General features: G+C 48.9%; 1 protein-coding gene across 1 annotated transcript; it reads right to left on the bottom strand.

Moving 5' to 3' along the window:
* Positions 1-12,256: 12,256 nt before the first annotated feature.
* BEAN1 (brain expressed associated with NEDD4 1) lies at positions 12,257-58,387 on the bottom strand. The gene is made up of 5 exons (XM_053554111.1): positions 58,125-58,387; positions 57,760-57,938; positions 21,414-21,674; positions 15,134-15,284; positions 12,257-14,636 (listed from the first exon to the last, which is right to left on the bottom strand). The coding sequence occupies exons 1-5, from the start codon at positions 58,385-58,387 to the stop codon at positions 14,297-14,299; spliced, it is 1,194 nt and encodes a 397-aa protein (XP_053410086.1). The 3' UTR covers positions 12,257-14,296.
* Positions 58,388-59,546: the final 1,159 nt, after the last annotated feature.

Genomic DNA, 59,546 nt, shown 5'->3' with positions numbered 1-59,546 from the left:
TCCGAGTTGTCGTTGTTTACCTGGCCAGGCCAGGTTCGAACCTGCCAGTCTCAGTGTATGTGGCTGGCACCGTAATCCCTGTTCTGTGGCACTGAGCCTCAAACTCCATCTTCTTGGCATGCTCTGTGCCAAAGTCCCGCACCAGCAAAAACTCATCCTCCAGGGTGGCCATGTTGTCCAGCCTGCCCAGAACAGTGTCCAGCATGTGTTTGGAAAGCAGAGCTCTCATCCCATAGGAGAAGCTCCCAGTGCATGTCTGGAACAAATGAAGGTGTTCATTAAAGGGGGGATAGTATTTAGAAGTGGCTGAGAGGGGCCAGTCCAGGCAGGGCCGGGGGCACTGGGGGCTCCTAAGAAGCAGGTTGGTGAGGACATTTGGCCAAAGGAAAGACCATGGCCAGTGGTCATGTTATCCTCTGTCCACTTTTGCAGAGGGGTACACTGAGACTCAAAGACAAAATAAGACCTGTCCCAAGACATGCAGCTAGAAAGGGAGTAAGGTGGGACAAGGCCCCAGGTGTCCTTGTTCCCAGTCCAGCAGCCAGTGCCTGCAGCTGGAAGAGGTGAAGGCTCTCCAGTAGCTTCCAAAGCCACATTTCTCTCTTTATGATGAGCTCCGTAGCTCCATCTCTCTTCAGAGGGGCAGTGTAGTCTAGTGGTTAGAGCAGTGTGTCACTTACTAGCAGTAGACCATAGATAGGTTGCGGTGGCCTTTTTAGCTCACAGTTTCTCCAGCTGTAAAATGAGACCAAAGTCACTGGGTGTGGTGGGCATGCCATGTCCCCCACCTGACACTCCCTTGTGCTGGGGCTGGCAGTGCCTACATCCAGAGACCTGATTTCCTTCCTCTGGGGAAACAGAAACAGGTTGACAGATATCAGCTCAAGGAACGCCAGTGCCTGCAGCAGCTCAGGGCAGACTTGTGGGGCAGAGCTGGCAGCACCTATCCAGAGCAAGGGCCTCTTCAATTAGCAGACAGAGCTGAGGATGGGGTTCCTGCTCAACAGTCACCTGGCCGGGTAACTAAGGGCTGCTCACCTGCGGACCCAGGGTAGTCATCTCCTGCTCTTGTCAGGTAGTAGGTGATGAGGTCACCTAAGAGGGTCTTGCCTGGGTCTAGGGGTCAGGGCCCGTTCATGGCAGCTCCAAGGGACTGGATGAGGAGGAGAGTCCAGTGGGTCTCCCAGGCCAGGCTCAGGCTGTGCACTTGGAGGAATGGAGAGGGCCACCCCTGCCCTGCCACCAACACCCAGTCAGGAGGCCGAGGAGGAAGTTATGTTGGTAAAGGAGAAAGTTGTACCTAGCGAGGCCCTACCTCTGCTTGTCCTCTGAAGTGTTCAGATATGAGGGCGACAGGGCCCATGCTTAGCACCTCATCCCCACCCCAGCCCTATCCCCATCCACACCCAGTGGAACAGGGCCTAAATCAGGCTCTTTCCTTGTCCCCAAAACAAATGTGACAAGCACCTGCATCCTTCCATAACCCCATCTGCCAGGGCTATATCCCTCAGCATGTCCTTCAGTCCTCTCCAGATGTCACCTGGTAAGGCTCCTGGTGCCTCACGCTCCAGAGTGTCCTCAGCTGCAGCGGCATGTTCTGCTGGTGTGTGGGGGCAGGCTGCAAGCTCCGGAAGCTGACACTCTCGGGTGACCAAGGACCAGTGGGGGGTCAGAGTTGGTGGGCAAAAACCCTATCTTCCTGCCCCTTGGTGGGACAGTTATGCGGTTGCTCTACAGTCTTTCAGAGGGGCCCCAGGCGGAGCAGCTCCCAGTTACCCACAGAAGTAGCTTTCTCGTAAGTGCACCCTTTGTTGGCCCTTCTCTCTTCCTCATCTTACTTCCCTGTTCCTGCACCCTGCATCCTGGGATCACCTCCCAAATAAACTACTGGTACCCACATCATTTGTGACAGTGACTACTTTTGGGGGACCACAGACTGAAGCAATCACTTATATCTCTACTCTTCCATCTACTCTACTCTTCCTTTCTCTTTCTCTCTCTCTTCCTCCCCCCTCCTCCCCCCTCCTCCCTCCCTTCCTTCTTTCCTTTTTTTTTTTTTTTTTGTAGAGACAGAGTCTCACTTTATGGCCCTCGGTAGAGTGCCATGGCAACACACAGCTCACAGCAACCTCCAACTCCTGGGCTTAAGCGATTCTCTTGCCTCAGCCTCCCGAGTAGCTGGGACTACAGGCGCCCGCCACAACGCCCGGCTATTTTTTGGTTGTAGTTAAGCCGGGGCCGGGTTTGAACCCGCCACCCTCGGTATATGGGGCCGACGCCTTACCGACTGAGCCACAGGCGCCGCCCCCTTCCTTCTTTCCTTCTGCACATCTAATACTTCATTGATTCGTGCACTGATTTGCACTCATGTCAGCCTTTCTCAAAGTATCCTTCACAGAGGGGCACTTACTTAGGGTTCATAATCAGTTGTAAAATGAAAATAAAAATCTCTGGGTGGTCTCCCCACAACTCCTTATGCAAATGAGAAGGTAAAAGCCTCAGCACCTGTGAAGAACAGGCCCCATGGATCAGATCATTCATTAAGGACATTTCTTGCTAACCTTCCATAGGCAAGGACATGAAATTATACCTATGTCTAGCACCCCAAACTAAAGCCTGTTCAATCCCACACTAACAATGAATTATAAATTTATCTTACAGGTAACAGAACTGGAGACAAGACAGAATCAGACATTTTTCCAACTACCCAGGGTCATCAACATAACTGATGCTTCCTTTACACCCTTATTTTACATAAAATATGGATTTCTTGGGCCTCACAAGAATATACCACTGCCTCATCACCAGCTCACCCCCTACACCCTTCCATCTTTTCCTTTCTCCTTGTATTCCTTTTAAATACCAAAGGTTCGTCTTCCCTGTCAGAAAAACAGCCACAGCTTGTCTGTGATTCATGTTTTTCCCAAGTGAGTCTTCAAAATCTTGGCTTAATAAACCTCCATTGATTAAGACTTTTGTCTTAGTCATTTATTTGGGTCAACACAGTCTTTTGTGAGTAAAAATTTTATATGGCCAGATAAATTTGGGTAACACTGGGCTAAGAAAGGCATGTCCAGCTCAAATAGCAGGCTAATTAAGATTTTTAATTTCTAGGAGGGGCAACATGTACTGTATTTCCCAAATTTTTGGACATTGCATTTCCCCCCACCCCCCCGTTATTTTGAGATAGGAGTCTCATTCTGTTCTCCAGGCTTGAGTGTGGTTGTGTGATTAGTGAAACCACCCTTTATAAAGTTAATAAAGGGCCACAGGGAATTGTGGTAGAAGAAATATATATCTCTGTATATATAAAACCAGCCACTGTTCCCCAGTTTGCTGTCCTATAATTGTTCACTATTCAGGAGTCAAATAGCTGATGGTCATAAAGACTCTTAGTTTTCTTCCTTGCTCCATTAGATAACATCACCCTTGTGGAGCCTAAGGCTAGTTTTTGAAATATCTTTTAAGCCCTGAATTCCAGTGGAACAGCTGACCCACACAGATTAGTGGTCCATTCCGAAGAACTGACTCCCCTGATCTTGTGACCACCCCCCCTCCCACTCAGGAACTGACTCAGTAGAAGACAATTTCTATACACTTATGATTCTACTCTGAACCCAGCCAGTCAGCAGACCCATTGCCTAGCCCTTTGCCCACCAGATCTTTGAAAACCCTTTGTCCTAAATTCTCAGGGAGACAGATTTGAGAACTTCCTCCAACTCCTCATATGGCACCCTCAGTATTAAACTCTTTCTCTGCTATAACCCCTGCTATCTTGAGAGAAGATACCTAGAAAAAGTAAGGTCTGAGAGAACAAAAGTTTTCTCACAGTAGTCCCAAGGACACACCTACAAAGTCCTCCCCATGGTGACTCAGCTCTTAGGAATTTGTAGAAACCTAATTTCCTGGGACTTTGAAACTAACACCTGCTTCTGCTTCTGTAAAGCCCGTGCCCACCTCCTCCAGCTTGATTCAAACTGACTCATGAGAAGGGTGCCCATAGATGAGGAACTCTTGAGTAGAGATAAAAAGAAGAAGACAGAGCCAGTCAGGAAGCATGGCCATTTTTGGACTCTAGTTTGCCATGGCTCTGCTGGCTGAAATAAATCCTTCCTCTTTTAGACACGGGTGTTCAGGTGTTCTTTCTCTCCATCAGACCTCCTCTTCTGCAACAATCTCAGTGTATTGGCTTCCTTTTGAGCAGTGGGCAATGCACCTGGTAAGGCTGTAACACTAGCTCGCTTTAGCCTCAAACTTCTGGGTTCAAGTGATGGTCCTGCCCCAGCCTCTCAAACAGCTGGGACTATAGACACAAGATACCACACCAAGCTAATTTTTAATTTTTTTGTACAGATGGGTTCTGTACAAAACCCAACTGTATTGCGCAGGCTGGTCTTGAACTCCTGGCTATTAGGGGGCTTATACTGTGGGCTGAGAAAGAATTCTCAACTCAAAGATTAAGATAGGTTTGGAATCAAGATGTTTATTTTACTTTCTAAGGGAGGAAAGGATATGGTGTGAAAAGAAGAAAGAATGATAACACTGAGCATGAGTGGCTTGGGCTACTATTTGGGTTCTAGGGAGCAGAGCCTAGCTATTGTGAAATGATAACAGAGGGCAGTTGTTTTCCAGAGCAGTTCTTTTCTGTTGGGCTGGTTTTATCTGACTTCTTGGAATGTGGTCTGGCAGATGCAGAGAGGCTATAATGCCCTTTTCTGTTTGTTCAGTAGTCTTCAAGTTCTGCAAAAAAATCTCTTAAAAGAAACAAGTTAAGCCACAAGTGGTCAAGCAAGAAGCAAGAAATGGGGGCCAGCACACTGTTGTGTACAGTGATTTTTTTTTTAATGTTAGATGATTAGCAATGCCATCCTTTCACTGACCTCAAGCCATCCTCCTGCGTTGGCCTCCCACAGTTTTTAGATTACAGGTGTGAGCCACTGTGCCATGCTCTTGGGTTCCTTTTTAATACTAGTACCTGGTGTTTGGGGGAAGTACTGTCCTAGAGTAGTCAGCCAGTAGCCCAGCCCATGCTGGCCTGGGGGCTTTGAGAACAAATAATAAAGGTGCCTGACTTCAGGTGACTCACAACCTGGAGAGCCAAGCTCAGGGCAGGAGCTGGCTGTGACCTTGTAGTCACTACAGGCCATGAGGACCTGGTCCTTACACCATTTGCTTTCTCTGAGACTGTTGGGTGTCTGCCCCTCCAGTCACTGAGAAGGACATTTGTCTGGGTGCCTAGCCTTGGAACTGTCTCAGACTTGGATCACCACATCTGCAGTCTTGTTGTTCCCTACCTCCTACTCTCTCCTGCCCCCTGAATTGTTTCTGAACTCAGTGGCCAGGACTGTTCACACCCTTTTGGTTGAGAAGCCATTTCTTAGTTGGAGCTGTACTTGAAAACGGATCCCCCCTTGAGTAGCACCATGAAACTCCCTGTGTAAACCTTTAACTCTCCCTCCATAGGCTGTTCTAGATTAGTCATTTGATGTCCACTAGAGTGGATGCTACTGTTTCCTGCACATTAGCTCATCTGATTTTGAACCTTAGAAAGGTTAGTTTCAAGGTTATACCTGACCACCCTTTGGTTTTCCCCTTTACTTCCCTTTGAATTGAAGACACAGGTGAAGTCCAGCGAAGGTCAATGTGAGAGAATGCCAAGAGAGGCATTAACACAGCCTGGGGCCAAAGAGAGCAGGAGAGGTCCTCCCATCACTAGTCCTAATCCTCCTTCCTTCTATTTTATAAATAAATTGAGACAGAGCAAGAGTGGGGATTAGATCTGAGGGGCATGCATTTCCAATCGATGTTGTAACAAATTTCTAAAAATGTTGTAGCTTAAAAGAACACAAATTTATTACCTCATAATTCTAGAGGTCAGAAGTCCAAAATCAGTCTCCCTGGGCTGGTTCCTTTTGGAGGCTGTCAGGGAGAATCCATTTCCTCCCTCTATCTGCTTCCTAAAGCCACCTGGGTTCCTTGGCTCTGAGCTCCTTCATTCTGCTCCCTACTCTTCGGTGGCCACCTTTCACTTCCCTCTTCTAAGTCCCCCTGAGATTACTGAAGGAGCTCAGGAAATTTCACCCCATGTATGACTCCTGGGTATAAAGAGTATTTTTGAATTAAAGGCCCTTAGAGATCAACAGAACTTGGAAGGGGTTTACCCTACCGAAAAGAACAATTGACTTCCCTTCCCTTCCCTGTCATCTCAATGTTTTTTTTTTTATTTTTTTATTGTTGGGTATTCATTGAGGGTACAATAAGCCAGGTTACACTGATTGCAATTGTTAGGTAAAGTCCCTCTTGCAATCATGTCTTGCCCCCATAAAGTGTGACACACACCAAGGCCCCACTCTCCTCCCTCCGTCTCTCCCCTGTCATCTCAATGTTACAAGTAAGAAAAGTAATAATGCAACTAGACCTGGCCCAAACCATTTTAAGACAAAACCTGTCTCTCAGGTTAATTTAATTTCCAGTGAGAATTATTTACAAGTTAATCTGTTTCCCCCATTATTTATTCCTCCATGTATCTGTTCATCCTCCCTAGTAACCATTATTCCCCTGTGTTCCTCATCTCCTCTCCCCTGTAAAATGAGAATATATCAACTTCTGGAGCCCACTTGGAAATTGGGTAATCACTGTGTATTTCTTCCTGTGTACATGATCAATAAATCTCTTTCTTTTATTAATCTGCCTTATTGTGAGTTGATCTTTCAGCAAACCTTCCAGGGAAGGAGAAGTTTCCTCTCATTCCTGTTGAGTAAGCAATCTTGTTCTTGGTTTTTGGTGCACTCTTGGCCAAAGAATGACCAGACATCAAAGTAAGGCAAGCACCAGGTGAAGTTTATTGCATAAAGTAAGATACATGTGCCACAGATGTAACGGAAGGCCCCGATTATGGTCTGGGGTCCTATCTTATTTTGTCTTGGCTAGACCCTCCTTCTGGTTCAAATGTCACTGAAGTACTTTGATGGACAGTGGGGAGTTACAGCACCTGAGTGTCACTGGGCATGTGCATCTCCCATGACCCTCTCTGAAAGGCCATGGGGGTGGGGAGTAAAACACAATGCAGAGATTAAAGCTAATGACATGACAATTAGCTTTAGGTTGCTCTAGGTCACCTTCCAGACCCTATGGTGCCTGTGCTACTTGACCTGCACACCCTACCAATCTGATTAGCAGATCAGACTGGGGCTCCTGCCTTTGTCCCCAGGAGGGCTGGATGTCTCTCATTGTCTGCCTAACAATCCCCTCATTACATTATGCCCACCTGGATAATGCAGGCTAAGCCTTGACCCTAAGGTCCTTAACTTAATCACATGTGCAAAATCCCTTTGCTGGGTAAAGAAACACCTTCTGGGAGATTAGGACATGGTCATCTTTGGTGGCCATTATTCAGGCTACCAAACCAAATCTACCACCCAAAGCCATGCTTTCCCCCTAGTACCAAAGATTTGTACAAAGGAGTCACAGACTTGGGGTGGGGGGAGGATCTTCAGGGTTTATGGCCTCTGAGTTGTCTTCAAGGGTATAGTCCCCAGGCCAAGGAAAGCAGGGTCAGTGTAAAATGAAAGGGTCTCAATTCATTCTCTCTCTTTCTGTCCCTCTCTTTCTCATCTCTTGGCCCCTGGCAGACTTGTTCCCTGGAGAGAGAGAGAGCTGGAGTGGCCTTTGTCTTTTTTCTGTTAATAGGAATTTCACAAATGGGTACACTCAGATTCATCTTTTTCTCCCCCTGTGTGATTCTTCTATTGATGTTGGTTACTTATTAACTACTTTGTTCATTCTGGACATCTTAGTTCTCAGGTCCCTTCCTGGGTAACTGGTCTTATCTGTGAACTGCCTGCCACCCCCATCTCTCCCAGAATGGCAGAGCATGTGACAGTGATAGTGACAGTGAGAACATTGGGCTGAGAACACTGGGGCCGGTGCCTAGAATCCCCCCCTTCCTGCTCTCTCCTGCTGGAACCAGCCCTTCTCTGTCTCACCATTGGCCCCTGGCAGCCTCCTACAACTATTTAATTTGGTGTTAATTGCATTATTCACATTTCCTGGGCTCTCCAGGGAGTGATGGGCTTAGTGAGAACCTTTCTCTGCATCAGTGTAACTATCCTTTAGGACAACTTAGGTGGAGCACTGGAGATTTGCAGGGGTTGATTTGGCTTGGGAAGGTTAGTGGAGCATTGGGGTCCTGAGGCCCAGAGAATGAAAGTGTCTAGCTCAAGGTCACTGGTGAGCTGATGACAGAAGCAGAGAAGCTGGACCTCCAGGTCTCAGTGACAACTCTTCACCCACAGCAGTACCCAGATGCTCTCTACAGAGCCCAGAGGTTCAGAGGCCACAGGGAGAACAGGGGTGGGCATGCTACCTGGAAGGGGGCCTCAGGTCTGGAACTCAGGACTCACTGTCATCAAGTCCATGTATGACATACAGGGAGGAACCTGTTTTCCGTAGAGCTGAGCTGGACATTCTTACAGGTTGTCCACTTCATCGCCCCCTGGGGTCTGTGATGGGACCCATCTCCCCCTAGAGGAAACAGCTTGGGTCTGATCTTGAGTCCCCAGTCTGGAAGGATGACTTGGAGCCCTGGGGACAGCTCAGGAAGGGAAGGGCTGTGAGGAGGAGGAGGAGGAGGAAAAGAGGGGAGTCCATGGTGAGGCGGCCCTCCAGAGCTGGACTGGAGTCTCAGGGCCCATTACACGGGTTCATATCTTGGCCTTTTGTCCATATTTGTGTGCTACTGCAGGGACAAAACTGCGTAATAACCACACTGTGGGTGGATGTCCTCAGGCGAGTCTTTCACACCCCCACTGTCCTCAGTGTGGAGTTGGGCTGGCTCACTGCAGCTGGCCAGAGGCTCCCCCCACCCCACCCCAGGGCAACCTTTGCAAAGAGCCAACCTTTGTGGTAGCCAGCAAATCTGGAGCACACGGGTCCAGCTGCAGGCTATTTCTGACCCCTCCACTCTCTGCCGTAGGCCCTGGTCTGCAACCAGCACCACCCCCGCCTGTCCCTTCCCCAGTACCTGCCCTCAAGCCCCACTCTTCCCGTATGTGAATAGAGATCTGGTGGGTAGGGCCCAACCTGTCAAGGAGACATGGCAACATCTGCTGTTTTGTGTGTGCCCAGTCTTCTTGGACTCCTTTCTTCTTTTCTCTGGAAAACCATTCCAGGAGAGACTGTTTGGCTCCCCTCCCCCATGCTCCCAGCAGGTGCAGGACCCAGGCCCAGACAATCAGATTTCAGTTTCAGACATAGCCATTCAGGGGTCACATTCTCCCTGAGATTTGATCTTTTCTGTCTGAGAGAGAGGGGATCTCCCCTCCTCCCCCTTCTTCTTCTTTTTCTTCTTTGAGACAGATTGTCTGTCAGCCTGAGTAGAGTGCCTTAGTGTCATAGCTCATAGCAACCTCAAACTTCTGGGCTTGAGCAATCAATCCTCTTGCCTTAGCCTCCCGAGTAGCTGCAACTACAGGTGTGTATCACCATGTCTGGCTAGTTTTTCTATTTTTAGTACAGACAGGGTCTCACTCTTGTTCAGGGTGGTCTCAAACTCCCAAGCTCAGGCAATCCAACAGCCTTGGCCTCTCAGAGTGCTAGGATTACAAGGAGTGAGCCGCCATGCCCAACCTTCCCGTCCTTTTGGATTGTGCACCAACCAAGGTAGACCTGGGGCTTCCATAGCCATTGTGCTGATGGGTGACTGAAGGCAATGGGGCAGGCAGCAGAGCCTGGTGAGACAGTACACCTGTCCATATTCTCAGGGTTCTTGGATCCAGCATGCCTGCACTGAGAATTATCACTTGCACAAGTCAGTTACATGAACCAGTGAGTATGATCTCTTGCTTAAGAAGGTTCAAATTGGGTTTCTGTCTCTTGCCATTGAGTAATGGGGCTGGGTGATAAAGCTCAGAGCCTGCCATGGGGTGCAGGGTCACTTTCAAGAGATGTCCCCCTATTCATCTTATGTTCTAGGTGCTGCTAGCTTTGTGCTGGGTTGTGGGCCTTGAAACTACCAGTCGTGGAGCAGAGACAGGCAGTCCCAGGCCCCGAGGACCTGCAGCCTTGGGTTCCTTAGAGATACGATGGACAGGCGCAGCTGGGCTGCCACCCTGAGGACAAAGATATGCCCAGGCTCCAAGCCCAGAGATACCAGACTTGACCTAAGCTATTGGTCCTGGGCTCCAAAGACTTCACCTGAGCTTGGGGAGGTGCACTGCGCTGTTGAGCAGAGCAGAGCCCGGGACGAACGATGAAGCTCCCTCCACTGCTTATACCCAGGGCCTGGTCTGCAACAACTGAGCATGAGCACTGGCGGCACCGGATCATGAAACACCAAGCTGCAAGTGCATGAGCTCTAAGTGAGAGGGGCACTAGTGTGCATGCACCAGCACTGTCTGAGCAAACCTGCACAAAACCACAGGCGATGGGAGCTGATGATGCTACAGATGGGTGTGTGTCTGGGAGTGTCTTTAGGAACTTGGTGTGAGGGACCCCTGTGTGTGTATGTACATATGGGTTTGGCCCGTGTGACAGCAGGTGTTCCATCCTTTGTATTAATCCTTTTTCCTCCCTCTTTGGGTGGACACCTGCTGTCATGTGTGGCAGATGCCGTTTGTGCCCTTGGACCTTGCCAGGCCCATGCATGCTGACCCAGTGCCAGGAGCTGCAGCTGCCCTGTCTGAGACTTTCTCTACCTAGAGGAGGCTGCATAGCCTGCACAAGGGGCAGGAGAGAACAATCTCCAAAGGGCAGCCTCCCAGCAATGACTGCTGAGAGTTGGTGTGGAAACGGTCCATTTCCCTCACCCCTCAAGTGGGCTGACTTCCAGGCATGTTCTACCCTGCCTCTCAGAGTGGCCAGAGAGACCTGCTTGAAGACACCCTCACTCGATCTTTGCCTTTCCTAGTTTCTCTGCCTTACTCCCTTTGGAGCTGCTGGGTCATCTCCCTAACCAACCCCTCATCCCCAGGTCTGACCCTGACCCCTCTGGTTCCCTGTGATGCAGCTCCACTCCTGAGCCCAGTGATGCTACAGAGGAGAGTCTTCCAAAGATGCTCTCCTCGGTCCTCACTCCTCAAGTCCTAGCACAGAGAGGAGGCCAGTCTCTTTGTGGGAATGTGCAAAGGACCTTGAATGTGTTACCATGTGTAGTCACACCACAGTACAGGGCACATCGTGGATGGAGGAGACGGGAAGACCCAAGAGCCTGGGCCTATAGCAGCAAGTGTCAATGGGGGGCCATTCATGTTGGGGTCCTCATGGGGCTGGACACCATCACCACGAAGGTTTCTATATTTCTTTCAGGAAGAGGGGCCCCAGGGCACCCAGGTGGCACCGGAGTCATGCCTGATGGTGTTTCTAAGAACAGGCAAGAGAATCTCTTGAGCCCAGGAGTGTAAGGTTGCTGTGAGCTATGACACCATAGCACTCCACCAGGAGCGACAAAGTGAGGCTCTGTCTCAAAAACAAAACAAAACAAAACAAAACAAAACAGGAGTGTTTATTTTGCATACAGAGATGTGGGTGGGCTAGGGGTGGGGGCACAGCTATCAGGATGTGTCCAGAGGGAGATGCTGTGGGACAGAGATTCGTCCTAAAAATGGGATGTATGAATGGGTTTAACCTCATGGAAACATCCCAAGGGTGGAAGATGAGCCCAGGATCAAAATGACAAGTTTTGACTACAACTATGAGTGCCGCTGGGCAATGGGTTTCAAAGCTGGAGAAGTGAGGCTCTTCATTGAAACTGACGCCTTGGCTTTGAACAGTGGCGCCAGGAAGCCGGCAGGTGGCAGTATGGGGTCGGAGTGGGGGTGGGGGACCCGCTGAGACCTGGAAGGAGGAGCTAGTGCTTCTCCTCCTCACAGTCACCTTCCCCTCTGCCACACCTCACTTCTGGGCGCTTGGGGGTCTAGAACTACGCCAGTGGACATTACTCGGGTTCTGGTGGGAGGGAAGTGAGACAGAGACAGGGAATTAGGCTCCGCCAAGAGATAGCCAGCCAAAGCTACGGTCTAGGACACAAAGGAAGAAAGGGAATTTCTGCCCAGCGGAAGAAAACAACTGAAGTCGGTCTCATTACAATTTTCTTCTCTTTCCTGGTAGTACAAACCGCCAGGGTGCTGCAAGCCAAGTGCCTTTAAAGTAAAACGTCTAGTTCCTTATGTTCCTAGAGTCAGGTCTCGAAGATGATGGCTCATCCCAGTGACATTTACACCAGCCAAGTCTCAGAAATGATGCCACATTTCAGTGAGGTTAAGAAAAAAATAAATAAATAAAAAGAACTCCTGTAAGTCACTGACTACCCAAACATCCATCTCAACAGGAACATGACAAGGCTTCAATCATACCTAATCATGAGCCCCCCCAGTCGGGGTTGCTAGCTGGAGGCACATTTTCAGTTTGCTGTGGGTATTTCCTTTCCTTACAAGTTTCAGAAGGTATGAAACCCCATGCACTTTTTGAAAGTGTTACTTCTCGCTATATTTTTACTGATACGACATATTTATTTTGAACACAGAAAAGATACATTGTTGCTTATTCAGCGCCTGGTCAGGAAAGAAAAAGCTGTTTCGCTCCAATCCTCAAACACTGATGAGTAGGTGGGGATTTTTATCTGCCCCCCACCCCAGCACTCTCTAGAAATTGCAGAAGCAGGATGCATTTTTTAAGAGTCTCTGGAGTGCATTTAAAAGGCTATACGGTACAACAGACAGATATTTTTTGCCTAGAAAAAGGTACACCGCAAAGGTGGACAGACTGTGTAAACAGGGTCCCTCCCCCAGGCGGAGTCTGGAGCTTCAGGATGTGCCCGCAGGATGCTACAGAACCCCTGGGTGGAGTCCTTCCAGCTCCGTACCAGAAGAAAAGCTGTTTCTCCAGAAAATAAAATTCATCCTTGCCACCCCTCTGTTTAAGAAAGGGATTACTGAATCGTCTTAGCCCTTCATTGGAGGAGCTGAAATGTGGGGAAGAGGACGATGAGGTGCTGTTGTTTAAGGGCAGGGTGATGGCTGCTGGCGATGCTGGCGGGACACTCCTCACAGATTCACGGCTGCCACCGTGGCAGGCTGGGTCTTCAGAAATCACTTCTGTTACCCGTGTGGTCTTTGATGGAAATTGTTGGGGCTCCAGGGCCAAGATCTGAGCCTTTCCGTTCCAGGCTGACCCCACAAAGGCCCTTCTGAGGCAGGACACTGGCAGCGTGGTGGGGACATGTTGTGGTGGCCTGGTGGTATTTATGGGGCTCATATCCCCTTTATTTTGTCTCTGCAGACACCCTGGAGGGGTAAGGCCAGAGCACGTCCATTCACCATTCCCAACTATGAGCTGCCACCCAGGAGGACAAGGCCAGCCTTGGAGTCTGGCTCCAGGCCATTCCTGCTCAGGCCACAGTGGTCGGCTGGGCAGAGGCTGAGCGAGAGGCCACTTCTGTGCCTTAGTGCAGTGTCCAGGCAGCATTGTGGTGAGGCCACCTGAAAAAAGGCAATGGCCTCATCTTTTTTGAAGACTCTCAGTTCTGGGCAGTGGGTTGGACTGAATAGGGAACAGCTGTAACCCATGGCCACAGCCACCATGTGGTACCTGCTGCCCCAGAGCCCTGGTCCTCCCCTGCAGCGTCTGAGATAACTCCACTAGCACCACCAGACTGAGGGTGCTGGGTTAGGGAGGGTGCCTGGTGGGCTGTAAGGGGCTCCAGCTTGTACGCAAACTCCCAGACCTGTGTCCCCAATCCTGTAAGTGGTAGGGTGGTGATGTTGTAGCTCTTCTGCCCTGGAATTGAGAGATAGGCACAGCACACAGTGGACGCTCACTGGGGCCTGTCTCACCTCCCAGGAGGACAAGCCAGCCCTGGGGCAGGGGTCAGGGCAGGCAGCTGACCTGCGAAGGTCAAGCAGTTTCTGGAGGCAGAATCAGAGTTTGGGCCCAGACTGCCAGGTGAGGGTAGGAGCAGAAAGGCCTGGGAAGAAGGCAGAAAAAACCCCATTTCTTACTTCACCTGTCTTCCCCCAGAGCTGTCTACACAGGCACAACCAACAGGCCGGGGAGCAGGAGGCAGGAAGTTGCAGGTGGGTTTTGTGTGGGCATGGTGGGTCTGTGTGTGCACATGTCTACACATGTGTGGGGCATGTCTAGGTCTGTGTGTGCACATGGGTATGTGAGTGTATATGTCTGTGTGTGTACAAGTCTCATCTGTGTGTGCATATGTCTTTTTGTGTGTGTATTTGCGCCTATGTGTGCCTGAAGGATGTGGTTCAGCCCAGAGGGACCTGCAGGCCCTGGCCGGCTGGGTCACTCACACAATCCTCTCTGGGCCAGAGGCAGGGGGCTGGGTTGGGGCAGGTGAACCCTGTGAGCCCCTCAGCCCTGGTCCTGGTCCAGGCAGTGGCAGCAGGCCCGATGGCGGGCCGGCCCCACACACAGCCTCATAAGGGGGCAGGGTGTCCATGGAGATGGTGCGGATGCCACGCTGGCCAGGTGTCCTTTGCTCCTGCTGGTGTTCGTGGAGGCTGTGGCCACTGCCCGAGTCTGGGGTGCCACCCAGTGTGGGGCAGGAGTCTGTCAGCGAGTAAGGTGGCGGTGCATCCGTGGGGACATATAGCTGAGTGGCCCCCGGCCCCATGCACTCCTCGTAGCTATGAGAGAAGAGGCTCCCTCAGTAACCTGCAGACCGTGGGCCTAAGGGCTGGGCAGGGGGTAGGGGAGGGTGCTTATAGAAGCACAGTGAATTTTTTACCTAGGGGGAGGTTGATCCTATGGCCACTGAAATAACCTAAGATTCCCCTGGCCCAACCTCCCAGGGAGACACCAGGAGGAACACACACTGGGGCTCAGGACAGCTGCCCTAGAAGCACTGCTGAAACTGTAAAGGCATCCCCAGCAGGCCTGCTCATGCTCTGCAGGAGCTGAGCCTGTCTCTTCCTTTCCTAGCACTCTATGGTGACATATGCTGAGTCATGGATGGCCTCAGAGGACCTGCTTGGTCAGGAGGAGTGAGGAGATGGCCGCAGCCACCACACACGTTTTCTGCACCTATCCCACGTGGAGAGGTACCACAATTTTCCATGCTGGGGGTGTCCTCGTGTCCAGAGCCCCACCCTCTTATGCCCTGTTCCCTGTGTGTCCTTCTTACCCTGGTGGAGAATCTGGGTACAGTTCTCGGAGCACCGTGGCATCCATGTCCCCGTCAGAGCTGATGTCCAAGGGTGGGGGCCAGTCCTCTGTAGTGCTACAGGCATAGCGCATCCTATGGCTTGAGTGGCTGGACGTGTGTCCGTCAGACACTGCAGGGAAGAGACCAACAGCCTGGGCCTCAAGCCAGTGCCTGGGAATGGTCCTTATGGGTCTACCTAAGATCAGTGAGGCTCATATCTGCCCTCACAGCTGCCTTCACCCCTCCGAGGCAGCCCCAGAATGTGCCTGCCATTGCAAGGTTGGACCTGAGGTGACAGAGAGGAAGCAGACTGATCTTTTTCCTGGTGGGGCTCCCAGGGCAGTGGCAGGCTCCCTGGGGACTGCCCGGTACCATGCAGTGTGTCGTGAAATTTGATAGAGGTAGTTCTGGGACTGTGAGAGAAGAGTCAGGCCTTACCAGCCTGGAGGTGAGGAGGGGCTTCCTGGAGGGGGGGCTGCCAGAGCTGGGTCTTGTCTAGGAATTAGCCGGGAGAAGAGAAGACCAGAAGGAGGGAACTGAACAGCCTGAGCCAAGGGGGGAGATGAGAAAGAAGAATGCGGTGTGAACAGGGAGCTTTGAGCTGTGGAGTTGGGCTGGGGCATGGAAAATGGGGAGAAGAGTAGAGGGATAGAGGGCTGCAGAGAACTCTGGGATCAGCCTCCCAGGCCAACCACACACTATTCCCTTTAGGTATCCCAGGGGAAAAAAAAAAAGGAATCTATGATGAATCTGGCAAGTCCACATGCATTCTCCTCTGGGGTTTTTAACCTCACATTAATATGCTTTGAAAAGTCCTGCATCTAAGAAACACATTCAGCTGTGCTTGTCCAGCATTTAACCACAGAATCTTACATTCTTAGACCTAGTAGCACTGCTTAGGAAATGCAGCTGGGGAGCACCAGTCTCTTATTCTACAGCTGAGGTTCAGGGAGGCCTGGTGACTTGCTAGAGGACACACAGTGAGTAGCAGAGCCAGAGGGCAGTGGCTGTTTTGTCTCTGGTGGTCTAAGCTCCCCATCTCCCAGTTTGTGAGAGGTCTAGTCATGGCTGGGAATGTGTGGCTATGAGGTCTCTCTAGCTTCAGGGCTCTCGGTGACTCCTCCCCTCTGGGGGTGGGGCTTGGCATCAGGGGCGGGGCTCTGACCTCTCCTTGCAGCGTGTGGTACAGTTGCCAAACCATTCTACAGACTTGGAAGGTAAGGCTCGGGGTCCCAAGCCTGGTAAAGCAGGAAGTTGAAATTCATGTAGTTTGTATAAACCCTGCAAACTGCTCTTCCCACTTCCCTAAACTCTTTTGCCCACTCTTGATACAAAATAAGTGGAAAAATTTAGATATGAAACCGTCTACAGTTATGATTCTAGGGTTTTAAGTAGACACTGAATAAGCTTCAGAAGAAAATATTCCAAACATGTTAACGGTGGCTCTGTCCAGAGGACAGGATCGTGACCTTTATTTTCTTTTTATATTGTCTGTGTTTATAAGGTTTTCTAGAATGTATGCATATTACTTTTCTGCCAGGAAAAATGCACCCAATAACATATGCTATAAAAAAAGGAGCAGAAGTGATATTTGTTTCCCTTCAGGACTTCAGCTGAAAGATAGAATCTGGAAGGCCTTTGGGAAGAAACTAAAGAGAAATGAAGGCACAAAACAACACGGTGAGGCCAGAAGTTGAACCAGGGCCACTGGACTGTGATAATGCTGGGTCCTGTCCCAGCCAGCATTGCCAGGGAGCAGGCCTCTGCTACCCACCTTGTCTTTGGGCTCAGGGAAGAGTTCTTCTACCTGTAGGGCAGGAGGTTGTGGAGGTCACATAGGGTAAGCAGGGTGTTTTCTGCACCTGAGGGGGGTGGTTGCACTGGGCATCCCTGGGTGCTGATAGGCCTGAACCAAACTGTGTTTACCCTCTCTTCTTGGGCCTTTCAGAGGCTGAGCATTTCAGGGAAACTGAGGCTACCCTGAGGTGCTCCCCTACCTTGGATCCCAAGTCTGAGATGACCAAGGTCAGCCCCAGCTATCCAGCTGGACAGAACTCCTGAGGGACAGCTGGAAGGAAACTAGCCCCCTCAGTCCCGTTGGAACTCCCCTAATTCCTTCTTTTCCCCTCTCTCCTGATTTCCTTATCAGCACAGACCCAAAAGAGTCTGGAAGCCCTGCTTTCTACCTTATAGGTAGAAGGAGGACCTGCATATCCTCCTTCTCATCAAAATTAAGAAATGTCTTGGTTGATTATTTAACCCCAATCCATGGTAGTCCTTTGGGAGGCTCTGAGAGAGGAAAAAAGAGGAACTTGCACCCATCTGCACCTGTGATGCCCTACCCCCGTGGTCGCCCCTTCCACCAGATGAAGAAACGGAGAGGTGAAGTCGCTTGCTCTAAACCTGCAGCAAGTGAGAGGACAGCTACCAGACTGCTCTGAAAGCTCAAGATGGAACAAAATTTCCTTCTTTCCCTTCCTCCCTCCTTCTTTCCTTCCTTCTCTTTCTTCTCCCTCCCTCTCTCCATCTTCCCTGCTTCTCACTCTCCAACATTGGTTGGCTCTTCCCTCTCTGTTTGGCTAGACTGCAGACTGCCCTTTGGGCAGGCAGAGGGACGATTCTGTCCTGAAGGTGATAGGGAGCCATTGAGGGATGCTGAGCTGAGGATGGAAGTGGTCCCAGTCTAGTCACTTTGGCTACCTTATGGAGAATGACCTAGAGCTGCCAGGCTGACAAGTGCCAGTTGGGACAGCTGGCATCAGTGAAGTGGCCCGGAGCAGGTCTTCTTTGGGGAAGAGATGATGAAAATAGCTTGTGTTTATTGAGCATTTACTCATTAGCCAGGAGCTATGCTATTTAGTCTCACAATAACTTTCTGAGGTAGATCCTTGTGTACCCATTTTATAGATGACTCACTCAAGGAATAGAGAGTTTAGGCAACTTTACTGAGGTTGTCAGTAGAAATTGGGCACCTTGAGTCTGAGATGCTTCTGGGACCTTGAGGATGATGTCTAGGGGGGCTCTGGGCATGCAGTTCTGGTGGTCTGGCGGGAGGGCTGGAGCCACCTGCAGGGAAGATGACGGATGGTGGATGACTGGACGGAGCAGTGTTGGTATGGAGAGAGAACCAGGACCCAGGAGTGGGCTCTGAGGGACCCTGACGTACATGGAGCAGAGAAGAGGGGTAGGAGAGGGGCTGGGAGCTTCAGTCCCCAGAGCTGGGAGGGCGCGGTTGACAGGTGGAAGGGTCCCCATCTCTGTGCCATAGGTGGGTGCCCACAGTGCTCTGATGCTTTTGTGGCTCCCACGCTATCTCACAGTGAGTTTTCCCACCTCCCTGGTAGCCTCTCAAGGTTCCCAGCAGCCTCTGCTCACCCTTCAGAAGGTTGGAGGAAGGTGTGGGGTGGCAGAGCCTCTGGACCCCCTGCTGAGGCCCCAGGGAGATGCCAAAGCAGAAGTGGGGCAGGGAGATGGGACCCCCTGAGGTGCTGCTATGACAGGGCAGGGGAGGGTACAGAGGTGCCACTGGGATGGGGCTGGGGAGTGAGTATCAGAGGGCTGACCCTGGGCTTGGCACAGTTGTAACCCCAATCACCCTGTCCACTTCAGGGATCAGAGCCAGGGCCTTGCTCATTGGCCCTGGTCCACAGGCCCCCATAGATGATGAAGGGACTGGCCTTCCCCTAGGCCCGCCTCTCTCCTCAAGGCCAAGGCCAGCTTCTCAGCCCTTGTAGCCTGGAACTACTGTGGGTTGCTAGTGTGTGCTCAAGTCTCAGTCCAGGCTTGGAGACATATAGGCCATTCAGCAAATTGCTTCTTTGTGCCTAAGTTTCCTAGTCTTGAAAAGGGGCTATTATCCTCTTGCTGTGAGGAAGAAAGGAGGTGCCTCCTCCCCTTGTGCATGGAGCATCTCCTCTGGGCTAGGCCTGGGGCTGGACCCTGGGCCCAGGTGGGGGTGAGTCACATGAAGGTCCTGTTCTCACTGCTCAACATGGTTGCCCCAGGGCTGGGGTGCTGGGGGAGGTGTGGGAACAAGGTCAAGGATGTGCAGGGAAGGGAAACACCAACTCAACTTTGCTAGGAAGGCAAAGAGAGGCCAGAGAAGTTCCTGGAAGGTGGCAGCGTTTGAGCTGGGTCTGTAAGGATTTTAACAGTTGGAGAAGCACAGGGAATGGCGGACCGGGCAGAGGGAAGAGCATATGTGAAGGGGCAGCGGTTAGCGGAGCACACACTGCTGTTTGGAGAGGGCCAGTGGCAGCTGAGCAAAGGGTCAGGCAGTGTGAGAGGACAGGCAGGAAGACTGTCCCTGCAGGTGCTGCCCAGCACCCTCCTGGGGTAGGGGGAGGCTGAGGGTGGTGTCTGGGCTCCTTTTAGGGGCAGGCGTGCTCTGGGCAGGAGCCCTGGACTCCCCAGGGGCGGGCTGGGGGTGCCAGGGTGGGCAGGCCAAGCCTGGCCCTGGCAGTGCTCCTGGCTTGTCTTCCTGGGGAGACATGGGGACTAGGCCAGCTGAATTTCCACATCTGTTTTATTACTGCTGACCCTTCTTCTTCAGTCCCCAGTGTAGAGCAAACCACTAACTTGCTGTGTCTTTCTTCCACAGTGGCTGTGTGCCCCCTGACTCATCCCTGTGATGTGCTCTGTGTTTTGTCCAGTCTCTGGCTCTTCTGGTCCTAACCACCCTCCCCGAGGAGCAGTGTCCCGGTCTGAGCACATCCACCCTGGCTGTGGGTGTGTCTGCCAGACACTGCCCTGAAATGTGGGGTGCCTCCCACAGTGTCTCCCTCATCTTCTGACCTCTCTCCTGGGTGGGACTGTCTAAGGGGCAGCCTGTGGGCACCCAGCTCAGGCTGCCTGGGCTCAGGTCTGGCATCCAGCACTTGCTGGCTGGGTGGCCCCAGGCCTGTTACTTAACTATTCCAACTTCAACTTCCTGATCTGTAAATGGGAAGGGTGACAAAAAGTAGCCACTCCCTCGGACCATGGTGAAGACTTCACCCAAAGAGATGACGAATGAAATGTACACATGGGTCATCACTACCAGGCTTCTGCTCACTAGCTTCAGGTACCCCCTTCGTTCCTTCCTTAACCAGTTAACTCTGTGAAGGGGAGAGGAAACGACCCAAACCTGCTGGTTAATCAGGATGTGTTGCGGGAGGGTAGGAGGGCTGATCGGATTCAGTTGAATTTTTAAAAATTTTCCTTTATTATGATTTTTTTTCACTCTTCCTGCCTGGAGGGGTCAGCCCCTCAGGTCCTGCCTTGGCTCTGGATCCCAGGAGGCTCAAGTCATTTCATCCACAGAGTCAAGGGGCCTCCCTGCCTGGTGACAGGGGCAGTGGACTGAGGGAGGCAGTAAGAGAAGTAAGAGGGGCCTGGCTTTTTCCTGTCATTGAAAATTGTCTGAAAATTGAATGAATTGAGTTCCTTCCTGCTGCTTTTAGACAACTGGCCCCTTCCAGGAATGAGACAGAGCCAGGTGGTTGCTTTCTGCAAAAAGTTCAGGCATTCTGGCCAGATGGACACTTCTGGGACTGGTCACCTAAGAATTAGCCACCAACTCGGCTTAAGGATGATTCTAATAATTGGGAGACCCTCAAATCAGTTCTATTTGCACTCTGCAGACTCTCTGGGGACAGAGAGTTCACTCATCATTCCTTTCATCCATTTATCTGTCCATGTATTCATATGCCCACCCACACTGACCCATCCCCCTGCTCTATCTCTGCTTTCCACCAGTCCATCCACCCATACCTCTCTCCACCCACTCATGCATCCCACTCAACCCATCTACCCATTCTCCATCCCCCTATTCCTCTACCTCTCCATTCATCCATTCTTCCATCTACCCACTTATCCATTCATCCCCTCCACCCATCTATCTCTCCATCCTCCCACTGATTTTTCCACTCAATGTCTCATCTTTTCATCCCCCCATCCCAATCATACCTCCTTCCCTCTATTCCTCCATCCACCCATCCCTCAGTCCCTCCATCTCTCCAACCCTCTGCCCAGCTACTTTCTGGACCAGCAAGACAGGGGCTGGGGAGTAGTGACACACTTTCTCTCTGACCTCAGCCTTGCTCTGAGTTCCACTCATGCCACCATGAACATTACGCTGGGCACCAGTGATCACTCTTCCAGGATGCCTTCCGCGACTACCTTGCCCCACCCATGGCAGAGCTGCCAGCTCCTTGATACTATCAATCACCATCTGATGGAAGTCCCAAGGTCCCCGGGCTTGGGGTGGGTGGCAGCTCACCGTAGCCGTGCTCGTATTCTCGGTGTCGGTGCCGCCGCCGGTGGTGGTGGTGGTGGCGGTGCCGGTGGCGGTGGCGGTGCTGCTGGAGCCGGGCCTGTCTGTCCCTGCGGATGCTGCCCACAATGATGGTGATGCAGGAGAGGATGATGACCACACCTATGACGGCACTTGCCACCAACACAGGAGACACGAGCAGATGACTGTGCTCTGAGCTCTCTGAGAATGTCGGGTAGAAGTAGCTGGTACGGTTGTATCGTGCTACTGTGGATAGAGGGAGAGGACACTGAGTTGGTCCCAGGCCTACTACACACCTTCCTCCTTCACCCCTGCTACCTTGAGTCCTCCACCCCTGAATAAATCAAGAACAGTTGGGAGTCAAGCCCATGGGTTGTATCCTGGCCACTCCTGGCAGGGATGAAGGGAGTAACACCTTGCCCCACTGTCTGCCGGAACCTCTGGGAGTGGGGGCCGACTACCCCTTCACTTCAATGAAACCCTAGGAGCTCAAATAACTCACAGACAGGAAAGGGGAAACTCAGAGAGGGCAATGGTTGACCAAGATCACACAGCATTCTAGTGGCAGATCTGAGGCTTGAACCCAAGACTCTTGAGTGCTAACCAAGGAGTCTGTTCCCCCAAGACATGAGGCTGAAATATCAAAATGGCTTTACAAATGTCTTAGGAAGGGGTGGGAGACTTAGGACCTTAGCTGGGGCTAGAAACATGCCCTGGGAGCTTTTTCTGGCCCAGCTGGTGGTCTGAGTCCTTCGTAAGGCTGCCAGCCTGATCTCTCAGCAGTAGGGAGCCAGATTCAGACACTCAGTGCACCACAGAGTCAGGAGCAAGTATGGGGAGATGTCAGAGCATTCCCAGGCCCTGTTCTGAGAGGGGTCTCCTTGCCTGTTCTCCCAGAGCCCAGGTCCAACCCCCTTGCTGTGCATTTGTTGCCTATGATCACATGTGGTTTCCAGGACTTCTGTTTGATTGCTTTCTGTGTCCTCAAATTCAGCAATTGGGCTTGGCACACCAAAGGTGCCCAGTGCATGTATTGAATGAATGGCTCCATACATGAGACCAGATGAGGAAATGGCAGGACTTGAGCTGTCTTAGGGGAAGTAGTCCTCTGTTTTGGGAGGTAATCAAGCAGAATTTGGTTAGTGTAGGAGGGCTACCAGTTGTAGGAGGGCTTATATTTCCCAAACAAGGGCCTGGACATCTACCAGTCAGAGGCTGGACACTCAGCTGAGTTGCTGCTCCCTTCTCATTCCTTCCTAGCACTGGCTCCTAAAGCCTCAATTACACTCAGCCTGTGGGAGGAACAGATGTTGAAGCACAAACTCAGGACCTTAGCTGAAGCTAGAAACATGTCCTGGGAACTTTTTCTGGCCCAGCTGGTGTTTCTTGAAGCTTACTGACCTTCATCAGGAGGGACTGGTTTATTAGGATGGGCCAGTATGTGATCCCAGCCTGAGATTTAAGCCTTTGCTGAAGTTCACTATAAGATGCTCTGCTACAGAGGCATGCACTAGGGAGAAGGAGCTCCCAGTGGCTTTGAATAGACATGCATGCTTCCTGACTTTGATGTAAGCATGCTGGAGTAAGTGGATTCCTGTGACTGCTTGAGGCCCGAATACAGGTTACTGTTTTCAGAGCCCCTATTACATATGGGATCAGTGTTAAGAGCTCATATTATCCTTGGAGCTATACACAGACATATATAAGACAAAAAGTAAAATAGCAGATGTAAATCCAACTGTATCAATAATATCTTTAAATGTGAATTCATTGAATGATTCAATTATAAAAAGGCTATCTATGAGGAAATTATAACAATTATAAACATATATGCACCTAACAACAGAGTTCCATAGTCCTAAAATATTGAGGGGAAATACATATAGCACAGAAAAAATAGTTGGAGATTTCAGTACATGTATATACACATTATATGTATCAATTTTCAACAAGGTATACAAAAACTAGGCAGAAGATCAATAAGAAAATGTGACATATACAATAACTAAGAAAATGCCATGAAGGCTACGTTGAACAGTTTGATGAGAATATTTCAGAGTGTTATGAAACCAGCGCATTGTACCCCTTTATTGCACTAATGTACACAGCTATGATTTAACAATAAAAATAAAAAAGAAAATGTGACATAAACACACTACACACAAATAGACCTAACAGACATCTATAGAACATTACACTCAACAACAGCAGAGTAAACATTCTTCTCAAGCACATGTGGAACTTTTTCCAGGATAAGCCATATATTAAGACATAAAACTAGGATCAGTAGATTTTTAAATTATTGAAATTGTACAAAATATGTTCTCTGATCATAACGAAGTGGAATTAGAAATTAATAGAAAAAGATTTGTGAAATTCACAAATATGTGGAAGTTAACACACCAGTAAACAACCAATGAGTGAAAGAGGAAATTGTAAAAAAAAATTAGAAAATCCTTTGAGATGAGTTAAAATGAATTGCAATAAAACTTGTGGGACGCAGCTAAAGCAGTGTTTGGAGGGAAATATATATGTGTAAATGTCACATTAAAAAAGAAAAAAAAGAGATCTCCAATAAACAACCTAACCTTCTACCTCAAGATGTTGGTAAAAGAAGGACTAAATCTTAAGCAAGTAGAAGGAAGGATATAGTAAAGATTAGAGTGAAAATTAGTGAAATAGAGATTAGAAAAACAATAGAGAAAAATCAATGAAAACAGAAGTTCTTTAAAAAGATTAACAACATAGACAAGCCTTTAAATAGAATAACCAAGCAAAAAAGAGAATACTCAAACTAATAGAATCAGAAACTAAAGAGAGGACATTGCCAAAGACCTTACAGACAAAGAATTCTTGGGGAATACTATGAACAATTAATATACCAACAAATTGGGTAACTTGTGTGAAATGTACAAATTCCTAGAAGTATACAAAACTAAGGAAATAGACTCAAGAAGAAACAGAAACTCTGAACAGACCTGTAACAGGTAAATAAATTGAATCGGTAAAATACACACACACACATGTATGTATATATATGTATGTGTGTGTGTGTGAATATATATATACTTTCCACAAAGAACAGCCCAGGACCATGTAGCTTCACTGGTGAATTTTACCAAATATTTAAAGAATAAATGATAACTTTTATAGGTACAGGTTTTTAGTTTGGGAAGATGAAAAAAGTTCTGGAGATGGAAGGTGGTGATGGTTACACAACAATGTGAATGTACTTAACATCACTGAACTATACACTTAAAAATGGTTAAAATAGTACATTTTACATTTTATACATATATGTGTATATATGTTTATATATATAATACCACAATAAATAACCTAGAAGAAATAAATTTCACTTTTTTTCTAAAAATAGAAGAGGAGAGAACACTTATTAACTCATTTTATAAGGCAGCATTACCCTGATACTAAAAACAGACGACATCATAAGAAAAAAAAATTACAGAACAATATCTTTTATAAATATAGATGCAAAAATCTCCAGTGAAATACTAGCAAATTGAATCCAATGATAACGAATGGGATTATATACTATGACTAAGTGAGATTCATCCTAAGAACGCAAGATGGGTTTAACTATTTAAAAATCAATTAAAGTAATACACCACATAATAGACTATAGTAAAAAATATCACATTGTCAAAATAGATGAAGAAAAAGCATTTGACAAAATTCAAAGACGCTTCATGATAAAAACACTCGATGAATTAAAAATAGAAGGGAAATTCCTTAACCCGATAAAGAACATCTATGAAAGACTTAAAGATAACATCATACTTAAATGGTAAAAGAGAAAAACTTTTCCTCCTAAGATCAGGATCAAGAGAAGAATGTCCATTCTTGCCACCTCTAGTCAGGATTGTACTGGAGATTCTAGCCAGCACAATTAGGCAAGAAAATGAAACAAAAGAATATATCCATATTGTAGAGGAAGAAGTAAAACTACATTTGCGCCTGCCACAATGCTTGGTTATTTTTAGGTTTTGCTCTGGCTCAGTCTGGTCTCAAACCTGTGAGCTCAGGCAGTCCACCCAGTTGGCCTCCCAAGTGCTGGGATTACACCGCGCCTAGCCCCAATTGGACATTACTAGTCCCGATGGACATTACTAGTTGACCATCGGTCTCTTTCCTGTTTGCCCAGAAGGCATCTTCAGCATCCTTTTCAACACAGCACTCCATGCCAGGACTATTACGAGCCATAGCTGGTCAGAAAATGGAGCTTTTGGCTGCCACTCATCTGGTGTGATCATAGCTCACTCTGCTACCATTCTTGAACCAAAGGCCACCTTCCTCCTCTCTGTCATGCAGCCTCTCACCTTCAGAGCCAAGAGCAGGACCAAGGTGTGAGGGATGCCAGCTCTCTGTGGGGAGGGTAGGAGTGTGTGGGGCTCATGCTGCTGTGGAATAGTGAGCTGGCTCCAAGAATCTTGCCCCCAGTGGGGATCTGGAATGTCCTATTCTGACTCCAGCTGCTGCAGTGGTTTGGGACACACTGGTCACCCCATGATCCAAGGCACACATGCTGCTAGAGAGCTGGGCATGGCAGGGCTGCAGGTGCACAGACTGCAAACCTAGGTTTGGGGGTGTGTGTGTGTGTGTTGGCCTGCCCTGCACAGCACTCAGAACTTGCCACTGAGGGGCCACCCCACGGGTCACCTTGGAGACGCTCTCCCTTCATCTCCCTCGGAAGCAGATGAGAGCCTTGCCCCCATCTGCAGCATGAGGCTCACCACCAGCTGGGCAGGAGGTGGCATCACCCGTGCCTGTGCATGGAGCCAGTTGACGCAGGCATCTGCCTGCATGGCCGGCTGGGAAATTAATGTCTCTGTCACTGCGACCTGCAGAGGTAGGCACTGCTTTAAATTATGAAGGAAACTCTTCCAATTTCTCAACCCAGGCCCCATTTTATCAATAAGATAAATATGACTGCAGAGAAATAACATGATGACAGCACCCTTCCCTCTCTCCAACCCTCAGCCTCCCTGTACCCCACCTGCAGCAAGTACAGAAGATGAAACAGGCTTTGTCTCCATCCTGAAATTTCTTCCCAAGTAGCTTCCATAAAGGTGCAATGATCAAGTAGAAACTATACCTTAAAATATAGGCTCTTCTCTGAGAGGCCACTTCCCCCCAACACCAACTCCTGAACACCTCCTGTGCCCCCCACTATGCTTAGTCCTTTTCCTGCACTCTTTTATCTCATTTAATCCTCATGATGGCCTCTGATGGCATCCCTAGTTAATAGGCAAGGAAATAGCCTCAGAGAGGTTAAGTAACTTCCCCCAGATCACACAGCACCTGGGTCAGTGGAAAGCTGAAGGTAGAATACACACTTAACCTCTGTGCTCTTGGTCAAGATGCTATTCTGTGGCTACCAGGCACAGTGTACTGGGAGTTTTTTGAGTCTTGTGAAAGTAAAAAATCCCTTTCCCTAAAATGACATTTTGCTTCCTCTGGGCCATGTGGTATGTATGTAGTCAGAACTGGCTAAGTAACCTGGGGCTTATTCAAGATGAAGGCACATCCACAGATGAACATTGCTGATAGACAACAAGATTTCAGACAGGAGGCTGTGTGTTTCAGGAAGAGATGGACCACAGAAGGCAGGTAGATAGGGAAGAGGACACAACCCAGGGCGGGGGTTGGGGGCCCTGTTCCGTGTGTATTCTACCTCCAGCTCGGTTCTAGATCGCAGGGAGTGACCCGTGACGATAACAAGGGAACTTAAATGACCAAGCATGTCCCATGCATCAGTCAAGCTCTGATCCTTTTACACACAGGAGTCTCTCTTTTAATCTTTGCAGCAATTCTGAGAGGTGGGGATTGTCTTTCCTCCACTCTGCAGATGGGGAGACTGAGCACAGAGCTAGTGACATCAGTGGAGCCAGACTTAGATCTAGACGGCTGTTTGCCTTTTCTGAACTGGCTGTCAACCACCCTGCTTCATGTGGCCTGAAGCCCACAGGGGGGTGGGTCTGTGTCGTCCTTGTCTTGTTCTCTCTCTGCCCAGCATCCTGGGCAGTTCTGGCAGAGAAAGGACTCTTAGGTGCTATTCTAGCTACATAAAGGGGAGTTGGTGACTGGCTGCTCCAGCTGCTTGCGTGCATGGAGTCGGGGGAGCTGCTCCCAGTCACTCTCACCCGCTGGCCCATCCTCTCACCCAATCCCCTAGTCCAACCATGGGATTTAAGCTGCTCACAGAATAGATAATTCCATCAGGAGAGTAAGTCAGGTCTTAAAAGTAAGGAGTCCAGGTCCGGGGTGGGCTACAGATCTTTGATAAATAAGTCTGGCAAATTCCAGTAGAGAAGGAATTCGGGGCCTCCAAGGAGGATTCGGCACATTTGAGAAATTATGAGAGGTGGAGTGATCTGGTGGGGGCTGGAGTTGGAGGAGCTGGGAGGGGCTAGCCTGGGAGGGCTCTTGAAGGTCAAATCAAGAGGTATCCTTTATCTCAAAATAGGGGCACGGTCAGAGTGTTTTAGGAGATCCCTTTGGCTGCAGATGGCAGGACAGATGGGCAGGGGCAGGGTGAGGAGGCCACATGGGACCCACATGAGCTGAAGCTGGGGGGAGAGCAGGCTTAGCCCACAGCCCTCCATGAGGTGTAGCCGAGCAGAGTAGCCAGGGTGAGCACACTCAGCACCACAGGACAACTCAGAGAGTTTCTAGAGCCCCGAGCAGGCTTCAGAGACAGCTCTGGTGTCATTCCCAATCTGCAGATGGGGTTCCAAAGCCCCCAGGTCCATGGGCCACTGCTGTGCCGGGAAGAAGCCAGCTCTGGCACCTCCAGACTTCTGGTCCAGGGCTGGGACTGAGAACTGTGAACTGAAAGAACCTAAATAACCCAGCATGGATGTGGGGCTAGGTCTTGGGCTTGCTTCCTCTCTGTTTAGATGCCATTGTCACCCCCATTTACAGACGAGGACACTGAGTCTTGGTGATCTAAAATTACGTGCTCAAGATTGCCCTGCTAGTTTTGTGGCAGATCTGAAATCTGAACCCAGGCCTGTCTGATAATTCGTCAAACAGTGGCACAAAACAGAAGAAAAGAGCAGGATGGAGGGTGTGATGGAGTAGGGGCTAGAGAACTGGTTTGTGTTCCTGGTTCTACCCCTCACTCATGTGTGACCTGGGCATGCCTCCCGCCCTCTCTGGTCCTGCTGGCTACCTGTCCAAAGAGACACTTATCCTGAACTGTTCTCTCTCCAGGGTAGGTAAATAGAGGTTTGAGGGTGGGGGGATGAGGAGGGACCAGGAACTATGAGGGGAGGCAGTAACATTCATGCCCATGTCAAGAGGAAGAAGCCAGGGCTGGTTCAACTATGGGAAAGCTGGGAAATATGCAGGGCAGGGAAACTGAGGCAGAACATGGTTCCTAAGCCCTTGCTGACAGTAGCATGCAGGCAGCTCCACAGCTCCTCTGTCTGGGTACAGGGAAGTGCTCTTTGCAGCCTGAAGCTACCTGAACCACAGTGACAAAGGGAAGGCACAAAGACATGGGCCTGCTGAGTCAACCTCTTTAGACCGCTAATCCTGCCCACTCTCTCAGAGATGTTGTTTTCAGGGAGAAGGGAGGGGCCAAGGACTCAGATCTGACTGATGGCTCCTGTCACAAAGATTCTGAAGACATTTGTCATGGGTCCACTTCCCTGGCAAGTCTGGCTTCAGCAGTGCACTCTTCCTCCGCTGCTGGAACTGCCGGGGGAGGCTGTGGAGTCACTGGGGGGAGTGTTGTGAACATGATCAGGCCCTGTCTTCCCTCTGCTCACTATCACCTACTCCCAGCAGGGACCTGGAGAGGGGTTTGGCAGGGGACATGGTTGGGCTCATGGCTTTGGCATTTCTGAGTCCCCTTCCTTTTCTGGGTGACTTCTCAGCTCTTCTGCTGGTATCCATCCTCTGGTCACCAGTAGACTGGTAGAGGGATGTTAGAGAGCTGAGGGCAGGACAACGACATCTCAGAGAGGACACAGAAGGGTTTGGTGTTGAAGGACAAAACAGCAGAACAAGATAAGGGTAAGGCTGTGGGATGTCACCTTGATGGCAGCTGAATGTTGGGATCACGGGGTGGGTAAAAGGGTATTTGGTATTCAGGATTCTTCTTACACTGGGGATGCATTTCTACAAGAAGTCAACTAATGTTGTGTCATGGTCCTGACACCTTTAGATGGCCATGTGTGCCATGGGGAGTGGGGTAGAGTATGGTGGAAAGGAGGAATGGAATGTGAAGTCATCAACCTGTTTATCAATTATCCATCAATTCACTCAACAAACAAACCATCTATCCTTACAGGCATTTTCCTAGGCATCTACTCACCATACACTCAATCATTCACCTTGCAGTCCATGCATCCACCCTTCCATCTACCTATGAATCCACCCACTCATCCATCTACCCAGGCATCCACCCATGCACCTGCCCATGCACCTGCTCATTCATCCACCCATGAATCCACCTATCCGTCTGTCTATGCATCTTGGCATGGATCCAACCATACATCCACTCATCCATCCATCCATGAATCTTCCCATGCATCCACTCGTACATCTACTCATCCATCCACCTATGCATCCACTCATTCATCCCCATCCATCCACCCCTGAATTCACCCATGCATCTGCTCATCCATCCCCTATCCATCCACCCAACCATCTACCCATGCATCCACCCATCCAGCTACCCAGGCATATACCCCTGAATTCACCCATCCATCTGCCCATCCATCCACTATGCATCTTCCCATCCATTCCACCCATCCAGCTACCCATGCATCCACTCATGAATCCACCCATCCATCTGCTTTCGAACTGCCCATCCATGCACCAGTCCATTCACCCATGAATTCACCCATCCATCCACCCACCTAACCACCCATCCATTCACTCATGAATCCACCCATCCATCTACCCAGGGATCTACTCATGAAATTGCCCAACCATCTGCTCATCTATCCTCCTATGCATCTGCCCATCCATCCATCCATCCATCCACTCACCAATACTCACCAAGTGCTGACTCTATGCTAGACAACATGAATATAAATTAGACTACGATGAACCTCTGAAGCTGTGGAAAGCAAATGGACCTGCATAGGTGCCCTGACACTGGGGGTGGGGCATCCAGGTGCATCATGGAGCTCCCTGCTCTCACTTTGACAGAGCAGTTCTGCTTCCACTTGTTTCACATGTCAGAGGTAATGGTAGAGTGAAAACCAAGCAGAAGGTTTTCAACCACTGTGTTAAAATATAACTGGAAAAATATAAGTGACCACCCACAAGCCCTTAATGATTCTATAAATACAAGATGAAAGTGATTTCTTCCGCTATTAAGATACATTCTGCATCTTAAATAAACTCACTAAAATTAACTCACATGTTCCTCTGCATATCCAAATTCTGCAAGTTTACCACCTTGTCATCATTCACCAAGGTTTTATCGCTGGCTTGAAGAACAATTTATTTATTGGCTGGAAAACTCACTGAGACAGTTTCATAACCACAGAAGTGGTTTTTCGTCTTTCTGCAATGGAAATGATGAACTGATTGACATCCCAGAATCAAGCTATGGTAGAATTACACATTCCATTCGAACTCACACCAAACTCACTTTCTTGCTAGGATCACCATCAGCCTCAACTTCATTTTCTCTTATCTTCTATCACTCTCCAAAGTTGGCTCTTGGACCATCCCCCACAAACAACATAGGTTTCTGTAACACCATTAGAGCCACTGGGAATGGCTGATAAGTAAGAGACAATACAACTGGGTTGAGAAGCCGACATTGGAGCAGGGGGTGGCATGGCCCATCCACCAGCCAGGGGATTAGCTCCCACACTCCAGCCTGCATTATAAGACTCAAAACCATGACTCAGAAAAATGATCATTGACTATAATATGGACTTTCCAGGAAGCTCGTGAATAATGGACAAATAAAATGTTAAATTCATGAATGCTGCACATTTTCATCAGCTATCCCACCCAAGGGAGAGACAATAAATTATGGAGGATTGCAAGAAAGCCATGTCATCCACATGCTGCTCTGCACAAGAAAAGTTTTAGTCCTTGGAGCTAGCTGAACCAGCCAGTAGCTGAGCCTCCTTCCCCAAAACTATCTTCCTGGAATTTTGCGTAGCCTTATGCCTCAGAGCCCACATTGAGGGGACCAGCTTAAGAAGCAGCTTTATCACAAGTGTGTTGCGGAAGGTGGCATCCACTATACCTCTAGGTATCCCCTATGTGAGGCTCCACGTAAGAAATTTCTCCAAGATGTGAAGGTCATGAAAGGCCTTGCTTTCTCCAAAGAGCTACTTTCTTCTTATAGACCATAAGAATCATGCAACTTATCCTTTTTGCCTTTTTACTTTGGGCCCCAGGAAGCCCAGAGACACTCTGTAGCTCACCTTCAGCAGGAAAGGAAACCAATCTTTCCCGGCTCTCTGGTGCTCGTCAGCATCATCCTACACAGCTGATTCACCATTTCCCTCTGTGAGTCAGATTTGGGGGAATAAACTTGACTTAAGGTCTGTGTAGGTCACCATCACATTATTTGCTGTTGTAGCAATGAATAATCACCTTGCTTTGGATGTGTTTTCTGCATTGCTTTAAAAAGCTTTAGGGAACGGAGTCTCTTGGAGTTGGTAAATGTGGTATTTAAGAGCCTGCTTCAGTGACATTGCCCAGGTTACTTGAAACTACCGCTTGCAGGCTCTGGAAATTGACCAAAGGCATACAATAATGACCCAAGAAGCATTTATTATGAAAACAATTAAACTTCAGGCACACACCGTGCAAGTCTGTGGTGTTCTTGCCTGGGAATGCTCCCGAAGTCCCCTCGCCTCACCCTGACCAACACTGCCAGTCAGGGAAGGACAGCCTGTAAAAAACAGCTGCTTTCCTGCTACCACTGGAGAGAGCCCAGTTGATTTAAGGTGTTGTTAGTTAAAGTGGAGATCTCAGTGGTAAATAAATGAAGAGGGCCTGCTGCTGTGCTAGCTTGAAGTGGTCCTGTCTGTGGCAAGAAATGGACTAGTGGACTAACTGGAGATTGAACAGGGAGTTCCAGGATGTGAGTCAGCTATAGGGATCCTGATAACTTCACAGTCCTGGGCTGACTGCAGGTTGTGAGCATGTAGAACAGAAACCAAAAGTGGGCCCACATCACCAATACATCCTTGCTAGAAAAGATATGAGAGAGCTTAGTAGAAAGTAAAATCTGGGGCAGGCTTGAAAATAGCCTGAAGTTTCAATGCACTCCCTGGTCTACATACACAACACAGATCCAGCATCAGCAGAGAGTGAAGCCTCACTGGCTTAAGATGATTTAGTCCAACTTCTGACCATTCTTTGGCTGAACACTGAGCTATGAAGATTTGCGTCAACCAGAAGGAAGGCAAGCTTTGAAATAAAAACAAGGGGGACAAAAGTGAGCAGAGACCTCAGCAGCTGCATGGTGTTAGGGAAACAGCATTTACAGATTCAGTTTAGACCCGTTACTAAACAAACCACCAACAAACTGACAATAACAACAAGCGTAAAATGTCAGAATCCAAAGTTACTATAGTAACATTATCCAAAATGTCCAGCATTCAACAAAAAATTACAAGACCAAAGAAATAAGAACGTGTAATCCATATTTGGGGAAAAACAACCAAATAGAAACAAAAATAACAACCAAAAGGAAAAAAACAATCCACAGACACTATGAGTTAGATAATAAAAGCATAAAAGTGTGTGTGCGGGGGAAGGAGATATATTGGAGGAAAGTTTTTTTTTTTTTGTAGAGACAGAGTCTCACCTTATCGCCCTTGGTAGAGTGCGGTGGCGTCACACAGCTCACAGCAACCTCCAAATCCTTGGGCTTAAGCGATTCTCTTGCCTCAGCCTCCCGAGTAGCTGGGACTACAGGCACCCGCCACAATGCCCGGCTATTTTTTTGTTGCAGTTTGGCCGGGGCTGGGTTTGAACCCGCCCCCCTTGGCATATGGGGCCGGCGCCCTACCCGCTGAGCCACAGGCGCCGCCCTTGGAGGAAAGTTTTTATCGGATTTGAGGTAGAATTATTCTGAAGTGGGTTGTGATGAGGTAAACTGTATATGTAATCCCTACAGCAACCGCTAAATACACTTGATCTTAGCCAAAAGGCCGAGAAGCGATAGCAACCGCTAAATAAAATAATTTTTTAAAAATAGTAAAATACCCCTAGGAGAATCAGAATAATATATTCAACTGTTTATTTAAACAGAAAAGATGAAAGTAAAGGAGGAATAGACAGAAGAGACATAAAACAAAAAGAACACAAATAGCAAAGTGGCTGATGTACATCTAACCAGATAAATAATTTATATTTTGCTAAGTTAATCTCTGTTTTTAAAAAGATATAAATGGATTAATAACCCACTTAAAGGGCAGACATTGTCAGAGTGAATAAAAAGGCGAGTTCTAACTATATGCTGGCTATGAGAGGCACTCCTTAGATTCAAAGGTACAAATGGGTTGAAAGTAAAAGGATGGGAGAAAATATACCATACAAGCAGCTGAAGTGATTATGCTAATATCAGACAAAATAGACTTTAAAGCAATGATTTTTCAACCGGTGTGCTGCGGCACATTGGTGTGCCGTGAGAGGATCTTAGGTGTGCTGCAAAAAATTTTAAAGATCATTGGGTGGTGCCCGTAGGTCAAGGAGTAGGGCGCTGGCCCTGTATACCGGGGGTGGTGGGTTCAAGCCTGGCCCTGGCTAAAAGTGAAAAAAAAAAAAAAAATTAAAGATCATTAATTAAATTATTTTCAAAAAGTTCAAAGCACAATAAGTATATTCTTCTTTTCACTCTATTTTTTGATCAACGTAATTTAAGTGTGCTGTAGAAGTTGTAACTATAGGTTAAAGTGTGCTGTGAAATCAAAAAGATTGAAAAACACTGCTTTAAAAAGTAAGAAATACTAGAGACAAAGGTATTTCATAATGACAAAAACAAATCACAATAAAAATATACAGGAAAACAAAACCACCACACATCAAATTTATGGAATACAGTGAAAGCAATGCTTCAAGGGAAATTTATAGCTTTCAGCACTCGTATCAGAAAAGAAGAAAGGTGGCAACTCAAAAAATATAAGCCTTCATCTGAAGAAATGGAAAAAGAAGAACCAAACCCAAAATAAGTAGAGGAAGGAAATAATAAAGATGAGAGAGGAAATTGATGAACCTGAGTGCCACTTGCCCTCTCTACATGCCACCCTGCCAGGGCATGCTTTTGGCAACCCCTTCATGCCTTTACGGCAGGAGGAACAATTATGACTCCCATCATTTCACCATGCTGCCTAGGCCTGAGGCCAGGGGCCTGCAGAAGGTAAGGCCCTGTGGGTTCCAATTCTGAAACATGTTAAAGATGATGGGATTTTGTCCTCGGATCCTCAGAGGTTCCCTCAGCTCCCAGAATTTACAGGAGCTTAAGAAACCAGCATCAGGGTGGTTGAAATATGTATATGAAAATAATATATCATGAGTAGTAGGACTTATTCCAGGAATGCAACGTGTAGTTTAAGACCAGAGAGTCTATTAACCCAACGTAGGTAAGACCAGACAAACTAGTAGACTAAGAAAAGACAGAAACTTCTTCACCACGATAAATCCTGTTGATCTCAAATGACTGCAACGGTCATGCTGAACTGTGGGGTTTTCTAGTACTTTCCCAGGATGTGATTCATGGAATGTGGGTTCAAAAATCATTACAGGGTGTGTGGGAACAAGTTCTTTATTCCTTCTTTCCCCACCCCATCAGATTGCTTTGCAGCTCTGAGTTGTCTTCAGAGTCAAACCAGTCCTGGTCCCAACCTGGGTCCCAGGCCTTTTGTTCACCAACATTCAGTATCCTGAGATGGTGAGTGGCCTGAGAGTGCTCAGGGCAGAAGAAACCACCTTCCTCTGGGAAGTCAAAGTCCAGAGCTCTTCTGCCAGACCTGACTCCTAGAACAGCACTCTGGCTAAGTAAGATACAGTCCTGGCTTCAAATTCTGGCCCCACATCTTGTTGGAAGTACCCACAGAACAAGTCAGGCCTCTGAGCCTTTATTGCCTCATCCATATAATGGGAACCGCAATCTCTGCTATGAATTTATCAAAACATACCACCTAGCAGGATGCCTGCTCATAATAGGTGCTCAGTATATGACAAGCAATTCTTAAAATATCCCTTAGACATAGACCTAAATGTGAAAGGCAAAGCAATAAATCTTGAAGAGGAAAATATCAGAGAATATCTTTGTGACCCTGGATTTCTTACACAGGACACAAAAGGTACTAACCATTTAGAAAGGTGGATTATGTTAAAATAAAGAATTTTGGTGGGAGTTTTTGAGTTGCAAAGTGGCTTTAGCCCCCAGTCTCTACATATCTCAGAGACTATGGCTATGACTATGGCTTGAACAAATGGTTAATTTTTGCAAGAAGATTCTTTAGATGTATTCATCATTTGCAACCTACCCCAGGTTACTGGAGAATGCTTTCATGGAGGAATCTGTCTATACAGGTGCCTGGAACTGGTTAATAGATCCCAAGACACAAAAATGTCCTTCTTCATGTCTTTATGGAATCATCCATTTTTTTTTCACAATTAGCTTTTCACTCTAATAAGTTTGTTCTTTGCTGTATACACAAGAGAGCAGTCACACCATCAATTACAGCATTTCAATGTCAAACAGTATTAGTAGAGTGTAATATATCTTGTAATCATGCCAGAAAACTAATTTTGAAACCCAGGCCTTCTGTTTAATGGAGGGGGCATCTAAAACAGCCTTTCTTCAAGTAAGTGATATATGAAAAGCCCCATAGGATTCCTTTTCAGTTCAAAATATGTGACCCTTAGAAGCAGATGACAGGAAATGTGCAGTATTTACCCAGACTGTCTTTTGATGATGACTCATATCATCAGTGCCATTGGTACCTCTGTTTACCTATGTTTCAGTATAGGTTACTGACCTTCATTCAAATTTTTTGTTGGTTTTTGTTTTTGTTTTTGAGATAGTCTCGTTCTGTTACACCAGCTAGAGTGCAGGGGCACCATCACAGCTCACTGCCACCTTAAACTCCTGGGCTCAAGAGATCCTTCTGCCTCAGACTCTCAAGTAGCTGAGACTACAGGCACCTGCCACAATGTCCAGCTAACTATTTTATTTTTTTGTCTCACTCTTGTTCAGGCTGGTCTCAAACTCCTGGCTTCAAGTGTCCTTAGCCTCTCAAAGTGCTAGGATTACAGACATGAGCCCCCAGCCTGGCCCTTTGTTCAGTTTTTATATGGTTTTTGCATTCTACTCTAAATCAAAACCAATCACAGCCAGTGTCAAAGCAAATGGAAAATGCTCTGTGAGCCGCTATTTTCTTGCCTGTGTTTCCCTGGCTTGCCATCCCTGTGCCACTTGCAATAAGACAGTCACACACAGCTGGCCTTTCTTGTATGCTGAAAAACAAATCCCACTGCAGGACAAACACTGAATGTGCTGAGACTGATATCAAAATGATAGGTAAACATTTGTGAAGCTAAATCTTGAACTTCTGCCACTCTTGTGGTTAACACTAGTTCAGTGCTTTTAATTTCATGCCTAGGTTGATTTCTAGTTAAAAAGAATTTAAAGAATACCTCACAGGTTTCTAAATATATAAATTCAGTTATAAATTATATACTGTATAGGAATTTGATAATTGTGTTGTTTTAGATAATTGGATTTTATGCTTGGTAGACACGCCAGTGCACTAGTATTGCAGGTATAATTGATCCTCATACTTCCTTATAAGAATAATATGGGAGTGATGCCAAACACTACCACTCGCACTGTTTAGAGGTTATTGGTGACATTCTGTGTGTGCAAAATAGTCACTGTTGGTATATTAAAGCACTGAAGGTACGTTTTTATCTTAGGAAAAAAAATTTTTTTTAAAGAAGTTTAAATTATTTCATGAGCAATGTTTTCAATTTTATTTTAGCCTAAAACCTGAAAATTTAATAAAGATAGACAAAAACTCTTTCTCAAGGCTTTTATCCAACTTAATATGATAATGTGCCCAAGACGGCTTTCAAGTTTAAATATTTTTTTCTTTTTTTTTTTGAGACAAGAGTCTTACTTTATCACCCTCGGTAGAGTGCTATGGCATCACAGCTCACAACAACCTCCAACTCCTGGGATTAGGCGATTCTCTTGCCTCAGCCACCCGAGTAGCTGAGACTACAGGCGCCTGCCACAACGCCCAGCTATTTTTTTTGTTGCAATTTGGCCAGAGCTGGGTTTGAACCCGCCACCCTCAGTATATGGGGCTGGCGCCCTCCCCACTGAGCCACAGGCGCCACCCTAAAAAATTTTGTTTTTTCCACTGCAGCAATAAAACACCCTGTTCTTTTTTCTTTTCTTATTTATTTTTTTGAGACAGGGTCTTACTATGTCACCCTCGGTAGAGTGCTGCAGTGTCACAGCTCACATCAACCTCAAACTTTTGGGCTTAAGTGATTCTCTTGTCTCAGTCTCCCAAGTAACTGGGACTACAGGTGCCTGCCACAATGCCCAGCTTTTTTTGGTTGTTGTTGTCATTGTTGTTTAGCAGGCTTGGGCGGAGTTTGAACCCACCCACCCCAGTGCATGTGGCCGGCGCCCTAACCAATGAGCTATGGGCACTGAGCCAAAACACCCCATTCTTAACATGTACAATGGGTATTTAATAATATTATGTTCTGTATATTTTGAAGCTAAATATGCACAAAGTGAATAATCATATACAAAATTAATAAATATTATATATATAAATTAGCAATACTCATTAATCCAAAGACACTGTTATGGGAACAAAAGAGATGGGGATGTCCACAGAGAGAGGGATGATTTTTGCAATGATATATCCAACATGGGATTCATAGTCAAAATACATAAAGAATCCCTAGAAATCAATAATGAGAAGATCCAATAGAAAAGTAGGCAAAAGATTTGAATAATCACTTCACAAATGAGACTATTCAAGGTGCTAAATTATTTTTGGTCACCAGAGAAATTCAAATTAAAACCATGGTGTGATATTTCTACTATGTACGAGAATGGCTAAAATGACAAAAATCCAGACAATACCAAGTGTTGATGAGGATGTAAAGCAACTAGAACTCTCATACATTGCTGGTGGGAATATGAATTAGTACAGCCACTTTGGAAAATTATTTAGCTCTGTCTATTAAAACCAAACTTACAGATACCCTAAAAGTCAGAAATTCCACTCCTAGGTGGAAAGTATTCTCCAACAGAAAAGCACCCATCTGTTCACCAAATAATAGAACTCTACGGTCCAATATGATAGCCACAGCCACAAGTAGCTATCTAAATTCAAATTAAATTAAAATAAAATTTCAGTACCTCAGTTACACCAGCCACATTTCAAATGCTCAATAGCTACATATGGCTAGTAGCTATTATACTGGACCGTGAAGATATAGAATATTTTCATTATTGTAGAAAGTTCTGTTGGGCAGCGCTGTACTACAATGCTCACAGCACCACAATTCATTCACATTCATCACCCAGAACTGAAAAGTACTCAAATGCCCACTACAATACACTAAAATAGAATGGTTAAGGTATTTGTGGTATATATATTCACACAATGAATTGCTATATATAGTGATGACAATACATGATCTATAATATAGGTGAAAATCACAACATAATGTTGAACAAAAGGAGCTAGACACAGAAGAAAGCAGACTGTATGACTCCGTATATATAAAGTTCAAAAGCAGGTAAAATTAATATGCGGTGACAGAGGTCAAGGTAATGGCTGGCCTGGAGTGGTGACTTGGAGAGCACATGGGGAGAGTTCTAGGGAGCATGTGTTCATTTTGTGAAAATTCACATAGCTGTACAAGGATGTGTGCACCGTTCTGTATGTATATTTAGTGGTGTGCTGGTGAACCAGCTTTCAAAGGAAAGAAAGAAAAAGAAAAAAAGAGAAAGAGGAAGGAAGAAAGGAAGGAAAGAAGGAAGGAAGGAAGGAAGGAAGGAAGGAAGGCCCCTTGTGGGAAGTAGGTAGGTTGACTTCTTAACGGGGTGCCCCATCTCAGTCCTAGAGTATCCAGGGGTACGGTGGGCACAGACAGACAATCCCTGGGGGTTCTTCAAAACCACAAAAAATGAAAAGACACAGGAGGGGCCCAGACAGGCTGTGGGTTCAAGAGTCAACAGATGGAAGGGATTAAACTGTTTGAATAAGTAGTTAGATTAGGAAACCTGGTTTACTTCCCCTGTGTGAATAGAACTAGCTTCTCCCTCCCCCTTTACTTGAACACGGCTTTCAAGCCAGAGTAGGGTTAAAGTGCAGAGACCCCTGACAGTCCCTGATTTGTACTGTTTGCCAATTTCCACAGTGTGGAAACATTACCATCATGGTGGATTTCTGGCACTGGTGGTTTAACAACTGGATCATGAAATTCCTAATTATTTAACTATTGGTTCTCATGAGCAGCTATCGGGTATTTCTACCAAAACGAAACACCTCTAGAGAATCTGTCCAGAAAAAAAAAATTCCCGTTCTTACTCCAGATGCTTGGAGATTTGCACAGTGTCTTGGCTCCCAGAGGTGGGGAACTACAACAGGCAGGAGAGGAAGGTGTGCTGGTCGGTCTGTCCTTTCCCTTGAAAGTGGCAGGCAGGGATCTGGTTGGGACAACCTGTGTCCTTTGAAATACATAGCTTAGGTCACAGTTTTACTTTCAAGAGAGGGCTGCCCTTTCCCTGCATCTTTACTGAAAATAGAGGAGCAGGCTCCATCCAGGGCATTTCCCCACTTTTATGTGGAAAGAGTGCTTTATGTGGGCGGCGCCTGTGGCTCAGCCGGTAAGGCGCCGGCCCCATATACTGAGGGTGGCGGGTTCAAACCCGGCCCCGGCTGAACTGCAACCAAAAAATAGTTGGGCGTTGTGGCGGGCGCCTGTAGTCCCAGCTACTCGGGAGGCTGAGGCAAGAGAATCGCTTAAGCCCAGGAGTTGGAGGTTGCTGTGAGCTGTATGAGGCCACGGCACTCTACCGAGGGCCATAAAGTAAAACTCTGTCTCTACAAAAAAAAAAAAAAAAAAAAAAGAGTGCTTTATGTGAGGCCAGGATGGGAGATGGATGTTTCAGCCACTAACATGCCATGTGACTTGGTCTGGTCCCTTCTCTGGACTCAGTTTCCACCTCTGTGCTGTGAGGCAGGTGGGGTGGAGCCCCATGGTAAGAACCATAGGCTCAGCAGATGACTTTTTACATCCAACCTGCAAGGTAGGGGGAACCCGTTTGCTTGAGTTATCCCATCAGGTGCTTGTGCTGGGATCTGGCCTCTGGCCCGCCTCTGGTGTGAGGCTGGCAAATGAAGGTGGACCAGCATGCCAAGATCCTCTCAACACCAACCCAGGGTTGCCTGGGAGGGGAGAAAGAAGATGTGTTTTCCCCCAGAACTGCCTGGGGAGGATCCTGCAGGTAAGACTGAATTTGGCTCTGCAGAAGTTACTATGGGATTAAAACACCAAAGAAGAAAGAAAAGAATTAACCCCCATTGAGCACCTATGTGTTCACCAAACTGTCACAGTCCCAAAAGGAACTGGATATAATTAGCTCATTCTGCAGATGAATAAATAGAGGCTCAGATGATTGAAACACACTTGCTCCAATGGTTTTACGACCTGGGTCTTTTAGCTTTCGCTGCTGTCATTGCACTAGGAGGCCCCATCAACCCCCTAATCCTCATCTTTAGCCCCAGCCCTGGGGAAAACAAGTGCCACCCAAAGGCTGAAGGATCTAGAGTATTGACAAAGGGAAGTTCTAGAATGACTCTCTCTCGCAAGGCCTGGGCTGCAGAGGGACGTGGAGTCCAGGTGGGTCCAGGTAGGCAGAGGGAGCAGCTCCTAGAAGCTGATGGTTTATTTGGGGACAGAGAGGGGCATGCTGCTTTGAATGCAAACAGAGGCAAATAGAGAGAACTCAGGAAGTAAAAATGTAGTCCAGCTTCCAGAGGGTCCAGTGTGGGGTGTGCCCAGGGCTTGGATGTAGAAGCCCTCCTGAATCCTGTCTGCTCCTGCAGGTGGGTCCCTGGGCATGCGACTTCTCTCTCCAGGTCTCTGAAGCATGCCGGCTGCACACTTCTTCAGTAACATCAGAGAACCCAACCAGCCTTTCCCAATCACCTGGGCATGGTTCCAGATGTAGGCAGGGATGGGCGTTAGGGTAGCTAATCTAGGGTAGCCCTTGGCAGGGAAATGGAAGTGTCCTTACTCGTTCCTGTTTGCAGGAAAATCCCTCCCTCAGTGTACTTGGCTTTGGGATGCCGTGGGTCACAAGCCTGGGATCATACTTCCCTTGGCAATACTTCTAGGATGCAGAAATCATTTTGCTTCCACCAGCCTGAGTCTCCGTCTCTTCCCTTTCCCGCATTCCCGTACTTGCTCCCTGGTGATCTCATTCAGCTTCCCAGCACAGAGCAACGTCCACACACTGACAGCCCCCGAAATTACATCTCTGGCTCTAGAATGTTCCATGAACTCTGGATTCATATATACAGCCTCCTGCCCTACATCTCTACTCCAGTGTCTACAAAGCTTCTCCAATGTAACATGTCAAAACCTTAAATACTGACTCACAGGCCCCCACCAAACCGGCCCACAATCTTTCCCATCTCAGCACACAGCAGCTCTATCCTCATGTCCCAGGACCCAAACATTGTCCTTTTTGACTCCTTTTTTTCTCATCCACCCCAAATCCAATTAATTTGCAACTCTTAATAGTGTCACCTTCATATCTACCCCATTTTGTCACCTCCATAGCTAGTCTCTGCATCCAAAGCCCTGTCATCACCACCTGGACCACTGTCCTAATCTCCTAATTGGCCTTCTCGCTCCCATCTGCGTCCCCCTCTAGTCTGTCACAGCCAGGGTGATCAGATCCCTTCTTAGTTAAAAACCCCTCCAATGAGGAGTTTCCATCTAGGTAAGCAGAAGCCATAGGCCTCCCATGACCTCCAAGACCCTCCTGTGCTTCTCCTCTGTTCCTCTTGAGGCCTCCAGCCTTACTCCTGGGACAAGACAAGGCTATCCCCCCTTTTGAATCCCTCTGCCTGGAACCCTCATCCTCTGGACACCTGCACAGCTCCCTCTCTTCCTTCTAGTAAATTCTAGTGTTATGTTCCTGGTGAGCCTCTGCCCTGACTCATCATCTCCCCAGGCCTTATTTGTCTTCATGGCCCTTCTCCCCATGTGTCATGTTACAAATGCATCTGTTTGTTTTGGTCTGTGTCTTCTGACTGTGTCAGCTCCATGAGAGTTAGGACTTAGCTTTGTCCATGGCTATAACCCTGGTGCCATGAAGGATGTCAGCATGTTGCAAATGCTCCATAAATATTTGTTGAATGAGTGAATAAATCAGTGGAGGAAGGAGCCTGACAGCAGGGAGGACTGACCACTGTTTACAGCAGGAACATGGTGGAGCCGCACTGCATATAACCAAGCCCCAGGCTCCTTTCCAGCTCATGGGACCCACAGTCACTTTTAACTGGGGGAGATGTAGTGCCATTACCATGGTGCCAGGCATGTGGCCCCATATTAGCTCAAACCCTCACCTCCTGCTGCATGACAGGTAACCGGATATCACTGGTTTAGACCTGGGAGAAGCTGAGGCTCCGGCAGGTTAGGTAGTATATAAATGACGCAGGCAGGATTCAAGACAGGTCTGAGTTCCCCAAAGCCCACACTGTTATCCTCTTCCTGGCTATTTGTGAGAAATACACAAATCAAGTCCATGTTCTCAGAGAGACCTGCCAATGACTACAAATTTCACAGACTGCTTGGGTCTTTGTCACTCTCTCTCCCTGTCCTCTTCCCCTGCAGCCTCCCTGTGCACTGTTGACCAGGGGTCCAGCCATAAGGTTACCTGTGACAGCTGTCATACCTGCATCCTCAGAGCCCCTCTATCAGCCTTGAAGGGTGACGTTCACTTAATCTGTAGCCCTGCTTCACTCTTTGTCCAGGGGGAGGCCAGAAACAAGGGCCTGCAGGGGTGTGAGACCTTTGTAAGAGGAAAGGGAAGGACAAAATTGGGGAAAGTCTAAGTCCAGAGAACAAAAGCAGCTCTGGGGGAAGCCCTTAGGGGTTTTGTGGACCCAGGGGAAAAGCCACCCTGTAGGGGGGTCTGCAGTAAGCTTGCCACCAGGGGTCAGTGACATGCAAGCACTTGGCCAGCTGGGCGGGCTTTGCAAAAGCTGGAGCCATTATTATTACTACATTAAGTGCCCAAGCCCAGGTTGAATGTCCTCTTGCCAGGGACTCTAATATGACATGATGGTGCATTTAAAATTAAGATTTAGCTATTAGGTGGTGAACACTCCTATAGTCGGACCAGAGAAAGTCTGAGATGAGACAGCCAGGGATGTTCACAAGCCACAGAGTCCTGGAGCAAAGTGGAGTCTCCCTCCAGAGTGAGATGAGACAGCCAGGGATGTTCACAAGCCACAGAGTCCTGGAGCAAAGTGGAGTCTCCCTCCAGAGTGTAGGGGTGAAAGAGTAGACTGGACTCGAATCTTGTCCTTTCGTTCAGCCGTGGCATGGCTAAAATTGAGTCCTGGGCTGCCTCACTTGGGGTGTAGCTCTGGCCCCACTGTTTTCTAGCTGCATCATCTAATTTCTTTATTTATTTGGGCCTCAGTTTCCTTCTGTGTGGAAAGGTCACACTGGCTCCTTCCTTGGAAGGCTTCTTCAAGGAAGCAAGGAAGCCACATAAAGAAATGATCATAAGCTTCCATAAAGTCCTTCACCTGTGAGATCTCATTTGCTACAGCAACCTTCTGGGAGGGGTACTATTATCAGCTCCCATTTTATAGTTTAGGAAAATGAGGCTTAGAGAGAAATGACTAGCTGAAGTGACTCCCTTTATTCCCTTGCCTACTCCAAAGTCACACCTCAGCAAAAGATGGGCAAAAGTTTCATTTCACAAGCTAAAGATCATTGGGTAGTGCCTGTGTGTGTTTAGAGAGAGTCTGAGGTTGCATTCAGACTCAGTGGCAAAGAGTGCTGCAGTTGATTAGTGATGTCTGTTCTGGGCACAGCCATAGTGAATTGTGTAGTGTGTCCCAACCATTTGCTCTGCTTACCCTTGAGTCGTTTTTGTTGATAGCTAGGTCTCTGCAGCAGTAACTGTTACAATGAGCGGAACAGAACAGTAGCATCTCGTCTGAACTCCAAATTCATCTCCAGAGTCCCAGTTGTTTTCCCTCACTAAAGACCTGGGTAATACTACACTTTGTAGGGAAAACATGGCCAAAAGAAGAAGACTTTCAGGTTTCTCAAGCATCTTCTCAGTGCCTAGCACCAGGCTAGACTCTCCCTGCAGCACATCAAATCTGAGCATCAAACCAAAAGGGTGGTATTACCTTTTCTAATTCATAGAAGATCAAATTGAGATTTCTAGAAGTGAGGTAGGCCAGATCACACAGCTGGTAAGTGGCTATGCGATTGTACTATTAACAGAACTTTAGTACCGTCTATCATCACAATGACTCTGAGTGGGACCTAAGTCCACCAGAGGCCCTGCCAGGCTGCAATTCCTGCCGGCCTGTGTGCAGCCACCCTGAGCTTGGCAGAGACCAGCCACACTTGACTTCTCCTTGGATTATTGGGTGTCTCTACCCACCCTCTTTCTTCTTGCCTTGCTACAGACTCAGTCTCCACTGGAGCCTCAAATCCCCTCCTTCTCCAGATCTGTTCCCACTGCCCAGGGAACTCCACAGAGCTGCTATCAGCTGGTGGTGGGAGGAGGATGTGAAGCATCTGATCTTGGAGCTTGGGGTCCTGGGGGAACCCTGGGTCACCCTGCCCAAGTGGGACCAGATGGAGAAGGCTCCCTTACCTCTGGCCTTCCCGAGGATCCAGGCTGGTTTTCCTACTCACTCAATGCTTGAGGTAAGTCCTTTGAAGGCTGGAAAATTGTTCCTAGGCCCGGCACTTGCAGGCAGAGAAGCCAACTGCCCTCTCCCAGACACTTGGCCAAACCTTTCTCTGGGTTAGGGTCCCCTGCCTCCCCGCTTTTTGTTCTTGCCTCTTTCCTTGCCAAATGGAGGGGGATGCTGGGGGCTATAGGAGCCTTCTCTGTGAGGGTGGGGATGGGCTGAAGTGCCTGAAGGGGAGATGGGGCTTGGGTGGGGTGGCGGGGTGTGGGCAGTGCCTGGGAGGAGCCAGCCCAGCCTGGTCTGACTGCTGCCTACCCAACTCCGAGAGGTCAGCGGATGACCTGGGATCTTGCTCCCCCAGGGCGCAGGACCAGGGGGGCTGGGAAGAGCTGGGCTGTATGTGTGGCTCTCACCTTGCCACCCTCCTTTTGCCCTGTGCTCTCTCTAGACTTTGTGAGCAGTGACTCCTCGGGGTGGGGTCTTGCTTGGGACACTTCAGGGCTTATTTTTTCATCTGAAGACATTTCTGGGACCTTTCTAAACTGGCAGGGAGTAGAGGTAGAGAAGCCCAAACAGGAGCAGATGATGCCTCCTACCCTACGTTTTCTAGTCTTTGTGGGCTTCAGTATCTTCACATGTAGCTGGCAAGGTCATGTGGGAGCTGAGAGAGTCAAAGCAATTTCGTTATGTTTCTAAGTGCACAGAGTGGCTTCAGATCTGGAATGCAGGGTTTAAAAAGAGAGGCATGTGTCCATGTCAGGGCCCTTCCTGGCATTTTCAGGTCTTCTTCCTGAGTTTTTATGTCTGGTGTTTTCAGGGGTCTGTAGCGCGTGTGGTTCTGCGTCCCTTCCAGAACTCATATGGAGTTCTGGGGAGAAACAAAAAAGGTCATATTTCCATAGAATTAACTCAACAAAAACTTACAATCCATGACCTCATACCTGCCCTCAAATAAATCACATCTTAGTTAGGGAAACAGACAAGTAAACAAGCCTTCAGGGAGGGCCTCTGCTCTGTGGCATCTGCTTCAGGTCCATTCATTTACTTGTTCAGCTGTAAATGTTTCCTGAGCACCTACTATGTGCCAGACACTGGGCATGGTGCTGGGGATAAGCCACGGGAACACTGCAGGCAGGGTCCCTACTTCCTGGAAGTTCACCTTCCCTTGACAGCATGGACAAGGGCACAGCCTAAGAGCTGGTTAATAAATGAGCGATTCTGGATTGGATCTGAAGAGGGGGCCAAGATAGGGGCAAAGCCACAATGATGATTTGTCGAGCCCGTTCAGAAACCTCAGGGTCTCCCAGGGCAGCTGGCAGTGATGGTGTATGTATAGGAGGGGCTGAGGGTCCCCCCCAGATTTCTGGCCTGAAGGCCTGAGTTGATGGGGGTGTCTCAAAGCAACTGCCAAATCAAGCAAAGCTGGCTCAGAGGGGAAGATAAAGGGTTCATTTGGGGACAGGCTGAATCTGAGGTTGGGACAGGGGGCTGCCCAGAGCAGACACACAGAGGAAGGAGGAAGAAGGAATTGGATGCTTATGAAGAAGCTGGGGTGGGACAGAGCCACGGAAGCTGCTGGCTTACAGGCTGCAGCTGAAAGCACAGTAAGGATGTGAAGGCCTGGACTACGCAGAGCACAAGGGCAGAGGTTGGAGCCTGGGGGCCCAGCATTGCATGGGCAGGAAGCATTTCTCTCCTCCACTTCCAAGGAAGATGATAGACAGACGGTCAGATGGTCAGACTGATAGTCAGAATGGCTGGCTGGAAGAAACCAGGCAGCCTCTGAGGAGGGGAACCCAAGGCAGGAGAAGTCATCCAGAGAGCAGAAGCGACCGACAGGTCAGATACAACTGAGAACTATGGCATGGATTTAACTACACAGCAGTCAATGGAATGTTGGGATCCTCAGCTCTTGGAACCCACTGGACTTGGGGGACAACCCACCTTGTCTTAGAAATGAAGCCGGATCGAAGTCATGGAGGGATCTGGTGGCAGAGTCAGGAGCTGCAGCTTTTCCCCAACCCACAGCCTGTAGCTCCTCCTCTGGAGTGTTTCATTATGCATTTATTCATTCAACAAACACTTATTGATTGCCTTCTGCATGCCAGGTACTGGGCCTGCCGGAGGTGGGGGGATTCAGAGATGTGCAGGAGCCATTTCTGAATGGGCTAGAATATCAATAAACACACCCTGGTGTCCTCAGGAGGTGACAGAGGGCTGTCCTACAATGATGGCCTCTATCGGTACAGATGGACCAGACTGGGTGCCCAAGGGCCTGGGCTTCACCCCAGAAGATTCTGGAAAGCTCTCCACACTCGGCATCCTGAATTTTCTCAGCCTTCTCTGTTTCTGGCTGCTCTTGCCTCACCAGCAGGAAATGACAAGAACATGACCATCTAAGCCCTCTTCAGGGAAGGTGCTCCTGGCTCTGAGCAGCCTTCTTGCCTGGCTGGAGACTTGGGCATTTATCTCCTGATGATTCCATCACAAAAGTCATGATAATTTATTGAGCTTGTGTTATCCATCAGAAATAATCTTATCAGCTCTTGACCTGGTCCCTCCTTGGGTACCCACAGCAGTCAGCAGCCAGGCTGAGCCTCCCAGACCCTGGACACCATTTTTTTGGACAATAAATCCCACAGCCATTCATCCTCCCAGTATGCCTGGAAAGGCTCCCACCCAGATGGGATACACCAACTTCCTTCCCTCCCACTTCAGTGTTCAAAGGTTGAACAATCGGGGTTTGACTATTTAGAAGAGATGTCCCCACCCAGGATACAGGGAGTGTAACCAACAGCATAGATCTTACCAGCCATCAGTGAGGGGCCAGACGCTACCCAGAGTGAGCCCAGGAGAGGGGAGATGACGGCTGAGGTCAGGTGCCCCTGATTTCACACAGAGTCATAATCCTGACTAATCAAGAAGACATGGGGAAGTCATGCATGTCCCCCCCAAATTTTAGCAAGTGATTGTGGTTTTGGGGGCACAGGAGACATCAAAGGAGGAAGCAGGTGGCTACCACAGGGAAAGTAAAAAAGACTCCGGGGCCAGGGTGGTGGCGTGAGTTGGTGAAGACAGAGCTGGTGGGCATTTGGGGAATAAGCTGAGGGGGGCTGCAGACTTGGACTCCAGGGTGCACCCAGCTGAGCCTGTCACCTGGACTCATGGGCATGGAGGAGCCAGGAGAAGTCTGTTACAGACTAGATCATCTGACAGCCTCAGTAAGATAGGGAACTTCTTAGCAGAGATGCTTAGGATGGGTTTCCTTAGGACAGCAAACCCCAAGGAGCGTGTTCTGTGAAACACCAGTCCTGTGAAACACTCCTGTGTTCAGTTAAGTGTGGAAGGGCAGCAGGCTTTCTCTTTCCCATGGGAGCCTCACATCACACACCACCATATCAAAGGCTCTGAAAAGTCCCACAGTAGCAAGACTATTTTTAACATGTCTCACCCAGCATTTCCCATACATATTTGGCCATGGAGTCTGGGTCTCTGTATGTGTGTGTAAAATTCCATTAATATCCATCAGAGAAACTCTGATCCACACGTTAGGAAGGGCTGTTACTGGGGAATCAGCCTAAGTGGGATTTTTAGTTTTCGGGGAGCAACTCGCAGATATCAGGCGTCTTTTTTCTCGCCCTGTTCCCACCCAACATGCCACATTAGCTTCTGGTGGGATCCTGGAGGTCTTTGGCCAGACATCCCAAGCCATTCTCTGCGACCCTGACTTCAAGCTCTGCCCTTGCCTGGCCCGGAGAAGTGGTAGGATGCGGGGAGGAGACTTACAGGGGCAGGGACGTTTGAAGGACATGTAATCCTTGGAGCAGAACAGCGGAGCCAGCCTGCCCGGGGGCACAGCTCTGACTTCTCACAGGGAAGGCCCCTTCACTCACCTGCAGAGACACAAACAGGCAGGTGTTGGGGGTGCCCGCACCACACCCACTGCCCCACAGGCTGGGTGCTCACATATCCTGAACTGTCAATCTCTTGGGGAGACAGTGGTGAGCTTGAGAGCACACGCCCAGTCTGGCCCAGGGCCTGGGGGACCTCTGGGGTGTGGGTACAAGGGTGGGGTAAGTGCCTTCTGGAGTCCCAGTGGTGCATGGCTAGTGGTGGGGGGATATCTATCTCTCTTGCGAGCCTTGATTGGGAACTACAGATACCATGGAGTTCTCCTGTCTCATGAACCTGTAAGATCCCATCGCCTTGGGCCACTTTAATAGACCATGGCATCCTGAGCACCTTATAAAACTGTGAGTGCTGGGAAAACTGAGACCCGCAGAGGGTGAGAGGCTAGTTCAAGGCCTCATAGCTGGCTTTGGAAAGGTATTCACAGACACCGAGCCCAAACCATACCATTATTATTACTATTACCCCCAACAACGCTAAGAGGAAGATGTTCTTTTTATCCTTATTTCATAAATAACGAAGTTGAAGCTCAGAGAGGTTATGTAGCCTGCCCAAGGTCACACAGCTTCTAACTATAGGCTGGATCTAGAATCCAGATCTGCTGGACTCCAAAGCCCACACTGTTGGCCAGCATACTCCTGGCCTATTCAGAAGTAAAGGCCTACAGAATGAAAATCTTTCTTCCCCAAATCCTCCCCTCTCCCCACATGAACTTGGTGTGATGCCTGGATGGCTAGGGCAGTGAGGAAGTGGCAGGTCCCTCTGACACCCATTTGCAATAGAGGAGACATTTTCAAAAAGTCACCCATTCTCCCACGCTGCTAAAGATCTGAACTGGTTTAGTCTCTCTTAGTTTGTCCTCAAGTGACTTGAGGCTTTGGGAACTGCAGGCAGAGAGGGTTCCTGTTTTCCAGGGGGTATGGCTGCTTGGTTTGCAGAAACCAAACTGCATCCTTGGGGGTGCTGAGTGGGCCCCAAAGCGCCAAGCCCAATCGGCCATTGTAGGGGAAAACTGGCAGCTGAAGCCAAGAGGAAAAGACTCTAGCCCCTCCAGGTGTCATGATGGGGACATGCTCCCTATCCTTGAAATAGGTTACAGCTTATCTACTTTACCTGTGAAGACACGGAGGCTCAGGAAGGCAAAACACTTTGCCCAAAGTCAAACTGCCAGGAAGCAACAGAGTTGCTATTAGCACTCAAGGATCAGACTTCTGAGCACAGACTCTCCAAAGATGGGTCTCCGATTCATTTGTTAAATAGAAAAGCCAATTATTAGTCAATGCAGTTTGGCTGCATTTCCATATGTGGAAGTCTTCTGGACATTCGGGGCTATTGGTGTGTCTCGCATCCACCAAACACCTGTATGTGCCAGGTGATATCACCAGTGAGAGTGCAACGAGCCCTTTGAGGCAGGGAAAATCATTCCCATATTGCAGATGAGAAAACTGAGGCTTAGGGAGAAACCCATTCAACTCCACAGAGAAGAGATGGGGGAGGAGCTGTGCAGGGAAGGACCTGTCCTGCTGTACCAGTGCACTGGCTGGCCTGTTTCCTGGACCTGCCATTCTCCCAGGCTATCCACTCTCCTTGGCCTGCCATTCCTCCCTCCACACTTGGAGAACTCCTATGTTTTTGTCAATTGTCAATGCCCAGCTCAACAGGCCTCTCCAGGGAGGTCTTCCTTGACTGTTGGAGACAGGAAAGTCACTGTGGCTGTGCTTCTGCAGCACCTGCACGTCCTTCCAGGATAGCTTGGTCCTAAATTATCCTAGACTAGTAGCTCATCAGCACAGAGGGTCAGCATGGCCTCTGTGAACTAGCTAGTGGAAACATCAGCATGAGCCAAGCTCGGCCTGATGCTAATGCACAGCTGACATGCTGAGGCTGCCTTTAAGTGATGCTCAACTGGCTGAGGAGGATGCCTGAGTAAAGAGCTGAGATGCTTCCCAGGCATCTTGTCACCCTTGGTGACAATGATGCCGACATCAGCCAGGGCTACCTCTCCCTGCCTTGCGCAGCACAATCAGTGTTCTGCACGCACCACTGCACCCCTCAGCACCCTGGCTTGCATCCATTGATTCATTTACCAGGCACCTACAACGTGTCCCACAAAAACCCAGGAAAACACAAGGAGGGGCTCTTTGGGGTTTGGTCTCTCCCTCCCCTTCCCCACTTCAGGATTTCTGCATGAGGCCAGGCAGGAAAACCATTTCTTGGTGGCATCAGACCATTGGCTGGAGTGGAGCTTTGTTGGGGCCATCAAGACAAAGGACTGGATATGGGGGGAGCTGCATGAGCAAGTGCCCACCCTGGTGGCCCTGCATGTGACCAGCACTGCAGTGAGGGTTCAGTGATGAGGGCACAGACAGGCTGACACTGGGCTGGGGGCAGGCCCCCCAGCTGCCGGGCGATTGTGGGGCCACGCCTGGGTCGCTTCTCCCCTGCCCGCCTCGCTCTGAGCCCAGCATCTGAGGCTTGTTCCTGCTGGTGACTCATCTCCGGCTGGCTTGTCTGGCTGGGAACTCGAGGGCGGGCGGGTGGCACTCCAGGCTTTGAAGTGGCTGAATGGTGTGTGTGGTGAGTCCACGTCACTCCCCTTCATGTCCCCACCCCTGGAATACCTCTGCTCTGGGCTGTGCTGTGACACTCAGCACATGTGTGGGGTGTGGGGGTCAGGGAAGAAAGCTGGGGTCTCTGGTGGCAGGGGAGGCACCCAGACTCACAAAACCATAGAAACCTGGGAGTGATCAGCCTCAGTCATGGGCAACAGAAAGGAAAGGGCTGGAGGAGTGGGCCACCTCATGAGAGAGGACATGAGATGTCCCCGTGTTTACCTGGCACCCACTCAAATGCTGTCACATGCTGCTAGTTTACAGGAGCGTCAAAAATAAATCCCCATTTCACAGATGACAACATTGAGACTCTGAAGAACGAAGGGGCCTGGTGAGGTAGGAGCTCTCTGCCTCAAGAGTATCCTCCCCTAGGAGGATTTTAATCAGGGGATCAAATGGTCAGCTTTTCTCACTTGAAGAAGGTGGAGGTCAGCCCAGGTGTGGGAGGTGGGCAGCAAGAACGTGGGAGCTGTGGCAGAAGGTGATGGGGCCTCAAGAGAGGCAACAGTGACTGCAGAGGAGGGAGAGAGGCCACCATCACTGGTTCAAGTGTTTATTAAAAGTTCCTAGTGTCCCAGGCTTTGGGTGCTGGGAATAGAGTGGTGAGCTGCACTTTGACAGCTCAGCCCCTGTCCTAGGGACAGAGATACAATAGTAACCGCAGAGTTTGTAGGCAGCAGGATGGGAGACACAGAGGCAGTGAGTGCAGGTGGGGATTGCACATCTGGATATAGCAGCTGCAGAAGGTCTTGGTGAGAGGGTGACAGGTAAGCACAGCCTGGAGGAAGCAAACCAGTGGGACAGACACCTGGGAGAGAAGGTTCCAGGTAGAAGGAGCTGAGAGTGCCAAGGGCCCTGAGCAGGAACACGCTGGGTGCATTTTAGGAACAGATGGGTCTGATGTAGAGAGTAAGGAAGAGGGAGCAGTTAAGGCTGATTTTTTTGTGTCTGCTTGGGTGACTGGTGGATGGTGGAGATGGGAAAGGCAGTGATTACAAGTCTAGACAGCCTAGACAACCACAGTGCCCCTGACACCTAGCACAGTGCCTGGCACATAGGAAGTGCCCAGTGACTGTTTTCTGAATGAATGTAGGATGTTATCTCACAGGGTATTCCATGGATCTGTAGGCCTGAATGTGATCACTCAGAGCTGGAAGGAAATCAGAAATTCCAAGTGCTAATTCTATCGAAAGGGGTGCATCTGCCTCAGCAAGGTGGAGGCCAACTCTCGGGGCTGCAGGAGGGGGTCCTGAGGCAGCAGAAAATCTTTCTCTTGTCATAGGAGGTTTTTATAGGAAGCTGGGACCCAGCTGGTAACTTCCCCAATGGAGAACACACCTTGGCTAATGCAGATGTTTGTCACATGGTTGAATGAAAGAATGAATGAATTAGGAGTGGTGAGTAGGGGGCAGAAAGGTGGGCAAGAGGCACCGAAGTTTGCAAACAGCTAACTGGATCCTGATATTAGAAAGGGGAGATGTGTGGAAGTCTCTGCTCTTAATCTACCTAGGATAGCCCTCTACAGGATTAACTGCTAGCCCTTCCCCGATATCGTGGCCGATTTTAAAAGGCTTGATTTACTGTCTAACTGCATAAACCAGTCTATCTGCAAGCTGCAAATAGGTCCTGACCCAGTGTGTAGAAAAAGCAGATTTAGAAAACACCAATAGAGACATAGACAAGCATTATTTATAGCAGTGAAACATGGGAGGTAAGCCCAATGTCCAATAAGGGAGGTTAGGCTAAGCAAACTATGGCACACACTTATAATGAAATATTATATAGCTGTGAAGTCATGTTTGTAAAGAAGTTTTAATAACATAAAGACTTTCAGTATAATGTGAAGAGGAAAAAAACTTCAAGGTATTAAAAAAAACAGGTTATAGAACTGTGTATACAGCATGATCCTTATTTGATAAAAGAAAAAAAATCCTTGGAGAGTATATTCATACATAGCAAAAAAGATCAGAAAGGAAATAGATTAAAACAGTCACAGTCCTTATACTCTTTGGGTGGTAGTAGGATTAAGGAGGATTTTTATGTTCTTTTATATTTTTTATGATTTTCTAAATTTTCTACAATGAACGTGCCTGACTTTGATAATCTGAAAAATCATTAAAATGAAGATTTGAAAAAACCTTTTGTGATAAAATAAAAAGTAATTAAGTGACTGATGGTTTAACTCATTGAAAGTTTTTTAAAGCTACTTTAATTGCCTTTGACTATGTCCTTTGTTATCAAAAAGATTGTTTAAATGCCAACTTGTCTTTGAACTTACTGATACGGAGCTTTATTAAGATACTAGGAACATAATCTCCATTGTTTATAACCTTCATCAAATTATCTCTGGCACTTAAGTAAGTGCTAGTTACCAAATATTTGAAGGAATGGGTTCTGCTGTGAACCTTCATGTGCTGTTTTCAATCAATCCATACACTTAGCAAAATAATAACAATAACAAATCTTATGTTTGTAAAACACTTCATAATTTTGCAAAGCATACTAAGTGCTGGGTACTATTCTAGGCTCTTGGAATATCATAGTGAACAAAACAGTCAAAAGTTCCTGCCCTTGAGGAGCTCATATTATATTATCACACAATAAATAAATGAATAAGATATGCAGATGTTAGGAAAATCGAGAGAAAAGTGTAGGTAATAAATGGGAGGCTGCTATTTTACATCAGTTTGATTACTATTTGAACAGAAAAAAATGAGAGGTGTCTGTAAAAATTCTATAGCCTGTGGACAGGTAATATATTCTTTTTCAGTTCTTAGACATAAAATGATTGAAGTTATGCAAGGAGTAATCATTCCAGTAACTAATTACATGCCATCTAAGTTACAGTGTGTTGCTTATCAATTTTACAAAATGAATGTGAAATTATGATGAGTCATAGTGAGGATTTAAGTATTCTATCTAGCAGAGTGAGATGGCCCTTAACCTTGCTGAGCCTCAGTGTTCTCTTTGGTAAAATGGGGACAATTATAGTATCTTAGTCAGAGAGTCGCTATTAGAAGTCAAAAATGGGATGCTTATGTGTGGGAAGCATCGTGTGTGCCGTGCAAACTCATAATGCCCACACAGCAGGGCCACTGGCACAGGTCCCTTGGACCCTCCTATTTTTTTCTTTATATTATGTCTTCAGTTCTTCTACTATCCCAGGAGAGGTGTAATATTTATTTCCATCTTCAAGAGAAAGCTGAAGCCTTGAAAGATAAGTCATCTGCCCAGAATACATGCTATAAACCCAGGCAGTGCAGCTCCCGTGCTCTCAGCAGCAACTCTTGTTTGTACTCACTTGCCAACAGATCCAGAAGTCCTCCTGGCCTCAGATTCTCCCTTTAGGAGTCTGAGAGCTGATTTAAGCCTTCCTATACCTCATCCTGTGCTCTGAGCACTTCATAGGGCAAAGACTTCCCTGAGGGTGTCCTGTGGAATATTCTCAAAGACTGATGCTAAAGCCTATATTCCCATCACATTCCCTATTAGTGGTGTTCCAAATACTGTATGGACCAGTAGACACAGACCTAATTAGTTTCTGATTAACTCCTTTGGGAAGATGAGGAGAGAGGATTATAGAAGATGTAGGAATGTGACACTCAAGCAGGTGAATGGGGTAAGGGCAAGGAGGTTATAGAGGAAGAAGAGAGAGGGAGTTTCTGTGTAGCAGGAGCCCAGAGGAGGCAGGTCATCCTGTCTGTCTCACCAGGTACCCACCTAGTGACATGTGAACATGCTTCCTCATCTGAAATCCCTCTCCCAGTTCTGGGTAGCTGGGCCACAGGTGGCCAGAGGTCAACATGTCTGTCCACAAGCTGGATCATGGTTTCCTCCCACCAGTGCTCCTGGACATCTACATCCTCCCAGAACGCTAGCATCCTCCTCTAGGCCCATGGGCTTTGGTATGCTCTGCTCTGGTCCTGAGGCCCCAGCCGCACAGACTGGGGCTGATCCTTTCCTGGGGATGGCCTGGCTCTGAGGTTCTAACCTTTCAGTCAGTCACCAGCTCCATGTCCTCCCCGAGATTCATCATTTCTGGTACCTCACGCTCCAGTCTCCTGGATGAACAGTCACCTGTGATCAGTCAGCAAAGAATCAAGGCTGGGATGCCTCAGACTTCTCAGCTCTCTCCCTGCCCTTCTCATTGTCTGAACCATCAGACAGGCATGTCCAAGCTGCCTGACAGCCGGATCACTCCTCAGGGAGAGCAATTCTCCCTGAGCCTCCAAGTTCCCGAGTAGATGGAGGTGAGCAAATTCCCTTATACAGACTGTGAGCAATACGTGGGGTTCCCTGCCTGGGGCAGGAGAGAGCAGGCTGGGTGAAGAGGAAAGGAATCCCCCTACAATCAGATGAAGGCTTCTCCATTCTGGAGGGAGGTCTCAGAGCAGAGAGGGGAAACTGGGATGTGGTGCAGACAGTCTCAGAAGAGGGAGCAGCTGAGAAAGGGCGGGCTTCAAGAATCAAGTTGTGCTTTGCAATTAGATGTCTGTAGACCATGGGGGATTCAAAGGCCTCCTTGGAGAGGAGGAGATAGGAGGGGGGCGTTATGTCTCCCTGGCTCCTCAGCATCTACCAGTGCTGAGCACCTCATAAAATGCACCTATAGCCAATAGCATTTGAGTACTAGCTGTGTGCCAGGCTCCAGGCTAGGCCCCCCACCAGCACCATCTCATTTAATCCCCCAAATTCACCTTCTCCACACTTCAGATGGGGAAACCAGGACTCTGAGGAGTTAAGTGTCTCGCCCAAAGTCATCCAAACCCACCTTCTGGTTCCAAAGCCCTTTCGTATTTCTGCTTATAATAGAGTTTTGCTTACTTTTCAGGTGAAGAAACTGAGGCACAGGGTGGTGAAGTCACTTGTTCCAGTAGAGCAATCATGATGGTTGAGGAGAAAGTCCAGAAGGGCATCCTCTCGGCAGATGCCCGTGGGACTTTGGGGATCAAGACCCAGGACGAGGCTCCTGAAAACCACGCCTCTCACACTGACCGCTTGAGCCTTCCCTTTCCCAAGCCTGAGCCCAGCCAACAACTCAGCCGCCAGCCCCGATCAGGAGGGCAGCCCTGGGACCTCCCCATTCATCAGCCTTCAGACGGCGGAGCCCAATGGGTAGAGAGGAAGGGCCCAGAGTCAGCTGGGCTGAGCGGGGCACTACTCAGCTTCCGAGGGCGCCTGGGGAGAGGCGGCGATGTCGCTCAGCGCTGCGCATCGCGTCGGAGCCACCGCCTCGGACTCAGCCTCGGGTCCCTCTTCCAGAGCCAAGGAAAAGTCTGCCCCAAATGGGGAGAAGGTGCATAGGGGACGCTTGCTCTCCCCGCCTGAGTGCTGAGATATGCTACCGCGGCAGACACTGAAATAGGGGCATGGCTCGGGTGACCCGCCTCTCGGAGGGTAAAACTTCCTTGGCTCAAAGGGGTATGGGGTGGTCCAAGCTCTAAACTCTGCAAAGCCCCAGTCCCTTTCCTCTCCCACCGCAGCCGAGAGTGAGCCTCAGTTTCCCCTTCTTGGGTGGGTTGTTTAGGGGCGAAACCGAGGGCGCGGAGATGAGGAGACTGCCCGTCTGGGACTCGGGTCAGGCCGGAGCCCCAGAGACCTCCCCTTTCCCGCGGCCCCTGTTCGGGGTCAGCCTCGGCTCGCGCGGGTCCTGGTGGCCCGCCTGGGATTCCGCTCCGTTCCGAGCGCGCTGCGACTCCGCTCCGGACCGCGCATCCGCCCGCTCGGCGCGGAGAGGCTCGGGGCGCCCCCGGGTGTGTGCCTTCATCCGAGCCGCCGCAGAGCGCGGGGGAAGGGGGCCGGACCCCCTCCCCGACCCCTCCCCAGAGTAGCCCCCGGCCCCTCGCCCCTTACTCGGCTTGGCTGCCGCGCTCCGCTCCGTGCGCCGCAGTGCCGGCTCCAGCTTCGGCTCCAGCTCCGGTTCCCGCTCTGTCCCCGGCTCCTGCTCCCGCTCCGGCTCCAGTTCCCGCTCGGATGCCACTGCACTCGGCTGGGGCTGGGGCTTCGCGGGGGGCGCGCCGCTCCGCCTCGGCCTGCTGGGCGCACAGGGGCGGGGCGGGGCGGGGCGGGGCCGGCGAGCCGAGCCGAGCCAACCTACCGCCAGCGATCCCTGGCCGAGGCGACAGCGGCGGCTTCCCAGGCCCTGGCCCTGGCCCTGCCCTGTCGCAGCCCCACCCCGCAGCCTGTTGTCCCCGCGCCGCCGCCCACGCCACCGTCACTGGCTCGAGCCCCCGTCGGCGGCGGCGCGGCTCCGGGGCCTCACCACCGCTGCGCCGCGGCCCGGGTCATTCCCGAGACAGGGTGCGCGGGTTGAGGGGGGAGGGCCGAGCCGCGCCCCTCTGCTCACCGCCAGCCCGACACCCACGCGGCGGCCAGCAGGCGGGGCAGGGCTGCAGGAAGGCCGAGGGCCGCAGGGAGGCCGGCGCACCAGGCAGACGTGTGAAGAGGACGGACGACGACAGGCGTGTACAGAGAATGACATGCAGACGGCAACGGAGGGCTGACACGAGCAGAGAAGGGTAGACGATATGTCAGGGAAGGACAGAAAGACAGGCTGGACAGAGGCAAGGCTGGGCAGGGGAACTCTGCCACAGGCAAAGGACAGCATGCAGAGGGGGACACAGCTTGGTAGGGCCTCCTGCTCCCACTTGCTGGCCGGTGAGTTCTGGGGCATGCCAGGTGTCAGCTAGGCCTGCCTGAAGTCTTCCTCTCTGAGCCACTAGCAGGCTTATTTCCTTCAATCCTCACCCCACCCTGTGCCTCTGCCCCAGGCTTGGAGCTCAGCCCTGGCAGATGCCACCTTGTTCCTAGGGCATCCCTGGATTGCTGGCTTCCAATGTCCTCTGTCCCCACCTACTCTGGGGCCTTGGACAAATCCCTGCCCATCTCCCAGGCCCACCTTTATTCATTGTGATATTGCACCCATTTATCGCATCCTTATTATGTCGTGGAATCATTTATTTAATCTCTTCTACTTGCCTGGAAGCCCCATGAGGGCAGCTCCTGGGTGGGGGACAGGGATCTGCACCGACTGTGCTCTTAGTAAATCTGGTAAGTGAAGAGGTGAAATGAATTGGTGCTGACCCTTGCCAGCCCCCATTTTGTTGGGGGGGAGGAAATGGGTTTAGAGGTAAGGGGATTCAAAGCTGGATTTGTTTCAAAAGCTACCTTGCCTGGAAAACAAAAATAAAGCTTGGTGACTGAACATGTTCATGATAAGCCTTGGGAGAGCCATGGGGATGGAGTAGAAGGGAAAAGGGGGTGCAGAGCAGGCTCTGGGGGAGCAAACAACCCTACTCCACCGGGGCTTTGCCTGTCATCCCACCTTGGGCTTCCCTGGGGTCAGGGCCTGGGTGGGTGAGGACATCTTCCAGGTTCCCTTGGTGGCTGTTCCTTCTGGAAGCTCTCTCTCGCACTGCTTACCCCATCCGTCCCACAGACCGGAGGAATCAGGATCCAGACTTGGGCATTACTGCTCCATCTGGGGCGGTCATGGGGGCATCTGTGCTGTGTGGGGGATGGGGCCAAGATAAAGACAAACATCTCTGCTCAGAGTGACCTTGATCTCCCTGAGAAGACACCTGCTGACTTTGCAGGATGGATATTCCAGTGGTTGAGTAGTTGCTTTCTCCTTTGCCAAG

The sequence above is a fragment of the Nycticebus coucang genome, chromosome 2 (genome assembly GCF_027406575.1).
Source record: "Nycticebus coucang isolate mNycCou1 chromosome 2, mNycCou1.pri, whole genome shotgun sequence".
Taxonomy (NCBI): domain Eukaryota; kingdom Metazoa; phylum Chordata; class Mammalia; order Primates; family Lorisidae; genus Nycticebus; species Nycticebus coucang.
This window is presented reverse-complemented; position numbering and strand designations above follow the sequence as displayed.

Bases quoted from the DNA above. Each gene is read 5' to 3' on its own strand.
- BEAN1 (XM_053554111.1), bottom strand. From the start codon at position 58,387: ATGTCATTCTCTGTACACGCCTGTCGTCGTCCGTCCTCTTCACACGTC. The intron at 57,939-58,124 runs GTGACGGTGGCG...TGCGCCCAGCAG, and splicing joins GCCGACGGGGGCTCGAGCCA to GCCGAGGCGGAGCGGCGCGC. The intron at 21,675-57,759 runs GTAAGGGGCGAG...CTCTATCCACAG, and splicing joins GAGCGCGGCAGCCAAGCCGA to TAGCACGATACAACCGTACC.